This window comes from Adiantum capillus-veneris, chromosome 9 (assembly GCF_014529385.1).
Source record: "Adiantum capillus-veneris isolate H3 chromosome 9, ASM1452938v2, whole genome shotgun sequence".
NCBI classification, from domain to species: Eukaryota; Viridiplantae; Streptophyta; class Polypodiopsida; order Polypodiales; family Pteridaceae; genus Adiantum; species Adiantum capillus-veneris.
The window spans coordinates 6,970,769-7,042,857 of NC_140939.1; the positions used below are offsets into that span (position 1 = coordinate 6,970,769).

The 72,089-nt window shown below is 42.5% G+C and overlaps 1 protein-coding gene across 1 annotated transcript; it reads left to right on the forward strand.

The window, feature by feature from the left end:
- Window positions 1-17,634: 17,634 nt before the first annotated feature.
- Window positions 17,635-46,858, forward strand: LOC147450087 (F-box/LRR-repeat protein At1g67190-like). The gene is made up of 2 exons (XM_086519418.1): window positions 17,635-17,753; window positions 45,110-46,858. Exons 1-2 carry the CDS (start codon window positions 17,719-17,721, stop codon window positions 46,527-46,529), a joined length of 1,455 nt encoding a protein of 484 aa, XP_086375544.1. The 5' UTR covers window positions 17,635-17,718; the 3' UTR covers window positions 46,530-46,858.
- Window positions 46,859-72,089: the final 25,231 nt, after the last annotated feature.

The window sequence follows — 72,089 nt, forward strand, 5'->3', positions numbered from 1 at the left end:
CCCTGATGACATGATCGGTCCACAAAGGGGAGTAAGCCCAAAGCTGTGCGAAAATCTTTGAACTTCTCATGAGACAATGCCTTTGTGAAAAGACTTGCAAGGTTGTCATGTGTTGGCACATAAGCCAAGTTGATCTCTCCTACTAAGAGCCTCTCCCTGACATAGTGGTAATGCACCTCAATGTGCTTTGTGAGAGCATGATAATTGGGTTCCTTGCAACTGCCAATTCGCTCTGACTGTTAGTGTAGATAGTGTTCGCAATGTCTTGTCCAACACCCAAATCAGCCATAAGGCGTCTGAGCCATACACACTCGATCGTAACTGTGAAGACTGCCATGTACTCAGTCTCACAACTAGAAGTGGCCACAATAGGTTGCTTCTTGCTCAACCATGATATACATGAAATTCCAAGCATGAAACAAAAACCACTTGTGGACACTTGCGTGTCAAAACAACCAGCCCAATCTGAGTCTGAAAAAACATGTAAGTCTGGCAGCAATGATCCCCCTTGGGATAAAACAAGCCAAGATGTAAAGTGCCACTCAAGCAACAAAAAATCCTCTTGACAGCCTGCCAATGCTTAGACCCTAGGCTATGCATAAATTGTTGACCTGTGAGACTGCAAACTAAATATCCAGCCTCGTGTTGCATACATAAATGAGGCATCCAACAACAGTTTGGTAAAGAGTGACATCTGCAGGATCACCAACATCATGAATTTCGAACATGTTTCCATGGGAGTGGCAATAGGTTTGCAATTCTCAAGTCCAAACTGACATAGCAATGTCTCTATGTAACTTTTTTGACACAAGGCAATGTCACCATCACGTTGCTTAAACTGTATACCCAAGTAATGATGCAACAACCCCAAATCTTTCATCTTGAAATTAGAATTCAAATCAGTCTTAAATTCAACAATATGACTCTCATCTGGTCTAGTAATCAGCAAATCATCCACATAAAGAACCACAATGAGAAGTACATCGCCCTGACGCTTCACATACAATGTGCTTTTGGTTGGACTTTTACAAAAGCCTCGTTTGACTAAATGTGTGTCAACTTTCTCATGCCAAGCACGAGGAAATTGCTTCAACCCATACAAAGCTTTCTTACATTCGCACACTTTATCCTCTTACCCTTTCTTGACAAAACCGCGAGGCTGCGATACATAAACTTCCTCAAATATGTCACCATTCAAGAAAGCAGTAACAATGTGTGATTGATGTACATCCAACCAAAATGCACACAGAAAACGTACAGTAGTCATACGACAAGTAAGAGAAAAAGTCTCTTCATAATCTATGCCTTTTTTATGTGCAGAACCTTTTGCAACAAGTTGAGCCTTATAGCGATCCATCTTACCATGTGGCTTGTGTTTCAACTTGTAACCCACTTCGTACCAATAGCCTTTTTGCAAGCAAGTAAATCACATAAAGTCCATGTGTCATTTTCTATAAGTGCATCATATTCTGATTGCATTACAGCCATCTAATTTTCTAAATTATGTGCTTAATCAAAAGATAGAGGTTCCTCAACATCATGTAACCTAGACACAGCCAAATCATAACAATCTAATGCATAAGATGCATGGCGAGAACTTGAACAAATATGACTAGACACACGTGCATCGAAATTACTATCATGCAAAGTATGCACCAACCATTTTGGCATACCTTTAGCCTCCTCATTTTCAGCCCTTTCCTCATCAAGTACATCATGTACATCTGCATCTGTAATAGGCTGATCTATAACATTTTCAAAAAACCCCATAGGATATACATTTGTCTCATTGGAATTTACATTTGAACTTCCATCATTGAAAAGAGGCAACAAAGTGTCATAAATGTCCTTTGAGCTTACATTCAGTGTCTCTACTACATGGCAACAAGGGTTGAATAGAATCTTCCACAAACACAACATCCCATGAGACCAAGATACACTTTGTTTGCGGATAATACAACCCTTAACCTTTGCTTTCAGCACTATAACCAACAAAAATACATTTGACAGCCTTATCATCCAATTTTTTGCAATGTGTTTGTGCCACCAAAGCATATGCCAAACAACCAAAAACATGCATCTGCTCAATAGAAGGCTTTCTATCATGACATGCTTCATATGGAGTCATAGATTGCAAAGCTTTCGCGGGACACATATTTAGTACATAAGTGGCACACATGATGGCCTCAAGCCAAAAAGAATGCGGCAAAGCTTGACTTGTGACCATACATCTCGTGCCATTTGCATAAGTGATTTGTTTTTCCTCTCAGCAACACCATTTTACTGAGGCGTATAAGGCACTGTACATTGGTGTTTTATCCCACGACTAGCCAGAAATGCATTAAACTTATGAGACATATACTCTCCCTGTCAATCGGAACGGAAGGTACCCATAGTACATTTTGAGACATTTTCAGCCATAGCCGCAAATTGTTTGAGCACATAAAAACTTTGGACTTCTCTTTAAGCAGATATACGTATAAACGCCTGGAGTAATCATCAATGAAGGTCACAAAGTAAAGGTAATTTCCCAAGGAGGGAGTTTACATGGGCCCACAAACATCACTATGTACAAGGTGTAATCTGCATGTGGCCCTAACTGAACCATCCTTTGGAAACTTCAAACGCTATATCTTACCCAAAATACAGCCTTCACAAACATGTTTGACAGGTGCTTCAAGAGGCGACAAAGAAGCAACCATATCAATTTTTTGCAAATGCAGCAAACTGGCAAAATTCAGATGTCCAAAACGTGCATGCCAAAGTTTTGCATCTGAAATAGCCTTAGAATACACAACTACATTCGCAAAATTCTAACCACACTTGTCATACAAAGTGAGCTTATACAACCCACGTCATAAAATGCCACATGCAATGATTTCATCACTGAAACTGAGATCATGTAATATATATTTTTCATCCACAAATTTCACAATAAGGCCAAGTCGAACAAGTACAAATACAAACAAAGGATTCTTCTTAATCCCAGGTACATACAATGCATCAACAAGAGTGAAAGAACTACCATTTGCAGCAGTAAGCACAATCTTTCCAACTCCCTGAGCCAGATAAGAGGCATTGTTGGCACAAGTAATTGAATTCCCATGAGGGACAGACTCAAGAGAGGTGAAAAAATCATGATGTGAGTTAATGTGCTTTGTAGCACCATTATCAAAATACCACACATGTGAATTTGCAGAGACTAACACGCATGCATCATGGACATCACGATTATAAGTGCACTCTGCACTAAAATATCATTTTGCATCAACATCAGCATCACAATCTCCTTTCACAGAAGACTCAACAATAGCTGCATTTGTAGTGGAACCAGCATTTGCAATGGAACCACCCTCTTTCTTCTTAACCTCTTTGGCCTTCAACTTAGGACATTGCTTGATCAAGTGATCATTATCTTTACAATAATGGCAACGCATATTCTTTTTTCCCTTATCACCAGAATTTCTAGACAAATTGCTGCGAGCAGAAGCATTAGGAACAGGTGATTAACCACTCGCAAAAGAACCATGAGAAGTGGCTACATTGTTGTTACCACCTTTTCTTTGAGCAACAATAAAGGCATGTTCAACTACATGCTGTTTAGTCCTATTTTTTCTGGAAAGTGACTCTTGCAACAGTAATGTGCACAATGCATCAAACTTGACAACTTCAGGATTTCCTTGGGTCATAATCTCCAAGTACTAGCAAAAGTCTGGTAAGAATCTGGTAAGGCATCAAGAACAGTCTGCAGAAGGGAACTGTCCGAAATGACTTCACCTGCAGAAATAATTTGCTCATTGATATCCTTGACACCAGCAAGGAAAGAGTCCATATAATCTTCCTCGTGCATAATCTTTGACTCTAGCTCTTTACGCAGCAATGCAATTTTAGCCTCATTGCAAGTTGCATAAAGCCTAGCTAGAGTATCCCAAGCTTGTTTTGCAGGTTTCGCTGAACGAATGTGAGGAGTAATAGTGCGCTTCACAGACAATGCAATCAATGCATGAGTGTGTGCATCTTCTACATCCCAACGAGCTTGTTCTACTGTAGGAAAAACAACTCTAACAACATCAATCCTTGCAGCAAGACCTGCAACATCCTCAACATTGTTTGTATCCTTAGAACCATGACGTACATCAATGCCCTGCACAATGTTCTAAATGCTCTTTGACACAAGAACATGTTGCATCATATAAGCCCACATAGGGTAATTGTCCCCATCCAATATGTCCTCAGCAGCAAACATCTTGAACACATCTGTGTTGTTGTCATTCATGGTAAATGCTGGACCTGATGTGAAAACTGCCCAAAAAGAGGAGAAGGAAAGCGGGAACAGCACGTGCTCTATAGCACAAACCATAGAAGACTTCAAGGGACGTGTTATACAAAAAACGTCACTGACAAAATTTATGTACAAGATGACGAAATAGCCTGCATAGTACTGCCTATAGTGGAAGCGAAGGCCGAAATGAGCCTGAATCAAAAATATGAGCGAATGCTCACCAAAGCTCATTGAAATCGGAGAAAGTGAGCAGGCATGTGCTGGAGCTACTGGTGACTAAGCCCGAGAGGATGCAACCTGCTCTAATACCAATTATTGGAATTAGGGTTGCAGGAAAACACACATAGCTTGAAGAAGATTAAGGAAGCTCAAGGCACACAACAGAGAGTGTTTTACTTAGTGTGCAATGGAAAGATTGATAGCCCTAGAATGATGGGCATATATACAATGCACGGGGGAAAAAACCTCCTAGTGAGGGAAAAAATGCCTCGGTAGTCCTAAGTGTGTTCACACATCACTACCACATATATATGGTAACGTTTTGTACCTTGTCGTAATGCTGTCAGATTGTGTAGGCTTGTCCCTTAATACCTAGTATAGCTTCTCCTAAAGTTTTGTGGCTATCCAAATCCGTTTAATCAATGAAACATGTGATGATTGGAAGCAGTGTGATAGGATATAGGAAGATTTTTTTATCATTGAGGTGATGATTAGCTTGTAGATGCTGATTACATTGCTTGTTAGGTTCATTTCTTGAGATTGACACCCTCAAAGAGTCTACGTGTCCCATCCGAGTCACTTCTCTGAGTATTGGTATGAGTATGTTAGTGCTAGATAGTTATGCTATAGACATCTATCACGGCGATCCACTAATAGTGAGACTTTATGTTGGGGTAAAAGCGGCATGCCTCTTACCATGGTCGGACGTGCTAGAGGTGTTCGACTACTTATCACTTCTATGCAAATTTTTATTTACTGGATTGGAGAATAAGGAGCTTTCTCTCACACATTGTGGTGAGTTTCTCCACCCAAATCGTGTGTTCTCTCTCTCTCTCTCTCCTTCTTCCTCTCCACCTAAGCATTACATTCACGTACTCACAATTGGTATCAGAGGTCATGGCAATTGTAGAGGGCACGATAATGTTGAGAGTTTCAAGGTGATATCTAGCTCGCTCTTGGCAGTGGAGAGAGCAAGAAAAAATTGGAAGCTTTGTGAGAACGTAATGGGAGCTTGTGAGATCAGCTTAGAGTGACGTATACTCTTATGGAATCTTAGAAGACAATGTGGAAGATAGTGTGTTGGTAAAGGTGCTACCTTAAAAACTGTGTGCACAATAGCACTATTTTCAAAAAACAAATCTCCTTGTGGATTGCATATCTGAAAGATGATGCCCCTCTGTTTCAACGTGATCTATAACTTTGCAAAAGAAACCTTTCGCAAATTCCTCATCGTTTTGCTGATATTCAGCTCACACTGGCTACATACAGGGAATTTCACGTTTTTGTTTTCGGTTAGCGTGCGAGTATGATGCACTTTTGAAAGCATGATAGGTGCTCAAAGTTGGGTGCATAAATTTTGAGCTGCATATGAAATTTCAGCTTGTGCAGAGCTTGAGGTTTGAGGTTTGAGGTTTGAGGTAAATTTGGGTAAAGAAGAAGCGCGTAGATTTGGCAGACAGATTTCCATTTTGATCGAGGTAAGTTGCCAGCATTGACACTACAGGTGGAGCTTCTATCATAGTTTCACATGACACTTTGTCATCAATTTTGTGCTTCAATTCATGGTCTTCGTGGATGGATTTGCATATGGTTATGGCGCATGGTTGCTTCCAATTGTACATGGATTTTGGCGAGCACTTTTAAGTGCATGTGAGCTCTCTTGAGAGCATTGTTTTTGCATGGAAAATCAATTTTCCACTTTGCACCTATTTTGGTGCTTGTTTACGTGTGTTCATATTGTTGATGTATGTTGAGTGTAGATTGCCATTGTATGTGACATTGTGGAGCCGCTTTGGCATTACTCTTTTGCATTGAGTAGTGTTATGGTCTATGGTTTTTTTTAGAGACTATATTGGTAGAAGTTTACTCACACTTTGCCATATCTTTTGTTGACAGCTTTGGGTCAATTTATAGTGGTTGAGAGCTTCTCCCATTTTGGCATCTTGAATGCAATTTATGGTAAAGAGGTTGCATTGAGATTTCGCTCATTTTGTAGGGAGACTCTATTCAATTTTCCCTATATTTTTTGCTATACTTTTGGATTGGTTTCCATACACTCTTTTGATGCATTTTCCATCATTGGATTGAGGTGGCAATTCCCTCTTGTTCTGGTCAACTTTTCTCCCACATTGAGGGGCATATGGTTGTTTTTTAACACGGATTGGTGTTTTTGTATCCACTCTCACAAGAGTGAGATTTATGTATGCTCACAGTGGCCACACGTAGACTTATGGTATGCCCTATTTCTGATCAACAAATGTTGTGATCATGAGTCTACTGCATACAGTTTATAGGAAGTCACTGTTTACATGCTCCATGTAATTGTGGTAGTTGAGACTTACATCAGTGTGACAATTGCAGAGCACAATGTGGTTACAATACTATGGAAGATTTTATGCATCAATACGCTTGAGCACTTCGAGTGCTAGTGAGATCTTTTGAGATTGTTTTTTCCCCATAGGGAGATCCTTTCATTTCAGGTTTGGTGCACTTCTCTTCGGCATTGATTTATGCACATTGCCCTTGTAGATAATATAGAGCCATAGCTTCACTTATGGCAATTGATATGTGTGATATTTTTGAATACACGACGAAGATTCATGTGAGACTGTGGTTTCGTTCATGTCACACTTGAGATGTTGGCATTGCAATCACGCAGGTGACATTAGACATCGTTGCTTTAGACGCATGAGGGAGCGATGTAGATGTATGCATGATGCAAAGACAATTTTGACACAGAGTAGAGAGGTGGATTTGTATGCTAATGATGATAATGTCATGTTTACCTCTAGTATTCCTCTTAATTTTATGTCTGATAGAGATGCCACTTGCTCTTGATGGCTGCTAGATGAGTATGTAGCATTCCACATCACATCATGCCGTGAGTGGTTTAGCACTTTTGCTAGTGGGAGCCTTGATCGTGTACATCTAGCTGACAGATCAGCATATGACATAGAGATGCGTCTTATATGCTATGATGTGCGCTATGTTCCTGAGATCGCACAAAGTTTGATTTGAGTGAACAATTGAGAGACATTCGATGTCAGGTATTGCTTAGAGATCAGTTCTTCTAGATGTGTTGCGGCTCGATAGTCATTACGAGCGGAGCCATGATTGGCTTGGTCTACCCTATGCATATATCTGTGGTGCGAGACAACATAGTCTCGATTACATTACAATCATGCCAAAGAGACTAGACACATATCTTTCACCGATGAGCTCTAGAGTGTCGTGCATGACATGTATGTAGATGCAGAGTTAGAGCTACCATGCCCCTAGCAAGACACAACATATTGATCCTCTTAGGACAAGGATGCCTCCTATCATGGTGATGAGAGATTCATTGGCATGCTCATGCTAGAGGCTGATGAGTTGATGCCAGGATGCATGGTTTTGCCTATGGATGATGATGGAGTGACCACTACCCTAGAGTTAGGATTGACATGTCCATGTGTGACTAGTTCTGGTGGTGATGCACGAAAGTTGAGATACCTACTACGGATACATTAACAAAGGTCACTACACTTGGCATTGCTGAGATTGCCATGGATATGCTGGTAGAGATTACACACTTGTCATCAGACTTCAAGACTCTCATGTATAATCTCTTAGAGTCAAGACCCGATAAAGCAGCTATAGTGGGAGCATTTGCAATTGGGGTTGTCAGTCAAGTGATGATTGACACTAGCATGATGCATCATGGAGCAGTGCAAGTCATTAGAGGATACCTACAAGGTATGCATGTTAATTCTAGCAGGGATATATGCTTTTCCAAACCGCTAGAGCCTATACAATGGCATGCATTGACTTTGAGAGAGACAATGGGCATAGGTTGGGAGGATATTTCTCCATGTACCTCTTGTACATACTACTAGGTCCTATAGTAGTACTACTTATGAGCACATTCGCCTTTCAGTGGGATATTGTTGGGGTAAATGTGGTGTGTCTCTTACCCAGGTCGGATGCGCCAGAGGCGTCCGATTGCCCATCACTTGTACACACCTTATTCTTTTTTAGATAGAAGAATAAGGGGCTCTCTCTCACACATTGTGGTGAGTTGCTCCACTTACATCCTATGTTCTCTCTCTCTCTCTCTCTCTCTCTCTCTCTCTCTCTCTCTCTCTCTCTCTCTCGCACTGCATTCGTGCACTCACATTGTATCCATGTAAATCATGTTTTGAGCTTGATATCCCAATCTCAATGTGATAGTCAATGCCAAGGTAGCTGACATACCTTTAGTACGTGTTCTAGTCAGGGACACTCACACTCTCCCAAAGGTGGTCTTGCTACGTAGGGTGAGTGGTGGTTGGATATGGCAGACATATAGGTCATCTTACGAAGACCTATCCACACTGACCTACATCACATACTCAACCCACTAAGGCTCACTAGGGGCACTAGACAGAGACACGAGGTGCCCATGTTGGCACATTTATAGAGATTGGGGCCTAGGCAATAGAGGGATGGCAACAGATTTCTACGTTAGGGCACAATCCACATGCCCCCTTGGTGGACGAACTATTCTAGTACGAGAGTACTGAGTTCCCACAAGGACCATTTTGATCCTTTACAACATAATGTTTCTAAGGAGGTACCTCCCACTCCAAACCCCCCCCCCCCCCCCCCCCCCCCCCCAAAACCAACCTCACATTGACAGACGGTGAAAGAGGTTCAACTATGATTTTACACACTTTCTTGGTGAGTCCCATGCAAATTAAAGGCCTTTGATTTCATGTTCTTTTTCTTGAAGCACAAGGGACATATGCCCTTGATATAACAATGGGCTTCTCCTTTCCATTGTGTATGCACGTAGCAATAGGATTAGTCTATGGACTCGATATTTGGTTGGCTCAAGACACAAGCCCTAGAGTTCTCCCAACATAGAGGATGATATGATACAGATGCTATTGCCATTCTCCAAGTTTACAGTCTCATCGACAAATGTTACATTTTGTAGGCATATCATGATTCATTTCTTTGCAGATGTAAAGTGCACATCTTGCTATGTATATGGCCATAAGGATGATTGGTCAGAGCATGTAGCTCAGAGGGTGACACATGCATCATAGGCTCTTGTTGGCTCCTTGTTGGGCATGTCATGCATGCAAGACTATCTTGGGGTCGCTCGGATGCGCGCGAACTACTCCCCATCCAAGTTGGCTTCAAAGATTGCTATGTTGGCTACTGCGAAAGCATTAGTTTTTTCTCATTGATCTCATGAGGATTATCTCATGGAATGTACAAGGCCTCGAAGGACCACAATTTCTATGCCACAAAGGTTGATTGAGACGGGAGCTATAGAGATGCCTTGTGGAGGACCTATTGATATACTTATGATGCAAGAGCATCACCTATGTTAGAGCCGCATTGGGTGTTGTGGACACATTCTAGGAGGTAGATGTGAGCCATTTTGACATGCCGCTTTTGGGCCTAGATGCATTCAAGGAGGTATATGTATGACTATTGTGGACTCTTGGAAATAGATCATTGTGGATAGAGGGGTCATTGTGTCAGGTAGGGCTCAGTGCATTACTATGCAGTGTGGCAGGGTTGCATTGTGGGTTTTTTGAACCTCTATGCCAACCATGCGAGTGTGCTTGAGGATAGTTTTGGTCCATTTGGTTGATGAAGTGCCACAAGTGGAGCAGTGGTTGATTGTGCCAGTGACTTCAATATGCTTGAGGGCCCATTGTTAGGTGGGCACGTCCTAAGTCTAGTATGAGTCTTTGGTGGAAAACAACTCTTACTTGTTAAAGCCTATGTGGAGGATAAATTCTTGTGTGGCTAGATCATTATGCTATATCTTTATGTAAGTCAAAAGCTAAGCCGGATAGCTTTTCATCCTTATAAGTAAAGGCTTTGATGTACATATCCTATGCTAAAAAAATATTATTGTACATTTTGTATATGGTGTCTACCTTTTGAGAGTGTGCTTCTCTGTGTGTGCGCGCATGTGTGTGTGTGTGTGTGTAGCTAGGGCTACCTTGAGCTTCAAGTCCCCCTTGAACCCACCATCGAATCCCAACAATTAGTGGTATCACAGCTTAGGTTAGGGTGCAATCGAACCTAACCACATTCTCTCGCTAGTGGTGTCTTTGTTTTCTGTTTGAGCCATTAGTGTGTGTGGGTATTGTATGTATTCTAGCTAATTTGCATTTCTCTTCATCAATAGTGACAAATCAATCATCACTAATGGTTGTTAGGCTCAAAAGACTCATTTTAGCACTCAAGATCAACTCATTAATAGAAACCGATGCTAGGTTGCGATCAGGGCTAACTCGGCAGAAACAAACGCCTCACCTGCAATAGGTCCAATTCGCCATCCACAAGCCAAGTCAAGCGCACTGCAGCAATCGTACAACCCACTGTCTAGCAGCCGGTCCTTGCTCGAAATCGAAGAGTCTCAGATTCTTGCTATCAATAGCGCCATGTGCAGCATCGCAACCTTACAATTGTACAACCCGACTTCCTTCGACACCCTTTGAAGATCAGCGTGCAACAAATGCAGAAGTGGTGAACTAAAAACACACACACACACACTCTCTCTCTCTTTCAGCATAAGGCTTTCGTAATCTTTGGGTTTCGGCAGCAGCTGGTATCGACAATCGGCACCCGCAAACCCTGCATAATCTGCAAGGCTCCTCGAGTGGAGAGCTCGAAGACTCAATCCGCACACAGAGATCATCGGCTTGTGAAGCGATGGCCGTGAGAGAATAGATTTTCAGTAGCTCCTCTAGGTAACCAGTCTCGGCCACCATCTGCAGCGAGCTCGGCCTTAAGCTCGTCATCAACCGGCCTCAACCTGCTGTCGTCTTGCTCGTGGGCCGACACCGAGTCACCCTACACTGCTCCAGGACTCCCGAGTCCGCTCAGTATCGCGACTCCACCTCGACGGGCCCTCTCAATCAACCAGAACCATTTTTTTAAACCTCTTAAGGCCTATGTCACACTCGGACGGGCACGAGCAAGCCAAACTGAGTTGGTGGCAATTTATTGGCTGCGAAAAAAGGTTGCAGATGGCCTCGCGCGTTGTTAGAGGGCCGGCCTAGACTGCTCGGCCAAGTTTGCAAAGGTGTGGACAACTGCAAACGAGCGCGCGTGAAACCAGCTAACAGGACTTGATCACTGACGGGCAACGGAGAAGGAGGAGGTCTTTACATCTGGCTACAGACCATTTGCTGGACAGAGGTGGCAACTTTTTTGATATGGCTTAACTGTTGTGACATGGAGCGGCCACCCACACTTCCAAGAAAGACGCGGACGCCCGCCCCAGTGTGACAGGGGCCTAAGTCTTAAGGGCTGAATCCCGCTTATTGCAAAACTCCGACACTCCAAGCCCAAGGGGGGATTCCCGCCACAATAAGAAGCACCAAGGCTTACAAGCCACCCACAATTGTCCACCAAGGAGTGCTACCCTGTTGCCACCGACGGTCATCCACTACAATCAAATGATAGCTCGGCAACTAACTTCCCATGCTGACAACAGTTTCTAAGGAAGCATTTGTTTACTTACTAAGAGTGCTTGGCATTAGTGGATAGATTCGAAGTGCTTGAATTACAGTGCATGCCCTTCTTTTCATATCGTCAGTTGGAGCTCAGATGGGCAAGTTATGGCCGATTGAAGGTTTGCCAGAGGCACTTTATGGAGCACATACAATGACTTTTTCGACACAAACATTTTGTAATGTACATATTGCATAGATGTTTATGCACACAAAGAAACAGATGCATTTATCTCTCATTGATGGAGAAGCCAATTAAAATCAAAGGTGGTCAATGCGGTAATGCAAGTGGTAAATTTCTAACTAAGCCTTGAGGACATTCACATTGTAGGTAAGGTTAACCATGTCAACCCAAAGATTGACATAGCTAAAAAGGTGCTTTGTTGAATTAGTAAATGTGTATTTGTTGCATGTGAGCAGAGTAGATGGATTTTGAGGTGGTCTCCATCGTGACACTAACTACCTCTAGCTCAAGCGTTTTATTTTGAAAGTGTGTGTGTGTGTGTGCATGTGTGTGTTGTGTCATAGCTCTGCATTATGTACTGCTTTGAGGTGGCATGTAAGAAAGGTTAGAGACCATGGTGTGCATCCATTCAAGTGTCTATAAGTGCAAAGTTTTGTAGAGTGGTGATGACATTTTTTCAATTCTCCTAACAATTTGTGGGTGTTTTTTGGAGGGTGGCATGTTTTTCAAGGCACATGTAGTTAGTAATAATATATGTCCTCTTCAAATATTGCAGGCATATTCAATTTAACGCTTCAAGGAGAGGGAAAGGGTGAAGTATTCTTTGTAGCATTGTTACAGAGCACCCCATCCTCCCCTCAATTGGACACTCATAACATCTTTGATCAAACAATGTAGAGTGTAAAGATAGGACAAACAACTACTCATCCTAAAATAGGTGTCTTTTATGGTTTTCTTGACATACTAGATGCAACATGGTTTCCTATGTTCCCATCTGCGCTTAAGTGTATCTCATGCATGACCACTCTTTTCAAGCTTTGATTTTGAAGGAGAAGAGAGTTATGCACTGCCCTCATGGGCTTTATGCAAGCTATACAACCAATGCATGCATATGAAGCATAAATGTGAGCATATGTACGTATGTTAAATAAAGAGACAAGTTTATTTTTTCACAAGACTTTCTTGCATGTAAAAAAGAGTGCTTTGAGTGGAGCTTCATGAAAGTGGCATTATAGGTGTGATGATGCATAGTTGGAGTTGAACATTTATTTGAAGGCAATAGCAAACTTAGCACATCCCATTGTTTGTAAGTGGTCGGGGGTACCTACATGCCCAATGTCGTGTCGTACATCCCTCTCATAAAACCAAAACCGTTATCTAAACTGATAATATAATAGCAAAGAGCTTGCTCTCTACACATGTCAAGAAAAGCAATCTCTAAAGGGTCTTCATGGCCACCAACCCCCATATCACCTTAAATAACCAAACCGTCACCTACTTGCAACTCTCACAAAATACGTCGGTGTACTAGCAATTGAGTGGGTTTGACTAGAAGCAGCAAGCACAAAATGGTGTTAGCTTGCATAAGCCTCACACTGAACTGGGATTTGAATGTTGTATGGTGCAATTATGGGTCGACCTCTTTGAGAGCATATCAGAGAGAGGTTCTTGTTAGAGTTTTGGCATCTCAGTAAACTTCCCAATGTGATCCCATTATTTATTTTGGCTTTTAGGTATTCATTTTACTTATTTGTCCCTTGCCTCCATTGTATACACATTCAATTATTCATTGCAAAGGTTGATTGGTGGGCTCTCTCTCTCTCTCTCTCTCTCTCTCTCTCTCTCTCTCTCTCTCTCTCTCTCTCTCTCTCTCTCTCCTTGTTCTCTATGCTTCCGCATTGTCCACTTTGACATGGTATCTGAGTTGGTTTGTGAACCTTGGTGTGGAGGAGTAACCCCTTGAGAAGAAGAGCATTACACTCGTCGTCAGTGTTCCAAAAACGCGTTCCAAAAATGCTGCCCAAAACGTCGCCTCTCTCGCCTGTGTCGGCGATTCTCTACAGCGACATCTTGAAACGCTGCCTTGCAACAGCTAGGCAACAACATCATTGCCCCCCTCAACCTGCGTGCGTTCTAAAACGCCATTACCTGCAGCCCCCCTCTGTTTCCAGTGTTTCGAAACGTTGTTTAGGAGGGTCGACTACATGCGTTGAGCGTTGTTGCCTGGCCCTCCTTGGCGATAATGGCCTTGTGACCTGCATTTCTGAAACACTGCTTTGTAGCACCTTTGACAAGCCCTTTTTTCTCTTGTTGCGTTTTCCCCAAAAAACACCAGAGCCTACAAAGGCTTTTTGGAATTAAACCAGTGGCTTGAAAGAGGGACCCACAAGCAGTGTGGGTCCCTCTGCTTGTGGGTCCCTCTTTCAAACAGTGGCTTGAAAGAGGGACCCACAAGCAGTGTGGGGCACGAAAAGGACAGAGGAGATCATTAGCTTTCAGCCAACCTTGCGGCTTTAGAGAGGCGACCAATTCGGAGCCTTGATTTGTTTGAGGGCTCCCACACGACAAATTTGAGCCATTAGCTTAGTTCGTGGAAGCGGTTTAATACCAATTTTTTGCAAAGCTTGAAGCGATTTGGAGTTTCGGACTTTAGAGAGGGATAGTGGATTTTGTGGAGCGGCTTGGAAAGAGCATAGGAGTGGAACTGCTTGGTTCTATTTTTCGGCTTGGTTCGTGCTGCCACCTTTGGAGTGAGTGAAGGTTTTCCCGACTTCCAGATCTTGCAACTTCATCATGGCCCCCCCTTGCTCGAGCACCAATGAAAAATTGAACGGCAATAACTACGCTCATTGGAATTTGATTATGCGCCTCTAGTTCTCACGGAAAGGTTTATGGGATGTTGTCGATAGCTCGGAGGCCTGTCCCACAAGGGATTCCCGCAACAGGTACACCCGCCTTCAAATCGTGTGTCAATTGGGATGTGGCTAATGCTAAGGCAATGTTGGCCATTGCAGAATCTCTTACAAAGGACCTTTCTCGAGCTATTCAGACCTTAACGATTGCCAAAGACATGTGGTTTAATTTCGTCGAAATGTTTGATCGGGATTCTATGATGCGAGCATTTTCCCTTCTTGGACAATTAATTACCATCCAATTTCCACGAGGAAGTTCCATGCAATCATTTCTTATGAAGGCTAAAGTTATTTATGATCAACTATCGGCTATGAAAAGTGCACTGACGAGTACCCAATTAGCTGCTTTGGCTCTCACGAAGTTGCCCAAGGAGTATGAAATGATGTCTAGGACACTTCGGCTACAAGTCACGAAGGAAAAGCTGGAATTTGATGATCTCAGCTCTTTTCTCATTGAGGAGGAAGCCGTGTTGATAACTCAAGGCAAAATTCAGATTTTTGAGACAGATGGGAAAGCACATAGGGAAACCCTTGCTGCTTCGGATTCCAGAAAGAGGACGAAGAATCGTTGTTACAATTGTGGAAAGCGTGGTCATTTGGCCAAGGATTGCAGATCCAAAGGCAAAGATAAAGATTCTACAAAGAACAAAGAGAGGAAAGTAGTGATAGTGACTCACGGAAGGACAACAAAGCGGCTGGTGGCGTGGTGGGGACTACATTGGCACGGACTTGTGCTTTCTAGTCACATGGAGATCAATGTCACCAGTAGCTTCAGTCAGAGAGAGGCTTGTGAGTGGCAGAGAGGGGCAAGAAATCCTCCATATCATTAAATTTGGACCCTTGTGTTGGAGTTCATCGGTGTTTAGACCCGAAGGTCGGAGTTCAATGCACATACATCTGGCAGGGAACCAATCAGACGTATCTTAAACACTATGGATGAGTGCACCAATCCATCGTTGTTGGTCGGATCATGGACAGGACGTGTTCCACAGTTCATTATCTAGGAGTATTATATTTTGGATGTGATGTGTTCACAGTTCATGAATGGGGATTAATGGACGTAGTGTGGTCTACAATTCAAATTTTCTACAAAGGCAGCCGATGCTCAAGATGGCATTATTCTCAGGTACAAAGTTGAGGGTAGCAAAACTGAGGTGTATCCAATTGGTGGCCACTTCTGGGGTGTCCATGGTAGCTTCTTCATCTACTTGGTCTCACTATTAATGTCCACTATGAGCTGCAAGGAGGGTGTTAGAGTTTTGGCATCTCAAGTGAACTGCCCAATGTGATCCCATTATTTATTTTTGCTTTTAGGTATTTATTTTACTTATTTGTCAAAGTCTGGGTACAACAATTTACTGAGGTTGCTATATAAGCAACCCCTTGCCTCCATTGAATACACATTCAGTTATTCCTTGCCAAGGTTAATTTTCAGGAGACTCTCTCTCTCTCTCTCTCTCTCTCTCTCTCTCTCTCTCTCTCTCCGTATAGATCTTTAAGGTCTCTTGGGATAGTTTCCTACGATGTTAAAATTCTCTTCTTCTTCTTCTTCTCTCTCTCGTGCTCACTTGGTCTCTACGCTTCCGCTTCGTCAACTTTGATAGTTCTCCCTACCTACATACTACCTATGAGTAGTAAGTACTACCTCATGAGCAAGAGTTTCTAGATGTGTTGCCCCCCTCCTCCCTTTACCTTCTCTCTCAGTTATACTCCTTAGGAGGGGGGAAGAGAAGAAACATAGAAACATTCGAAAGCGATAATAGAGAAACGAGAGAGATATAATGTATGTGTTTCTATGTGTACTCATGAGTAAGCTCGAGAAACTGTACAAGATTTCCATTTAAACCCGTTGGTAAGAACGAGCGAGACCCGCTGTCGGTGGGTTGCGTGAGCTAATACCGTTCTATGGAAGTGCCAACAAACATTCAGGCTGGGTTCAGACGAGGGCAATGGCAGCCCTCACTGCATTTTGTGCCTCCGCTCCTTCAATTAACAAGAGATGATAGCCAAAACAAGAAAAAAAAAGTCAAGAGTGTTGCAACGAATCATAAATGACTTGGTGGAGTAACCATTGGCTCTCACAGCGTGGGCCCTGGTTCGATTCACTCTACCGCATTTTGTGTTGAAAAGGAGGGTGGAAAGTCCTCTTCTTCTAAGGGAGGGGGACTCGCCTCTCCACACTATCTCGCACAGGCGACTTCAAATGGGATCGACGGTTGAGGTGATTCAGACCGCTAGATGCACATTTGTAAATTTGGGACATTTGGTAAATTCGGGGAGAAAAGTAAATTCGGGTAGGCTTGTAAATTCGGGGCGCTCCGCACCCATGTCTTGAACCCGCGACCTCCCCACTGTGAGCCATGAGCACTAACCACTACGCCCGCATGCGTTAGTTGAAATATAGGTGATTCGAGTATGTCATATTGTAAATGTGGGCCAAGTAGTAAATTCGGGCAGACTAGTAAATTCGAGGAAAATGTCCAATCTGACGGTCCACGATTGGCGCGCCCCGTGTTTTCCTCCTCCACCATTGATCCCATTTGAGCATGCCCGTGTAATATAGTGATGAGGGGGACTCGCCCAACATTTTGGTAGGCTCAGAACTTGTCTTCTACTTTTCGTCCAATCCGTGAATGCCGCACCTAAAGGATGCCCCTTCCACAATCTCTACTGCCGCCCCGTCTGAACCCAGCCTTAGTGTAATTTTTTGCAGACCTTATCTTGAGTTTAATAGTCGAAAATACGGCAATAAACCTAAAGTTCTTGTGGGTGTTATAGGCCCTAGTATCCTTGATCATATAGATTTTTCTTATCAAATGGGCTAGCGTTCTGCACGCAATGGAGGGAAGCAAGAGAGCAAGTGCAGACAAACGGTGAGCTTTATACATATGGTGAACTCTGTTGGGTGTGTGTGTGTGTGTGTGTGTGTGTGTGTGTGTGTGTGTGTGTGTGAGAGAGAGAGAGAGAGAGAGAGAGAGAGAGAGAGAGAGATGCAGCATCATCCCCATCAAGCTCTCTGATTTGTGCATTATAGTGGATAGGAATAGGTATATAACAGTCTACACACACACACACACACACACACACACACACACACACACACAAATACAAACACAAACACGCACGCTCAAAGGAACAGTGTAATGAGGGATACTCAGACTAAACCTGGCCTAAATTTTGATCGATACTTAGCAAGTTGTTTTTGTTTTTTGTGTGCATTTTACTTAATAAATTTTTACTTTTATTTAAAAATGTCAAGGTAATAGCTAAAATCACGTATAATATACTATAATGGGTGGACTGATGGATGGATACTTAAACAGAGATGGATGCGCACAATGTAATCGATTGGTTGTTGAGAAGATAATGAAATCTTGATAGGTAGGAGCATAACAATTTGCTTTGTTTTTGGCTTCATAAGACCATCCATTGACTTCCGTAGCATGTCACTAATCATGCATGGTTAACTTATGCTGGTAGCTTATGTCCGAGATACATTATCAACAAATGGTGGCATCCTTGGTTAACTGTCATGGTGAAATAGCCAATTGGCCACACATATGTACTCTAGCTCATTGAGGTCATTAGCGTTGTTGTGGACCTTTTATTAGTCAGTTTGTAATATGCAATGGAAGTGATTGAAGGTGAATGCTCAGGATGAGTGTCTGAAATGGGACGGGCATCACGTGCCAAGTGAAAAGAGTGAGCATACTTTTAGGCACTTCAAAACAACTGAACTGAAAGAGAGACTTCACACGAGTCACGGAGTGGCATAGTTCCACCCCCAGAGTGCAATTTGGGGCCCCTTTTGGTATTTCTTTATATTGCTTCAACGAGGTACAACACGTGCGGCTTTGCACTGCATCTCCCGCGGGTAGAATGCTAGAGAGTGAGCCCTCAGGACATATTTAAAGGCCTTTGGCCATCTAAAAGCAATTACATGAAAAGCATCGAGTCTAATAGCATCTGGTCCCAAAATCTAGTGCCTAGAGTGTTGTCCGTTCAACGCTACCACGTCATCAGCGCTCAACGAAAATATTGATTGTCCGTACAAAAGTCTGTCACAAATAGGCGTCCGTACAGAAGTTTGCCACATTATTAGTTTTTAGACAGATAGGTTATCTTGCTTTATTTGGTTATTTAGGCCCTATCAAACGGGGTTTCATAAGTTGTTGCGGGTTAGGATTAAAAATCCTAACCCTCTTTGTTTTTTGAATTTAATCCTAACCCTCTTTGTTTTTTGCACCACTCAACGAGAATTTGTAAGTTTGTAAATCTTTATGCTTCTGCTAGAGTTTAGGCCCCTCGGCGAGGATCTTGAGGTTGGCTAGGGTCTTCAGTGGCTTGACACGTAAGCAGTTTGTGACATCCCCCCTTCTTCAAAGAAGAGTAATTTTCCATGATTATATTTCCAACAACTCAAGTTATATAAAAAATATCCAAGGGTCATTTCAAGGGACATTCAATTTTCTAATTTCATACTTAGACAATCTCACTCAATCGAGAATATTCAGTGTTTGGCACATCACAATGCAACACAGGTGATTACAGATGCATGTTACAAATAAAAATTATCTAGGGGTCATTTCGAGAGATATTCAGTTTTCTAATTTCATATGGGAGTGCTTGATATTCATGCATAGCATGAAATAAAGAGCCTTGCCGAGGGAAGGGGTATGCATAGGTTCTCAAGGGTCGGTGTGAACCAACTCCAAAACGGCAATGGCTCGGCGTGTAGCAAGCCTCTGAATAGATTCTCAATGTTGTTTCCATTGAACGCAAGTAATGTGTCACGTGCGCACTTCACTTGCGCCACGTGGACACGCTTCTGCCATAGTCTAGCATGAGTCTTAGCTTAGGACTGAGCTTGGACCTTTGTGAGCCTCTAGGAGGATGTGGTCCAAGCCAGCCACACTTGCATACCCTCTCTTACACAAGAACAATCATTTCATCATGCATGCATTTTACCGCGTGAACCACCTATTATAAGTCTTTTTATTAAAAGTGACTTTTGGAATTCTTTTTGTAATGGAAAAGTAAGTAGGGGAAATTGCTAAAGATCTATAAAAGAAACCCATTGGGCACTCAGTAGAAGCAGAAGAAGCAGGGATACAAGGAGGCAAGCACCCAATAGGCAGGCAGCACCTCAGCAAGAGCCCTAGCGTTTTCTCAAGAAGAAGAAGACCCAGATCAGCGTGCCGTTTTTAGTTTTCAGGAGACAGCCCAACGTTTTCAGTTTTCAGCCTTAGCTTGGCGAGAACCCGCTCCCACCAAGTTGTAGATCCTCGCCAGATTCCCATCTAGTACCAGATCAGCCTAACGTATTCAGAATTCAGCACATCAGCCAACGTTTTCAGATTTCAGCCAGTTCAGCATTTCAGTCCTAGCCCGGCGAAGCGGTTGCAGATCCAAGTTGTAGTATGGCCGCAGTAGTAGATCTGTCGCAGAACACCCAACGTTTTCAGTTTTCAGCCTTGACGCTATTGTCGTCGACACCAACGTCGTCGTCGCCATCGTCATCATCGTCGAAGTCCGTATCTTGACGAGACACCTTCGTCATCGTCATCGCAGTCCCGGACTTGACGACAACACCATCGTCGTCATTATCTCAGTCACCATCGTCGTCGTCGTCGTTGACATCATCATTGTCGACCTAGGCCATCAGTACCTGTCGTCATCACTGTAACAAATTGCTGACGTGTCAAAGCCACTGAAGAACGGAGCCAACCTGCAGATTCCGGCTGAGAAGCCAAACCCTACGAAGAAGCAGCAGAAGAAGAAGAAGAAGAAAAAGTTTTACAGACTTACAAAGTCTTGACGAGTGGCCTATTTTTAAAGAAGAGTTCCCACCAACTTACGGGACCCCGTTCGATGGGGCCCAAGTGACATAAAGGCATTAAAAATAAAGCAGAACACACTCAAAAGACTTTGCACATCAAAATATGATGATGTGGCACCTGTACGGACGTTCTGGAATTTGCGACGGATTTTTAGGGAAATCCCGAAATTTTAGGAAAGTGATTTTTTGGGGTTAGCTTTTCATATTTGATGCTTTTAGGTTTTGGGCCTTTAAATATGAGCCTTGGGGGCCCTCTCTGGCACTCTTGAGCGCGCAGATTGCACAGGAGGTGCTCCCTGGCTGTTGTACTTTGCGAATCAACAGTAATATAAAGAAATCCCGAAAGGGGCGCCAAGGTTTGGGGCCAATACTCTCTGGGGTGGAATTCCGCCACTCCATGTCGCGTGTCGTCTCTCTCTCTCTCTCTCTCTCAGTTTAGTTGTTATTGAACAATTGTTATTGAAGTGCTAAAAGTCTGTTTAGTCTGTTCTTTTCTATTGGTACGTGGTACCCGTCTTGTGACATCACCGTCTTCGACACAGTACCGTCGTCGACTTCACCGTCTTTGACACAGAATCGTCGTCGACTTCATCGTCTTTGACACAGTACCGTCGTCGACTTCATCGTCATCGACAAAGACCCTTAGTACCTTGTTATCGACTTCATCCTCTTCGACATAGACCTCGACGTTGACCTCCTCGTCTTTGACATAGAACCCGTAGTACCCGTCGTTGACATCATCTTCTTCGACATAGAACCTCAGTACCCTTCCAGTACCTCAATACCTAGTATCATTAGTGTCAGTATCCATTAGCATCAGCATCTCAGCATCCGGTCATTGTAGTAGCATTTGTGCAAGAATACAAAAAGTACTTGCTTTGGCAAGAGAGCAAGGGGGCCTTTGAGGGTTGGGACCCCACATCTGTGTGTCGCCTCTTTTCTCTCTATCGTCCTCTCTTTCTTTCAGTTCAGTTAAGTTCTTTCAAGTGAAGTAAAGTGTCCCTTGTGTTTGTGTGCGGAGTACTACATCCGAGCAAATCCTTATTCTCTTCCATTGCACCTGACAATGCATTTCCCATGCTTCCTCCCAACATTCGGTAAGCTTGTGAGCATCTGCTCAAAGCAAGTCGAAGAGAATCATTGTTCAAATGACCAAACCTGTAATACCAAAGATCACCTGTGGGTATCTGTGTCACTGAAGAAAGAGCATGGAGCCTGTAGGGTCCGTTCTCCACCGAGTCCCCCTCTGACCTCCTTGCCAAATTACCGATCCCGAACAGATACCGCATCCTCTGTAAAGATCCAACTCCATGCCAAGCTTGCACACCTCGTGCACAGACATAAGATGAAATCCCAGCTTTGGAGCATAAAGTACCTTGGAGGTATGCATACCCCCTTTGTTGTCGGGAATGAGCTCCATAGATTCCTCGCTGTGAATAGGAATTTCAAATTTGTCGCCAATGAAGATAGTACCATAGTGTCGTCGCATGGTGGACAAAAGATCCTTCGTAGGTGTCGTGTGCCGTGAGGCACTACTATCTAGAATCCAATCACGATGTTAGGTGCAGCGGAATGAATGTTTGCGCTTTGCTCAAGATGAGTGCTCTGAATTGTGCTCAAGGTTCCTTTTGTTCTTATGGAAGGTAGAGCCTTCCGTTCTTAATGAGAGAATGCTATGATCACAAACAAAGTGAATGGACAGTGTGCGTGCAAGTGTATGCGACTGAGAGATAGAGAGAAGACAGATACGACACCAGAGACGTAAAACCCTCCTCCGAAGGCCCCACTCTCGTCGGTGAGAGTGGTCTACTTATGATTGCACAATCGGTACAAATGGTATGCATGAGACTGATGCAAGTCTAGGCTATGTCGACGATGACGACGGTGATGAGTCATGACGAAGTCGACCTAAGGGCTGAAATCTGCAATCTTTCTACTGCTGTACAGAAAACGCTATGGGCTGAAATCTGCTGCGGGTCCAAAAACGCTGATTTTTGGGGCTGTTTCTGTGGGTCTTTGTCGCTGAAATTCTGCAGGTTTAGGGCTGAAAATTGAGGTTCATCATGGCTGAAAACTGAGGTCTTTACCGGGGCTGAATCCGCTACACTTTATGTGAATATTGCCGGTCTTAATCTGCTGCTGAAATCCAAAAACGCCGATGGAGCTGATGACCAAAAACGCTAGCAGGTGCTGGGTACTGTTGGCGATGCAGATCTGATGCAAAAACACCAGGTTTGGGATGCAGTTGCAAAACGCTAGGAGAGGGAAGGGGCTATGGCGATGGTTCTTCTAGCTTGGTGGGGGAAACCGCCAAGGTCTTGATGAGAAGTTGCCTGCGGAGCTTGGCTTCCGTTGCCTCTTCTGCCAATTAGTGCTAGTCTAGGTTTGCTTATATACAAACTTACTCAATTTGCCCTACTTACTTTCCAACAAAAGTCACTTAAAAATAATAAGTGAAAAATGTCAATGTAAGGTGCAATGGAATGAATGTTGCGCTTTGCTCAAGATGAGTGCTCCGAACTGTGCTCAAGGTTCCTTTTAGTTCTTAGGGAAGGAGATAGCCTTCCGTCTTTATGGAGAGTGCTATGATCACGAACAAAGTGAGTGGATATTGTGCGTGCAAGTGTATGAGACTGAGAGAAGGAGAGAAAAGAGATACGACACCCGAGAGGTTGTAAAACCCTCCTCCGAAGGCCCCACTCTCATCGGCGAGAGTGGTCTACTTTTGATTGCACAAAGGTGTACAATGATGATGCATGGACTGATGCAAACGGGGACTATGTCGATGACGACGATGATGACTTTAGGGTTGAATCTGGTTCTCTTCTATCTGCTGTCCACAAGGGGGTAATGGCGGAGAATGTGGGAGAACTTGGGGCTGTTTCATATGGCTGAAAATCCCTGGTTTTGTCGAGGGTATTAGGGCTGATAAAAACGCTGAGAAAGCAAGTATCTGGCTGCGTTTTTACTGCTGCAATCGGTGGCTGAAAACGCTGAAGTTTTGCAGGTTTAAGGCTGAAATTGATCACTGCTGTACCTGCTACAAAACGCTGTTGTGCTGCGTTTTTCAATGCTGAAAATGCTGATCTAAAACGCTGAAATCTGCTATGGGGCTGGCGATCAAAAACGCTAATGGATGTGGGGAAAAACGCCAAGGGGGGAGCACTTGATGGCGATGGCTGTCGGAGGATAAACGCCAAGAGGGAGAAGGTATGGCGCTAGGTCTTGGATGGGGATGGCTCACCAAGGATGGCTTGGGGAGGATCTTGTTGAGAGAGGGAGGGAGTACCTATTGCTTGAAAAGCCTGCTGTGCTCCTTGCTCATCTGTCCGATTGTGCTAACTTTGGGTTGCTTATATATTAACTTACCCAATTTGCCCTACTTAGTTCCCAACAAAAGTCACTTAATAAATAAGTGAAAAGGTCAAAAATAGGATAAAGTCACTTGAAAAATTCCCAAACTGACTCTGATGGAATCTGATGGAAATGCTTATGCTTATGCAGTGTGCAACCAGAGGATATGCATCTACACTGAGTGACTGGGCATGCACGGTCTACGAATAGACTCACAAAAGTGCTAGATCACTTCTAATCTAAACCGATTGGACTTGACGGAAACCCTGCTATGGTGTAGCTTGTCCACGGACACATAGGGTTGGATGTGTCACGTGACATCCCCTCCTTTTTAAAGTGAGGTACTGGTACCGAGCTGTATGGGGTCGAGGGAGATCGCCAATAGCATCCGAAATCCTGGAAGGGACTCTTCGTTGGCCCACTCTGATGTGTGGGTCGTGCGGTACTTGAACTTCATAAAGGTCTGCAACACTTGCTTCTTTGGGCCGCGCCGAAAGCGACACAAAGTCTTCTGGGGCTCCTTCGATGCTTCAACTTCGTCTAGAGTCGTGCTTCTTTCTTCTGCAAGAATCTCCATGGCTGAAAATTCCATAAACCATTTCCAACACAAAACCATGAACATACCCATTCCATGTAAAGTGAAGGAAAAAAATCTCGTCTTCTCTAAAGACTGTGTATGCAATGTAGATGAACATAGAGACAGAATGACAAACCATTCATCAAACACATGCAAACAATGAGATCGAATCTTTTCTGTTTGATTGAAATCAATCAACTGTGGCAAATCACAATGGAAATGCCCATGCTTGGTGCTCATACTTTCATGTGCTCGTTCGGAAACTGTGTCATGCCAAGGAAGAGACATGAAATGTGACTTCCTTACATACGTACCTTTCAACTTTTCATGAAAAAACCGCATACATTCGAGCTCATTCATGAGAGAAACGTGCTCAACATACAATATGTCATGCCTAGGAAAAGGGATCACATAATGATGCTGACTAAAATACAGGAAACGATTACGAATGAAACGTTCGAACAATGCGTGCGTATCAATAGTGCGAACACATAATACTTCCTGTGAGGGTTCTTTGGACCTCGACTCGAAAGCCAAGATCGATGCTTCCTGAATGATCAAATCGTCCTGTGGGGGTTCTTTGGGATCTATCGAATCTTCTTGTAGGGGTTCTTTGGACCTCGACTTGAAAGTCAAGATCGATCCTTCGTGATTGATCGAATCTACAACGAGGTTAGCTTCGCTAGAAAAAGCATCCACTAACACATCATCTTGGTGAACAATCACATCTTCTTCATGCAACTCATCATGCTTGTGAGAAATCTCATCTTGATCATGCAAATCATCATGCTTGTCATTGTCATTCAAATCATTATGCAAATCATCGACATCCAAATCATCATGCTTATCATTGTCATTCAAATCATCATGCAAATCATTGTCAATCAAATCATCATCATGCTTCACACAATCATGCAAATCCTGTGTATCATGCTTTGGAGAAGAAGAGACTGAGACAGTCTCCTTTCCCGAAATCTCTTGCATCTGTGCCTGAGCTTGAGAATAGAGTCGCCAGAACTCTTTGTTTTGTCGGTCGCTCTGTTCTTGTATCGCTTTGGCTTCCAAGTCGTACTTACGCTGTATGGCGGCCATTCCTTCTTTGTATTCACGATCTATGGCTGCCCTTTCTTCTTCGTAGGCCTTTCTTTCTGCTTCTCTTTCTTCGTGTTCTAGCTTTCTTTCCATAGACAACTGCTTCAACTCCTCCATAGGCGTTAGTACAATCCTTGGCGTAGATGGGGAAGGGGGAGGTCGGAAAAACCTCTTGGTGAGGAAAATTTTTCTTCGCCTCTCTCATGCTCATCACCTCCAAGCGAAGTAGCCATTCCGCTTCGAGTGATGACTATCCACGTTCTTGTGGTCTTGGGTTCTTAAGTTCACGAGGAACTTGAGGGTCTTGAGGTTCTTGAGGTTCTTGAGGGTTTTCTTTCGCTTGCAATCTATGTTCGAGAAGGATCTTCTCTTCACCCGAGTTTTGCTCTTTTTTGCGGGCGCACCCCTTGGCGGCCTTGCGCTCACACCAAGGTTGCTTTTTCTCACCTCACGTCGATTGGCCGGCCACTAAGTGCACGGTCCGCTCTCAATGAGTGAAAAGAGGCACAAGGGGAGGCTAGACAAGCCCTTCTTTCCTGGGATTCCTGTCACTCTTCAAAAACACGATTAGGAATCGACATGCCCAAGTGAACTTGGGTTCGTGCGACCTCAACAAACAAAAAAAAAAAAAATCTGTGGTTCTTGTGGTTCTTTCCTTGAGTGATACAGAACACTGCCAAAGCTCTGATACCAATGTAAGGTGCAGCGGAATGAATGTTGTGCTTTGCTCAAGATGAGTTCTCCGAACTGTGCTCAAGGTTCCTTTTGTTCTTATGGAAGAGAGAGCCTTCCGTTCTTAATGAGCAAATATAGACCACTAATCTTGAGAAAATACAACATTCATTCCGTTGCATCTTACATTGGAATTCCGCTGCACCTTACAATCAATGTCACGTGACACATCCCAACCCTATTTGTCCGTGGACAAGCTACACCATAGCAGGGTTCCCGTCAGTCAAGTCAAGTTTAGATTAGCAGCGATCTGGCACTTTTGTGAGTCTATTCGTAGACCGTGCATGCCTAGTCACTTAGCATAGATGCATATCCTCCGGTTGCACACAACATGATCATCGGAATTCCCATCAGAATCCATTAGCATCAGTTAGGGAATTTTTCAGTGCATTTAGCCTATTTTCCTATTTATTGGGATTTTCACTTATTATTTTTAAGCGACTTTCCAACAAAAGTAGGTAGGGCAATTTTGCTAAGTTAATATATAAGCAAACCCAAGTAAGCACTTTCTGGCAGAAGAGGCAGCAGGAGCACCTTGCTCAACAGGCAACTTCTCAGCAAGACCAACCCCCGCGACTACTCTGGCGTTTTCTCCACAAAAGACCTAGCGTTTTTGCATCAGATCAGCCTTGGTGATTTGTGCACAACAGATCAGCCCCGGCGTCATCACGACACAGTAGATCAGCCTAGCGTTTTTGCATTTGCAGAACCCCGGCGACAGAAGGACCAATTTCAGCCCCTGGCGTTTTTGGATTTCAGCAGCAAATTAAGACCGGCATCATTCACCTAAAGTGTAGCAGATTCAGCCCGTAAAGACCATCAGTTTTCAGCCCTAAGAAACCTCATTTTTCAGCCAAGAAAACGCAGGCAAAACAGTCATTTTCAGCCATTGAAATAGTCCCGAAATTCAGCGATTAGAAGATCTCAGATTCCATCGTCGTTGTCGTCGTCGTCGTCATCGTCATCGTCATCGTTGTCGTCGTTGTCATCGTCGTCACCGTCGTCGTCATTGGCATAGACCAAGTTGCATAGTCCATTGCATACGCATTGTACACCTTTGTGCAATCAAGTAGACCACTCTCGCCGACGAGAGTGGGGCCTTCGTAGGAGGGTTTTACAACCTCTCGGGTGTCGTATCTCTTCCCTCTCCTTCTCTCAGTCTCATTCATTTGCACGCACACTATCCACTCACTTTGTTCGTGACCACAACACTCTACAAGACGGAAAGCTCTCTCTTTCCCTAAGAACTAAAAGGAACCTTGAGCAATAAAGATCACTAATCTTGAGAAAATACAACATTCATTCCGCTGCACCTAACAATAAAAAATAGGTAAAATAGGCTAAATGCACTGGAAAATTCCCCTGAAGGATTCTAATGGATTCTGATGGGAATGCTTATGATCATGCTGTGTGTAACCAGAGGATATGCATCTACGCTAAGTGACTGGACATGCACGGTCTACCAATAGACTCACAAAAGTGCCAGATCACTTCTAATCTATACTGATTGGACTGAGTGAACCCTGATCATGTTGTAGCTTGTCCATGGACACATAGGGTTGGATGTGTCACGTGACATCCCCTCCTTTTCAAAGTGAGGTACTCGTACCGAACTGTATGGCGTCGAGGGAGATCGCCAATAGCATCCGGAATCCTGGAAGGGACTCTTTGCCGGCCCACTCTGATGTGTGGGTTGTGCGATACTTGAACTGCATAAAGGTGTGCAACACTTGCTTCTTTGGGCCGCGCCGAAAGCGACACAAAGTCTTCTGTGGCTCCTTTGATGCTTCAATTTCGTCTAGAGTCCTGTTTCTTTCTTCTTCAAGAATCTTCATGGCTGAAAATTCGTGAAACCATTTCCAACACAAAACCATGAACATACCTATTCCATGTAAAGTGAGTGGAAAAAATCTTGTCTTCCTTAAAGACTGTGCATGCAATGTAGATGAACCAATAGACAGAGTGCTAAACCGTTCACCACATACACACAAACAATGAGATCGAATCTTTCTCTTATGATCTAGAGCAATCAACTTTGGCAATTCGCAACGGAAATGCCCATGCTTCGTGCTCATACTTTTATGTGTTCTTTCTACAAGTGTGTCATGCCAAGGAAGAGACATGGAATGTGACTTCCTTACAGACATACTTTTCAGCTTTTCATGAGAAATCCGCATACATTCGTGCTCATCCATGAGAGAAACGTGCTCAACATACAATATGTCATGCTTAGGAAAAGGGATCACATAAAGATGCTGACTAAAATACACGAAACGATCACGAATGAAACACTCGAACAATGCGTGCGTCTCAATCATGCGAACACATAATACTTCTTGTGAGGGTTCTTGAGACCTAGGCTCGAGAGCCAAGATCTGTTCTTCCTGAAGGATCGAATTGTCCTGTGGGGGTTCTTTGGACCTCGACTCGAAAGCCAAGAACGGTTCTTCGTGATTGATCGAATCTACAACGAGGTTAGCTTCGCTAGAAAAAGCATCCACTAACACATCATCCTTGTGAACAATCACATCATCTTCATGCAAATCATCATGCTTGTGAGAAATCACATCTTGATCATCATGCAAATCATCATGCTTAGCAATATCATTCAAATCATCATGCTTATCATTGGCATCCAAATCATCATGCTTAGCAATATCATTCAAATCATCATGCTTATCATTGGCATCCAAATCATCATGCTTATCATTGTCATTTAAATGATCATGCAAGTCATTGTCCATCAAATCATCATGCTTATCATCATGCAAATCGTGTGTGTCATGCTTGGGAGAAGAAGAGACTGAGAGAGTCTCCTTTTCTCGAATCTCTTGCAGCTGTGCCTAAGCTTGAGAAACGAGTTGCAAGAACTCTTTCATGTGTTGGTCGCTCATTCGTTTGACGGCGGCTGCAATTCTTTCTTGGTGTCTGCGCTCCATTTCTGCTTTTCTTTCTGCTCTTCTTTCTACGTGGCTGCGTTCCATTTCTGCCATTCTTTCTGCATGTCTTGCTTCGTGTTCTAACTTCCTTTCCAGAAACATCTGGTCTAAAGCCTCCATAGGAGTTAGTGCAATCTTTGTCATAGATGGGAAAGGGGGAGGGTCGAAAAAACTCCTGGTGGGGAAAAGTCTTCTTCGCCTCTCTCATGCTCATCACCTCCAAGCGAAGTATCCATTCCGCTTCGAGTGATGACCATCCACTGAAGTCGTGGGTTCTTGTGGGTTCTCGTGGTCTTGGGTTCTTAAGTTCAGGAGGAACGTGGCTTCTTGTGGGTCTTGGGTTCTTGGGTTCTTGAGGGTCTTGGGGTTCTTGATGTTCTTGAGGTTTTCTTTCGCTTGCAATGTGTGTTTGAGAAGGATCTTCTCTTCACCCGAGTTCTACTCCTTTCCGTGGGCGCACCCCTTGGCGGCCTTGCGCTCACACCAAGGTTGCTTTTTCCCACCTCACGTCGATTGGCCGGCCGCTAAGTGCACGATCCGCTCTCAATGAGTGAAAAGAGACACAAGGGGAGGGTGGACAAGCCCTTCTTTCTTGGGATTCCTGTCACTCTTCAAAAACATGATTAGTAATCTACACGCCCAAGCAAACTTGGGTTCGTGCGACCTCAACAAGCAAAAGAAAAATTCTTGTGGTTCTTTCCTTAGTGATACAAAACATTGCCAAAGCTCTGATACCAATGTTAGGTGTAGCGGAATGAATGTTTGCGCTTTGCTCAAGATGAGTGCTCCGAACTGTGCTCAAGGTTCCTTTTGTTCTTATGGAAGGTAGAGCCTTCCGTTCTTAATGGGAGAATGCTATGATCACAAACAAAGTGAATGGACAGTGTGCGTGCAAGTGTATGAAACTGAGAGATAGAGAGAAGAGAGATACGACACCAGAGACGTTGTAAAACCCTCCTCCAAAGGCCCCACTCTTGTCGGCGAGAGTGGTCTACTTATGATTGCACAATCTGGTACAAATGGTATGCATGAGACTGATGCAAGTCTAGGCTATGTCGACGATGACGACGGTGATGACGAAGTCGACCCAAGGGCTGAAATCTGGAATCTTTCTACTGCTGTCCAAAAACGCTATGGGCTGAAATCTACTGCGGGTCCAAAAACGCTGATTTTTGGGGCTGTTTCTGTGGGTCTTTGTCGCTGAAATTCTGCAGGTTTAGGGCTGAAAATTGAGGTTCATCATGGCTGAAAACTGAGGTCTTTACCGGGGCTGAATCTGCTACACTTTAGGTGAATATTGTTGGTCTTAATTTGCTGCTGAAATCCAAAAACGCCAATGGAGCTGATGACCAAAAACGCTAGCAGTGGTTGATCCTTGCAAAAACGCTAGGTTCTGTCTTGCAAAAACACTAGGTGCTGGGTACTGTTGGCGATGCAGATCTAATGCAAAAACGCTAGGTTGGGGATGCAGTTGCAAAACGCTAGGAGAGGGAAGGGGCTATGGCGATGGTTCTTCTAGCTTGGTGGGGGAAACCGCCATGGTCTGAGGTTGGCTCCTGTTGCCTCTTCTGCCAATTAGTGCTAGTTTAGGTTTGCTTATATACAAACTTACTCAATTTGCCCTACCTACTTTCCAACAAAAGTCACTTAAAAATAATAAGTGGAAAATGTCAAAAATAGGTAAAATAGGCTAAATGCACTGGAAAATTCCCTTGAAGGATTCTGATGGAATGCTTATGATCATGCTGTGTGCAACCAGAGGATATGCATCTACACTAAGTGATTGGGCATGCACGGTCTACGAATACACTCACAAAAGTGCCAGATCACTTCTAATCTAGACTGACTGGACTGATTGAACCTTGATCATGCTGTAGCTTGTCCACGGACACATAGGGTTGGATGTGTCACGTGACACACGATTATCTCGACCCGCGAGAGTTGACGCAACTTCCGATGTCCTTGGAGAGTTCTGTGAGGGGAGAATCTCCAAATGAACAAAGGTTGGTTAATGTCTTACTGCCGCCGAAGAAGTCGAAGCATATCCAGCTTTCTTTGGACACTTCCTTCATTAATGTCCCTTCTCACGGCAACTGTTGCAATGTCGTTTGGCCTTCAAGGTTTCCTGTTCCGCATCACTCTTCTTGTCTTGATGTTGTTGCTTTTCCTTTTACCCTTGTGCTTCTTGTTGTTGGAAGAATTGGTCAAGGCTTTGGAGCCTGACTTCTTCCCCGTATTGAACCGCTCCTCTTGGTCAAATACATTTGAAACAATCTCATCCCAAGAGGTAGTATTCAACCGGCCATTCGAAATCAATGAAGAGTAAAAGTTGGTGTACTGAGGAGGTAATTGGGCCAAAAGCTGGATGGCCATGTCCTCTTAACTGATAAGCTTTCCCATATGAAGTATCTCTCGTTGAAGCTCCCACATCTTGTTGATGTGATCTCGCATGGAAGAGTGTCTCGCATCCAAGGTCTTCAATTGCACCTCGAGGGCTATCCGCTTCATTGGAGAAACTCAATTATAAAGTGAAGAAAGACGATCCCAAATCAACAATCGTATGTGGCTAATAACTGATGGTGTACTGTTGAGGATAATGAAAGACCGGATTCAAGCATTGACACACTCTCATAACTCTGCTTCCGCTAGGTCCTTTGGATTTTGAAAGTTGCTCGAGACAAAACCTCCTAGCTCGTAAGAGTCAAAGACCGCCTGTAACAAACTTGGACACTCCAAGTCAAGAATTAACCGCGACAGCACCAAATAACCACTTCAAAACAATTCACCGATCACAATAGATTTGCACTGGCCCGGCGGAGTTCCGTGCCTAGAGATATTGGCCCCAAAGACTGGCGCCCCTTTCGGTATTTCTTTTTATATTAATCAATCATCAAAGTACAAGAGAGCGGTTAGGGTTTCACTCTCAGACTCTGCGTCCAGATGCTCTGAGAAGTGAGGCCCTCACCACTAATTTAAAGGTTACAAGGGATGCCCAAAAGCAGAGCCCCAAAAGCTTTTAAAATCAAAAGCATCAGTTCTCTCTCTCTCTTAGAGAGTCTTTTCTCTTTTTTTGTTTAAAAAAAAGCAAAAGCAAAATTCGCGTCGCTCATCATTTTCCAAATCTTTTTTTTTAAAATTTTTAATAATCCGCCCCGCGATTTCCGGAATTTAGGGTTTTTGGCAAAAATTAAAGTTTGCAAGAATTTTAGGGTTTCTGGCAGAAATTAGGGTTTCTGCTATTCGCCACGTCATCACTTTGTGACATACCCCCCTCTTGAAAGCATTGTAATCGACCGCGATTACGCCTGCAAAACCGACAAAAGCTATAAACCTTCTTAGCAGACACTGACTGTTAGTACCTACGTACTAGGAACGCACATCTAGCACTTGTACAAAATCGACAGTCACATCACACGACATCACAGGACATCACCAGACATCACTGGACATCACATGACATTCAACATTCATTCGGATCTTAGACCATGATTTATCGGCAATGTAGCTAGCAATCACATCTAGGTCCAATCGGGACCTCATCGATGTCCGATTGACTAACCCCTATTGCAACCATGTCTATTCGAGATCAATCAGACCAAAATGCTGCAGTCATTTCGGCTATCAGTTCCTGCACTCACAAGAAGTCAAGAACAAATCAGTATCATAATCAGGAATTCCATTTTATAAAGTCATCCAGCAGAATACTGTCAGCTCTCAGTATCCCTGAAGCTCAAAGAGACATCAGTGACTTTAGTATCAAAATCGAGGCATCTGTTGACAAAGGAGCGGAGTAACTCCCCTCTTGTGCATCCCACTGCACCAGATCTTCGGCCAAGCTGAGTTTCTGGGTTCCGTTTGGAGTAGACTATGCTAAACAAAACATCGAGGTAAAGTTTCACAATCCGAGGAGTATCTGCTAGGTCCTCCTCCTCCATCCACTTCGCATCAAATGCAGGAAAGTTCTTGAACTTAACCAAGAACCGCCTTCGGACTTTACCTTTCTTCGTATCATTATGTGCCAAAATCTGTTCAGGAACAAGGATCTTCTCGTTTTCTTCCACTTTGGGTTGCTCATCAGGCTCCCCATCATCAGGCACATCACCCTTAACAGGTTTCAAGAGACTCACATGCAATGCATTGTGAATTCTCCAAGTATCTGGCAGTTTCAATCGGAAGGAGACATCATTTATCTTGTCAGTGATCTGGAAAGGTCCGTAGTATCACATACTAAGCTTTGGAAAAAGCCTCTCCTTTCCCTTTTTCTTTCTTAGGCGTGCCTTCTCAAAAGTAAGAGCACCCAATCATCCTCCTTCAGTTTCCAGTCGCGACGATGGCGATCCGCTGCCTTTTTCTGTCGTTCTTGAGACTCCTGCAAAGTCTCGCGAACCTTGGCAAAAGCCGTATCCAAATCTCGCGAATATTCATCCACTTCAAATTTCTAATCTTTCGTGCTCAGGAAGGATGGAACCTTCGCAGCAGTTTCAACAATCTCACATGGCGTCTTCCCCGTCGAAGAGTGTATCGTGTTATTGTAGGCAAATTCCACCAAAGGTAAGTTCTTTTCCCATTGAGTCTTCTGATGCGAGATACAAGACTTCAATAAATCTAAAATCACTGAATTGGCAATCTCAAATTGCCCGTCAGTCTGCAAGTGGAACGATGACGAGAACTGCAACCGCGTGCCAATGTTCTCCCAAATTGCCTTCCTAAACAAACTCATAAATCTGGGGTCTCTGTCGGAGACAATCGTCTCAGGCGTGCCATGTAATCGGAAAATCATCGTGATCATTCTGTATTCTCGGGAGATAAAAAAAATGAAATCCATTTCAATATTTTCCCAGGGGCGGGTGGGTATGGGTAAAGGCTGTAACAATCCCTCTGCCTTATGCCTGTCAAACTTGACCTTCTGGCATACCAAGCAACTGCGCACAAACTCTTCCACATCCTTCTTCAGTCTCCGCCAAAAGAAATCTCTCTCTACCCCTTTCATGGTGGTAGCAATGCCGCGGTGACCCGTAAAAGGTGGACAGTGGCAATCAATCATAACCTTTTCCCTCAACGGTTGTGTAACGCACAACATAGTCTTTTTCATCAAGTAGCCTTCCCGAAGGGAGTATCCAGCTACTGTCTCCCCATCCCGTATCCGTGTGAAAATATCTGCAAAACCTGTATCTGTGGCATACTGATCGACCATATCCTCGAAGCTCCTATAATGTATCGCGGAAATAGCCAAAACCAACGGTTTCCGAGACAAAGCATCTGCCACCACATTCTTCTGTCCCTGCACGTGGACAATCTGGAAGTGGAACTGTGACAAGATGTTCACCCACCGCATCTGCTTTTCCGAAAGCTGCTTCTGTGACAAGAAGTAGCGAAAACTCTGATGGTCTGTAAAGACGGTAAAATCCGCTCCGAGTAGATAATGCCGCCACTGAGTAAGAGCATGGATAACCGCCAAAAGCTCTTTCCCATAGATCTGTGCTGTCATCTCCGGCCTAGAGAACAAACGGCTCTTGTAAGCTATGACATGGTCTTCTTGCATCAAGACCGTACCCAGACTACGACCACAAGCATCACAATATACTTCAAATGAGTTCTGCAAGTCCGGCAAAGTCAAAATAGGTCCCGTAGTCAATTTCTCTTTCAATGTCTGAAAGGCAGTCACCTCTGTGGGTCCCCACGAAAAAGGTACTCCTTTCTGTGTCAAGGTATGCGAAGGGGAAGCAACCTCTGCAAACTTTCGTATGAACCGCCTGTAGTACGAACACAGTCCCAAGAAGCTTCTAACTTCATGGACATTCCTCAAATCGGGCCAATCACGGATAGTCTCTATCTTGGCCGGGTCCATTCGCACTCCTGCTGCTGACACAATGTGTCCCAAAAAGTGTATCTCTAGTAGGAAAAATTCACTTTTCTTTGCATTAATCACTAACGTGTGATCTCGTAATGCCTGAAAGACTTGAAGCAGATGATCTCTGTGTTCTGCCTCATTCTAGGAGAAAACAATGATGTCGTCAAAGAAAGTGCCAACAAATAGCCTGTACTCTCGAAAAATCCTATCCATCATCCGGTTAAATGTCGCAGGAGCATTGGTTAAGCCAAAAGGCATCACCAAAAACTCAAATAACCCAAAAGTCGTCCGAAAAGCTGTCTTGTAGACATCTCCTGGCGCTATCCTGATCTGATGATATCCACTCTTCAAGTCAATCCTGCTAAAGCACGAGGATCCCTGTAACCTGTCGAGTATATCATCGATCCTAGGAATCGGAAATCTGTTCTTGATGGTGATTTCGTTGAGAGTGCTATAATCGATGCACATTCTCCAAGATCCGTCTTTCTTCAAAACCAACAACACTGGAGAGCAATACGGTGAAGTACTAGGCTGGACAAGACCCTTTTCCAAGAGGTCTTTCACTGAGTTCATAATCTTTTCATTCTGTACTCGGCTCACACAATAAGGTGGCCGATTCGGTGGCGTGCTTCCAGATATCAGATCAATGGTATGATCTTCAGGTCCTCTCAAAAGCAATCGGCATGAGTGTGGAGAAAAAAAAATCTTGGCGTTCTTTTGTTCAGGTCAAAACATATTCTACTTTTATCCATCGTTCAGTTCTCCCAAAAGAATGAGTAAGAAAACTGAAGTTCATCAAGTACAATCTCTAAGCCCTTCATTTATTTATCAAAGTCGCTTTCTCGGCCCGGTAGTCAACCACGGCGTAGTTCTTGTGGTACCAAGGGATCCCGAGTAGAACGTCACTCACGTGCCCTGAACACCCCTGTCATTGCAAACGAAGTTTGCCAATGCTCGGTGTAATGGCAACATCCCATCCGGGTGCCAGTCGAACTACCTCCGCCTGTGGCGTCAGTCTGTCGGGCGTAGTTCCAAATCGAGCCGCCAATTCCAAGTGAAAAGAAGTTGGCCTTGGCTCCTTCAAAAGAGCTTCCTGATCCTTCGCTTTGCCCCAAAAAAAGCGGCAAAGTTTGTACTTTCATTCATTAGATTCGGTGCAGGTTCCACGCCATGTGGTACCAGTTCTGCTTTTCTATCTGCCTTTTCTGCCACATTCCTCAGCTGCTCTCGAACTCTCAGACCTGTCGTCGTTTTTATCATGCTGTTCTTTCTGTGCCGTATCAGGGCACTTCGCGGAAATATGTCCATGTTCCCCGCATCCAAAGCACTTCCCCTCTTTGATGAAGCGAGCTCTCTCCTCAGGAGTAAGCTTGGGTCGTGCATCCTTTTTTTTTTTCTCTGGGTTGCTCTTTTTCATTCTACTTTCATTCCCAGAAGTCTGTTCGGCTCGTTGTGTCATGGCCTCATCTGTGGGGTAGGTCAGACTACCAGAGTGAATGGCAAAGCCCCGCTTCGCATGACTCATCAACTCGTGAATAGAAGCCGACTTCTGTTCCAAGCAGTGATCTCGGATCTCTGTAGGTAGACCCAAGGTAAACCGCTCAATCTGTTCTCTGAACGAGATCTTCTTGAATGAAGAGGCGGGTAGAAAAGAGCTCCAGAATCTTTCACAAAAAGAATTCACTGTATCGCTCTTGGTCATCCGGAGATGGTTCCAAGCAGCTCGTATATCTCGCTCAAACTCTTGAGTCAACCAAGAAGAAATAAAAAGCCTCTTGAATTTCAGCCATGTAACTGGCACAGTCTTGCTTAATAGAAGCGTGGACCACCAAGTACGAGCATTCCCCTTAAAGTAAGAGGCAGCTCTCCGAATCTTGGAGTGCTCTGAATAGCGTCCTCCCGCGAAAGCGATGTCAAACTGCTGTATAAAAGACAAAGCCTTTGAAGCATCTGAGTATCCTGAAAAGTATCAAACTTGATCGAGTGGCCACCTTCCTTAAACTCTCGGACTTTCTTGCTTTTATCTTCGAGAAAGTCATACTGGTTGGCTTTGTAAAAATTCTTCTTGTTCGCATAAAACTTTCCGTCATCGGAATCTGAGCTGTCTGTAGACGAGTCCTCAGTAGAACTGTCAGTCTCTGGGCGAGATGTAGCCTTCTTTGCCATTTTCTTGCCCTTTCCGAAGCTTTGTTTCTTGCTTCGCTTTTTGCCTTTTCTGTTTTCTTCGCTCTAATCTGAGGAGCTAGAAGAACTGTCAGAAGAAGAAGAAGAAGAACTGGGTAGGTCTTCAAACTTGACGCGCTTCTTCAATTTCTTTGCCTTGTCAAATGTCGACCGACAACCCAAAAATCCCGGGAAGTCAGTGCCTTTCTTCTGCTTTTTGCCTTTCTTTTGCGTGTCAAAAAGCTGAGCAATCCGTGCATCAACCACGTTCTCCAGTTCCTTCTCCGTATATTTCTTGGAGGTAGAAGGTTTCTTGAGAGCGGGTTTCGGGAGTGGTGTTGTGGTTCTCTGCCACTCCATCTGTACCTCTTCCAAAGAGGTCTGGTTCATATATTTTGCCATCTTCGGGTCCTTGGCAAAATTGAGCATCATCTTTGTTGCATCGCCGATCAACTGGCGACGCTCTATCTCTCGCCGCTCCGCCTAAGTAGGCCAAGGCGGGCCATACTCTCTGCCTGAATCTTCGTTGTGATCCCAGCCCGCATCTCCAGATGCAGAGGGAGTCGACTGATCATTGCCTGAAGCCATAGGTGCCGCGGAAAAAAAATTCGGGGATCGGATTTCCCGTAGAAGAGAAATCGGCCGGGCTCTGATACCACTGTAACAAACTTGGACACTCCAAGTCAAGAATTAACCGCGACAGCACCAAATAACCACTTCAAAACAATTCACCGATCACAATAGATTTGCACTGGCCCGGCGGAGTTCCGTGCCTAGAGATATTGGCCCCAAAGACTGGCGCCCCTTTCGGTATTTCTTTTTATATTAATCAATCATCAAAGTACAAGAGAGCGGTTAGGGTTTCACTCTCAGACTCTGCGTCCAGATGCTCTGAGAAGTGAGGCCCTCACCACTAATTTAAAGGTTACAAGGGATGCCCAAAAGCAGAGCACCAAAAGCTTTTAAAATCAAAAGCATCAGTTCTCTCTCTCTCTTAGAGAGTCTTTTCTCTTTTTTTTTTAAAAAAAAAAGCAAAAGCAAAATTCGCGTCGCTCATCATTTTCCAAATTTTTTTTTTAAATTTTATTTTATAATAATCCGCCTCCGCGATTTCCGGAATTTAGGGTTTTTGGCAAAAATTAAAGTTTGCAGGAATTTTAGGGTTTCTGGCAGAATTTAGGGTTTCTGCTATTAGCCACGTCATCACTTTGTGACACCGCCATCATGGTAGCTTTCCAAATGGCATAGTTGTTTCTATTCAATTGCCAATCTGAGGGAAAAGTAGGAAGGGTAGGTATCTTGATTGGTTGATCATCTACGCCAAAGTAGAATTGGGACCAATCTCCCCACTCGTTGACAGTTGGTTCACCACCACCGGCGGTCTCATCCTCATGATGTACTTCGTCATCACGGGCTGAACTTGTTTCAGAGTCATCACTCTTCTCCATTGTGTTGGAGAACTTAGGTATGTGATAAGGCTAGGTCGAGGTAGAAGAGAAAATCTGCAAATCTGCCCAATACAGCCGAAATCAGCCCCAAAAGAGTAAAAAACACAGAAAAAACGGCAAACCGTCTCTTTTCGTCGCGGAAAATCAGCACCAAAAGCTCGCACAAATCACCAATCTGATTCAAGAGCATGTCGTGGCTTTGATAGCATGTCAAAGATGTAGCGGAAAAGGGTGAATCGGGTGATGAACTTGTTTGCAATTGTGAGCGAACCTCCTCTTCGTATTGGGTAGCCAATAGATCTGGTATCTATCGCGATGGGTCTCTTGGTCGTCAAGCTCCTAGCGCGTACCGCCCTTATTTGGCCTTGAATTTGTCTTTTGAGGTGGTAAGAAGATCTAAGCAGGGTGTTCGTTTTGAAGATGACCCTAATTTTTCTAAGAAGATCCAAGGAGCATGTTCGTTTCAAAGATGGCCCTAATTTTCCTTCGTCTCTAAAGAGTTTCAACAGTTTGTTGTCCTCTAGTTTGAGAGTGGATGAGAAAAGCGGAAGAAGCGGAGAAAAAGCGAGAAAAGCAAGAAAAGTTGATTTTTGAAAAAGTCAAGAAGGCACCGGGAGCCATCTAGCAGTTTAGAAGAGGAGATTTCATCCTTTGTTGACAGTTCAAACAGTGAGTGAAAGAACAAGAAGACCAAGGAGTTCAAGGATGGGGGATCAAGCAGTCAAGTCCGACACGTTTTTAGGATACTAGGAGCCCTTGAAAGGAAATGAACAGACATGGTGGTCTACTCTGTTGTTGCACAGAGAAGCACCTAAGAAGTAATTCAAGAGAGTTTTCACTTTTGCCTAGATAACGGAAGAATATGAAGATGTCATGACGGCTCGTCATCATCTGAGAATGAACAAGGAAGACACTTTGGATGACTACTACCAGAGGTTTTGGGATACCTATTTGCAAGTGTCCTCCTTTTGGAGGCTCACTTTGAAGGACCGGATTGAGCGGTTTTGCTGCGGTTTACCAAAAGAGATTCGACGGTATTGTCTGCAACAAAATCCTGACTCCATTCATAGACTTATGGGACATGCCATGCAAGATTTTGATATGCCTGTCGGCTCATTGAGTTATCCTACAGACAAGCCAGTGTCCACTTCAACTGTGCAAGAGTCTTTCAGGGAAAAGAAAGAACCAAAGGAACTGACAGAAAGTTCATCAAAGAATTCCGAAGAAGTAAGGGAATCAACTAATAATGCATTCGAGGGTTCCGACAAAACAAGGGAATCTACTGATGGTTCATCAGTGAATTTTGAAGATTTTGATTGAGGTGCCAGTGGATAGGGGAGGCTAGTGGGGCTACCAACAGGTCACAAGGCACAAGAAAAGAACTGAAAGATGCTAAGTCCATCGGATAATTTGGTCAAGGGCACTTTTTGACTCTCGATGCAAAGTGGATGGGGGAGGAGATTCTCTTCAGTTTTTTGAGCTGTACCTTGAAGCATTTCGATTATTAGCAATGTCTATGCCAGAAGTTACCGATGAATCAACATGTTGAATGTGGTGCAGTGTAGATTGCACAAGAGGGGAGCCACTCTACTTCTTTGTCATAGATTGCCTAGATTGAATAAAGTCACTAATTTCTGCTTGAGATTTTAGGGATACTGACAGTCAGACAGTATTTTGTGGAATGACTTTATGAAAATATGTACATTGAATTGGAAATTTCCTTGATTGAACTGAAGACGTGTGCTCTTTCATGAGTTATTGTCAGAGACATGTAGAGAAAGATGAAATGTCTGCAACATTTTGTCTGATGAATGATTTGAACTTGGCGCATCTAGTCATTTGTTAGAGATCAACGAGATCTGGATGTGATGTCTAAGTGAATGAGAAGTGAATATGATTGTAGTGCATCAAGATTTCTGTCTGGATGAGAAGACTAGATATTGTTGTGATTGCATCAAGAGTTCCGGAAGGACGAGATGGCTACACAGGGATCAAAGTGCATCAAGAGATGGCTAGATTGAATGACTGAACACATTGTTCAGTGTGAACTAAGTGTATGATTTTGTGAACTGAATGCTATGTGAATGTACTGTCTTATGAGGACAATCATGAGCATGGTTTGCTTCAACTATGAAAAGAAAGGATATAAATATGATGATAACAAGATTTTGTAGATCAAGACCATAGTTATCCCGAACAGGGAACGACAATGGGCAAGAAATGCCATTCCTTGTTTTGGATACCCACATCTGAAACATAGATCGAGGATTTGAAACGGGAACAGAAATTCCTTGTAACTATGATAAAGATATCCGCAAAAAGATCAACATGGGGTGGATGTGATTGCTAAGTGGTCATAATGATTATGATTTGTATCTGAGACCCTCGATAGAAATATGATTGATCAGTTGACTGATGTCTTTGTAGAACCAACTAAAGGAATTGGCCGAGAGGACAAGAAGATATGAACCCAAAAAGTGTGGCCAAGAGGGGCTAAAACAGAAGGGGTTAGGGTTTTTAATAAAAACCTAACCCAACCAACTTATGGAGCACCGGCCGAGGGGCCAAAAACCCAAAAAAGAAAAGGCACAAGGGCCAAGGCTGATTTTCGTAAAAAGCGTTGGCTGTTGACGTGGCACTGTTGTATGGAAGTTCCGCGTTTTATGTTGGCAACATGCAAACGTGGTAGGGCAGTACGGATGGCAGTTTTTGCGTAAGGCTTTTGGATAGAGCTTTTGGGTGAAAGTGCTTTTTGATCAGATGCTTTTGGGGTTCAGCTTTTGGGCATCCCTTGTAAGTTTTTAAGTGCCGAGAGGGCCTCACTTTAGAGAGCATCTGGATGCAAAGTCTCCAAGAAGAGGAGCCTCAGGAGTTGTACCTTGGTGAAGTGATAATAAAGAAATATCGAAAGGGACGCTAGTCTTTGGGGTCAGTGCGCCTTGGGATGGAACTCCGCTGTTCTGTGTCTATTCCTCTCGTCTCTCTTTATAGCGGACATGCAGACTTCACATTGTGAAGTTTTCGTCCGAGTTACGGTGTCACGTGACACATCCAACCCTACGTGTCCGTGGACAAGCTACAACACGACAAGGGTTCAGTCAGTCCAGCCAGTCTAGATTAGCAAGTGTTCTAGCACTTTTGTGAGTCTGTTCGCAGACCATGCATGCCCAGGCACTTAGTGTAGATGCATATCCTCTGGTTGCACATAGCATGATCATAAGCATTCCCATCAGAATCCATCAGAATCCTTCAGGGGAATTTTCCAGTGCATTTAACCTATTTTCCCTATTTTTGACATTTTTCACTTATTATTTTTAAGTGACTTTTGTTGGAAAGTAGGTAGGGCAAATTGAGTAAGTTTGTACATAAGCAAACCTAGACTAGCACTAATTGGCAGAAGAGGCAGCAGGAGCTCCACTGCTCAACAGGCAACTTCTCAAGCAAGAACCCCTTGGGGGCGATTTCCCTCAAGCAGACTCCCTAGCGTTTTTGATCTTCATCGCCATCACTTCCAGCCATTGGCGTTTCCAGCAAGAGCTTCATCGCCAGCAGATCCCAGCATATAGCGTTTTCCAAAATTGCAGCCGTAGCATTTTTGGAGCTAGATCGCCCTCCCTTGTGCATGGCGATTTTCAGCCCTAAGACCTGCAATTTTCAGCAGATGAAGACCATCAGTTTTCAGCCCTAAAGACCTGCAGTTTCAGCCCCCAAATCAGCGTTTTTTCAGCAGCAGAAATCAGCCCCAATTCAGCATTTTTTGATTTGTAGCAGATTTCAGCCTTGAGCGTTTTTGGACAGCATATAAAGAGTAGCAGATTTCAGCCGTAGCGTCGGTCTCGCCATCCCCATCGTCGACACCGACATAGCCTAGACTTGCATCAGTCACATGCATCCCCATTGTACCAGTTTGTGCAATCAATAGTAGACCACTCTCGCCGACGAGAGTGGCGCCTTCGGAGGAGGGTTTTACAACGTCTCTGGTGTCATATTCTCTTCTCTCTCTATCTCTCAGTCTCATGCACTTCCATTCACGATGTCCACTAACTTTGTTTGTGTCCATTGCACTCTCTCACTAAAGGAACGGAAGGCTCTCCCTTCCGTAAGAAAAAGGAACCTTGAGCATAGTTCGGAGCACTCATCTTGAGCAAAGTTTAAACATTCATTCCGCTGCACGTTACATACGACCAGTTGTGCTAATTCTTTCTATCTTTTGTGGTGATGCCCTATCAATTACCTTATTTTTGTGCTAATTTTTCCGATTTAATGCTTCTTTTAGTGCTAGGCTTCATTATGGCTGAGTCTGCCCTTGATCTCCGGAGTCATGACAGAAACTTAGTACGTTGAACTTTGTGTTGATGTATGCTCGTGTGTGTGTGTGTGGGGTGTGGTGTTTGGGAGCATATGTTAGTACCTAGTTCTACACCCACTATTGGGCACTGACGACGTTAGTGGGGATGTCGTGGTATTTAGTCAATACTATGCATGATGGAGCTGATGGTTATATTGTCTTGTGGGAGACTACCATGGGTCTATACCTTGCACTTTCCTTTATGGGTGAATCTGAGCTTATCCTGGATTCATCTAGGTATATATAATAAAAAAACCAACAGAGCGGGGAAGGTAGTATGGAGAACTTTATACATATTTGTGTATTTACAAACGGACTTGCTATTCACATCACACCCACAAGGGGGCATACCATGGGAACAACTTCCCCAATGTGGAAGAGGGTAGCACCCATTGAGCTCAGTCCGCGAGCCTCGAACCCTCCACCTAAGGGTAACAGCTCGAAGGCGCAACCTACTGAGCTACGCTCATTGGGTGACTCCTCTTCTCTCTCTGTCTCTATTGAAGTTCAGTTCAATTATTTGCAGTTTCTGTTCGTGTGTTGCTATTGATTTCTCGCTTGGGAGTGTCCAAGTTTGTAACAGGGCCATCTGAGCCCTTATGCCACGTCATTACACCTGTGACATATTTTTGTTAGGACTCCGGCGTTTTCCTCTGTAGCTTCTCAACATTTGTTGTTGAGGGGGGTGTAAGAGCTTTATGTTCACCTTCTAGATGCTTTCACTCTTGCTTACGGCTTTTCTCACGTGCATTGAGGTCCTTGGTGCCACCCTTGCACCCTTCTGGTAGGGATTCTAGGCACATAATCATTAATGGGTTTGCACCTAGCAATTTGCCCATTTTTATATTCTATTCCCAGTTTGTGGATTTTCTGTGCTGGGTACTTTTAGAGGTTAGTGGCCAGCGAGAGGGTGGGGGGACTGCGAGTTGGCACAGGTTCGTATTTTTCCCTTTCTCTTTTACCCATTTAACAGTCATGTGCTACATGTCCTCGCAGCTTTTTCTAGTGGCTATCATGCTCATTGCTACATTTACAATAGACATTCGCCATATAATGGTTCCTATGTGATAATGTTTCATTGGCAAGCCTATAGTGCTTGTTTGACAATGGGTCCTATTTTGGTCATTGGCAACAAAAAAACAAGATTTTACCTCTTTATGTAGAGTTAAATAGTTGACCAAAAGTGACAATTGCATTTTTTTTTTCTTTTGCCCTTACACTCCAAAGATTTTGGGAAAGAGAGCACTCTTTTTAGTCAGATGTGCATGATGACATGAAAGATTTTGATTCTTGTAGCCAATATCAAGGTGATGATGGGATTAATAGAAGGAATCAGAAGGTAGATCATCGTAATAATAGCAAGCAGTGTGACCCGTAGGGCCTCTCAAGGACTGATGCACTTTCGAGTACTTCCAAACAAAAATGTTACGTGAATGTAGTATATTTGCAGACGATACTTATTTCATAAGACAATTTTCAAGGTAATTGCAGAATAGTTGTCATTAGTGCATTCAACAATGTTATTTGGTCCACTCATGTTTCCTATTCTTTATAATTGGTTGTGTTCTGATCCAGTTTCTCACGTGCGATTGTGGAGCCTTAGTATCATGTCTATCGCTTGAAGATGCCCCATGGGCCATAAGCCAATTCTCTTTGGCCTCAATATGATGTTTTTTTAATTTGTTTCTCACTTTCTATGTGAAAATCTGGCTTGTTGCTCTGAATGAATTACCTGCATTGCAGAGTTTATTGTTAGTTTTCTAAAAGAAAGGTTTCGATTCTGTTCCTACTGATACTGCTTTAAACTAACATGGAATGGCAATAATTTCTATTGTTTTTATCTTGTGTATTGATAATCGATGTCTTGTCCTTAACTGATTTTGCAGATTATCAGTCGCATGCGGTGAGATTAACCTCTTACCCGTAGAACTAATTGGAACCATACTTTCATATGTATCTTCTGCTCGCCACGTGGCTCGGGCCTCAGCCACATGCCGCAAGTGGCGAGAAGCTGTGAAGTGTCACCTTCATAGGCTCAATTTTGATGATTCAGACTTCAAATTTAGGCGCAATTCAACAGATAGTGACGACGACTCGTCACCACTGGATGACTGCCGGGATGTAATAATTACAGAAGCTGTAATGCAGGCGGAGCACCTTCATGATTTGTCCATCTCATGTGCAGCCTATGGTGCAAAACTTAATGCTGCCGTTGTGGTTGCGCTTCTGCGACACACAAAGCACTCGCTGAAGTCACTCACTCTCTTGACACCAGTCAGGCCATCATGTAATGTATTGGAGAAGCTGGCCCGTAATAGAAGTACTATAGAGTCCTTAGTCTGGGGATCTGCATACCTATCTGGTCTCACTCCGAGAATTCATGGCATATCGTCCCTTGTTTCTCTCACTCTCAACAAATTGAGCAGCGGGTTTCTGAAATATGAGGATTTTCTGTTGCTTTTCTCAATGTTCCCAAAGCTGGAGCACTTGTTTCTACTCAACTTTCGTTTGGAAAGTCAGGGTGCTTCCACCATTGTGATACAGACGTCCGTGAAGACTCTCAGCATGGAGAAGCTCAGTATGGGTTTTACTAATCTTGTGGTGCGGGGAAAGAATCTTGAAAGCCTTTCACTTGTGGGCATGCGGCTTAGTGCATTGACACTATGGGGCGAGACTGCAGGTGATGTGCATATACAAAACCTATCAATTCGGTCGTCCTCGCTTGAAAAGTTAGTGCTCCCGGGCAGTTTGCAGAGTCTGTTGTTCTGGAATACAAACATTTTGCAGTTGTTCGAGGCTTGCTCGCTAGGCTCTTTGTCGAAGGTGAAGCTTGTTAAAATGGAAGGTCTTTCTGCAGCATGGCCTGCTTATTCGCAGATCATCTCCATGCCAAGCAGGAAAGTGAATGAGCTGCATATATTTGGTGGGTCTCCAGGAACTGGTATTGTTGATGTGAGTATGCTTGCATCTTGTTTTCCTTGCTTGCATTCCCTGGCCCTCGATTTCCAGCATTCTTTCTTCGGTGAATCCGACCAGCAGCAGCTCCTGGCTTTCAAGGAAATGGTGGCTCTTGAGTTGCATACTGTCATGCGACATACCGATCACGCGGCTTTTACTCAATGGATTGTCAAGTTTTTGAGCTGCTGCCCAAGTCTGAAAAGGTTGGTTATAGTGCTGGAAGGACCCAGAACGAGCTATGATGATGGTCACCAGTTTGTTGGTCGGTTAGCTTCCCTTCTTATCAATCGTATGCATGCCTACCCACTGGTCGATGTAAAATTCGAGTTTGGTCCTCGGGTGCAGTAGAGAATATGAAGGTGATTGCTGGTTTTTTTGGCTTCTTTCAACTTTCTATTCTGTATGAGCAACATGCTTCGAGTCTTTTCTTCAACCCCGTCTATGTAGAACTTGTGGGTCTTCAGCAGTGTTATTTAATGGGATATTACACCTGCAGGTATGTATGATGAAATTTTGAACATCGTGGAAAATGTGGTTTGAAGGGAAGTTTCAGCTTATCAAATGTGGTTATTGACAGCATTAAAATAACAAAGTTGGTGAGGGTATCATGTAGAATGATCCGTACATTTCCAGGCATTCAAAGTTTGTATATGGCAATGCACGAACTATCCAATGCACTCGAGAGTTTATGATTCATGCTCTACATTTTCTTCAACACTAATATTTAAATCAGTTATTTTTCTTTTTCTTTTTTGCAACTAGTGGTTCTTTTAAATTATACCATACAATGCTTGAGAGTGAATATGGATGTTGCATTTGATTCCTTTTGTTCAAGGTAATAATTCAGGGGAGCAGCACATTTTTCTTGTTTAAGGATCTAGCTCATTGTGCAATTAATCTAGCATGTGTACATTGTACTCATGCAATGCCAATTATGGTCACTGAGAGATATCTTAGTGGCATTATCTTCCGTGCTATCCACGCCCATGCACTCTCTATAATATGCTTATTTTGCCACTTTCCAGCTCTCCATTTTTTTGTAGGGTACATAGACATAGAAGACGTCTTCATCTTCGAATTGGTTTCTTTCATATATAGTGTAAAAAACTCATCTGAGAAACTTTCTTCCCCTTTATTTGACCCTATGCACTCAACAAACAAACATGTATGCTTCTCCACTGTAGCCTTGAACACATTACTTTTTTCTTCATAATGTACACCTATAGCTTGTGATTAATGAATAGAACATGACACCATAACGAGCCATAGATATAATCTTTTGTAGCATCTCAAACATTTGAGTGCACAACCTCACATCACTCTGTTTGTGCCAAATTTCTAGCCCTACAAAACTCCTGTTTGTAGGACAAAAGTCCTACAAGAAGAGCAAGTGTCCCTACATATAAGCCCGGGGAAGGATGGGAGGAGATTCATCCTAGCTCTAGCTCCTCCTTTTATGGATTTGCATAGAGATAGAGGATGCTCAATGGTCATGCATTGGATAAGGCCCTTAGATTGGGAGGGCCAGCCTTTCGCAATCCTCGTCCGCTACTATGTGCTCTCTCTCTCTCTCTCTCTGCGCTGCTCCTCGCTGTCCTGAGGTGCAACTGCCGAGCATTTCCACCTCGCCTCAGCCCATAGCTGCCCTCAGCTTGCAGTTGCTTGCCCTGCCCCACGCCAGCCCACAACCACCCGCCCTGCTCGTGTCACCCTGCAGATGTGCTCCACCACAAAACACCATTTTGCACTGTCGTTCCTCAGATGCCTGGGCTTGGTTGTTTTGACGCCTCTCTCTCTCTCTCTCTCTCTCTCTCTCTCTCTCACACACACACACACACACACATTGCATCCAAAAAATATATCACTGGCATGTGTGGATTTCAATCAATGTGGAATAATCACTGCATCAATCCGATGCTTGCATATGCATAGACATAGAGATATCAAATGCTCATGCACATCCCATATATGAATCAATATGCTGCAAAATCCAAAAATTGCAAGTAGATGGAACCTGTAACCTCCTGTCCTTGTAAAAACTTGTGTATAATGGTACCTATAGAAAGCAATCTCCAAGCCAATTTATGGCTAACCACAATCTCAAAGACTTAGTCCCTCAATCGCACAAATCATACATCAAAGCCAAAAGAACATATATGGATGTAAAAACCTATGGAGTTTTGAATCCAAGATTATACATGTTCGGGTCCGTATGATAGATGTACACAAAAACTGTGTTTTGGAGCTTTAAAGAAAAAAAAAAAGAGCTGCATTGCCTGTTTCTACTTGCTTCTTCTTTGCCCAAATCTACCAAAAACCTCAAACCACAAGCTCTGCACAAGCTTAATAGGCATCGTCAACCTCAAAATTTATGTACCCACCTTCAAGCACACGTCGTGCTTTCAAAAGTGCATCATACTTGCACATATTATAAACAGAAACCCTGAAAATTTCTATATACATTTTGTTTGAGCAAGATAGCAGCAAAATAGCGAGGAATTTGCAAAAAATAAAATAAAATTTTAGATCTGCAATCTATAAGGAGAAAATCGACCTACAAGACAAAACAATTGCATCACCTACACAATGTCTTCCACACTCTCTGTTGAGCTTCCACAAAACCATGCATCACTCTCAGCTAAGCTCGCAAGCTCCCAAGATTTCTTGATCCCTCTCTGCGACTAAGTCGACAACCATGATTCTGATACCGGTTTTGAGTGCATGCGGGAGCGTGCTATGGAGAAGGAGAGACACAGATGTGGGTGGATAAACCTTTCTACATCTTGCTTTATGAAAGAGAGCTCCTTCTTCCTTTATCTATAAAGAACAAGAAATGTCCACATGAGGAGTGGGCGCCCGAACACTTAGTGTATGTTCTGCCCGGGCAAGGCATACCCCAACAATCAATAAATGTAGCAAGATATTGTGCATCTTTTAAAGTTAGCGCAGGCATCAGCTCACAAACATCAATTTGAGCTTTGAATGTTCACTTTTCTACTAGCGCTTTGCCCGAGTGGTTACTATGGTTGTTCATACAAACAATGCTCACAAATAGAAAAGTCAAATAAATGAAAGGCAAGGTAATAGCTGAAAGAAGACAAGCTTTTCATTCACTTGTGGCTAATATGGCCATGCCATAAAGAAATGTTTGACTGCATCAATAATGTAATTCCATGTTTTTTGACATTAACACACATGACATATAAATAGTTCTAGAATATGAAGCATGAGATACGATAATAGTCTATAGATTCTTTGTAGGTATTCCAATGTCTTTACTCCATATGTGGAGTCACAATGATCCACTTACATCTATGGTTTTCAAAGGTATCAACATTATTGGCAGCGATAGAAGTAAGCAACACATCGCCATCTCTTTTTGCAACACTAACATATGATTTTTTCTAACTTTGGTCTATATTTTTCTCCTTTGTCTTTCCCTCATCTTGCTTGCTTTCTTTGGATTATTTTTCATCTAGTTTCACTTGCATGATCTATTTCATATGCCTTCTTTTGACAATAAAATACTCTACATCATTGAGAGTATAAACTAACTCCTTGGTTTACCTCTCTCAAGACTACCCCTTACATTGGTGGATCTACCTCTTATAAAAAATCCATGGCCACCTTTTGAATAATTGACATTCTTGAAGTTGAACTCTTATGTCAAAGAACTACTCTCAACATTGCCATGCTACCTTGCCACTTTGCAAGGCACTGTGTGAAAAACTGAGCTCAAGATATATGTTGGGTTTTGTTCAGTTTATGGGTTATGCCAAGGATCAATAATGACAAGATTTTGACAAAATAAATGCCAATTGATGTGCTATTTGAGTTTCAGGTCAAGTTTGTAGTTAATGGAATGCATTTCATATTGACGATGGAGTTAAGTGTTTGATGTGCGTGCCAGATGTGGCTAGAAGAAAATAATTGGATGAAAGAATTGCTAGAAATGCTACCAATTGCGTGGGATTTGTCTTTGTGATCGTGTGGAATGTCTCCAAGCTCCAATCGGATCGAGAAGGGGCCCAAAATCTTTTAGGGTGACAAGCTTAAAGAGGATGAAGAGGGCTATTTGGGTTGCTCTTATACAAATTTTGGGGATTATTGTGTGTTTCTTGTTTTGAAAACAAAGGAAGAGCTCTCTTTCAGCAATGAAGAAGAAAGAAATGAAGAACTCCATCGTTTCTCACGCTTTCGCTCTTTTTCCTAGAGCTCTTGACATCAAATGGCAGGCCTAAATTAGGACTAGGTAGGCCATGGGTTGGGACACTCATGCGGCTCGGGGGGCTTAAACTCGGGATTTAAGGACTTAAAGTAGGCAATCCACCGCAACATAGCAATGTCTGGCGTTGAGCAGCCTGTGTAAATTTTTTTGAGCCATGATAGAATGTGAAAGAAAATACATCTAGTGAGAGACGAAAGCGCAAAACAGACCCAATGGCCTCTACACCAAGACTATGCACAATAGCCTCATCGTGGGAGGTACACAATAGGGGCACCACCTAGCAAGATATGCAGCTAGGACGCATACATATACACAATCACACATGCCATGGAAAACAATTTCAAGATCCACACCCAAGTGTGGGATGGGGTGGTCGGGAAAACAAGATGAGAGGAATGGTGAGTGAAGGAGAATGGGCTTGCTACTAGTGCATGTAATAAGGAAGATAATGAGGTAATGGAAACATGCAAATATTCTCACTTCTCATACCAGAGGTGGCGAATCTGCAAGTAGCAAGATGATAGGAATATGAGAGGGAGAGAGAGAGTATGTGTGTATGGTGGAAAATCCACACACCTCAACATAAGCAAAATGGAAAGAAATAAGCATAAACCAGAGTCACAATGAAGTATATCCCAAACGACACAAGGTATGGCACCAAGATGGAGTGTGTTGATTGCTTGCAAAAAATGAATACAATAGGTAGCATAGGCCAAGAAGATGAGAAGGGGACAAGACCGCAGGATGGATAATGGACGGATGGGAATTGATGGTGAGGAATATCACGAGTGTAGCCATCATTCTTCTTCTTGAAATCGTGCCTTCAATCCTTCATTACAAGTGTGTGGAGACATGTTGCTCATTTTGTGCATGGTGATAGTGTTGTGATTATGTGATTAGGGTTCATGCTACTAGCATGAACCCACAAGGGTATGTATGTGTAGGTGTGTGGGTATGGGATAGTGTGCATACGGGGTAGTGTGTGTGTGTGTGTGTGTGTAGTGTGTATGTGTTTGTTTACAAATGAAGAGGCCTCCTTTTATAGGCCAAGAGAGTAATTAGGAAAGAGATTATGAGCAAAAGGAGTTATTACAAAATTAACCTCAGTTAGAGACGTTCCCCCAATAACAGAGCTCTGTGTACCCTGCTTATTGACCAATTTCCTCCTAATCGCCTTCATCATGGCGACCTTTGTCTCCATGCCACCTCCCATAGCTTGAGTCCAAGAGCTTCCTTATAGTATTTGAGAAGATCTTGATAAAATAAGAGAAAATCAAGCAATAATCGAGAGAAACCTATAAAAAATTATGTGGGTGGAGTTGGATAATTATGACTTCTTCCCATGTGGACAGATAGACTCCACCATTTTGGCCATATCTCCCAAACCGTAGATGGTAAAATTATTAAAAAAACGAAGGCAAAAATATCACCTCAACGCCTACAACTTTGTTGTTGAAGACTTTTTCCAATTCAGAACGAAAAAAATAGAGAAAAATCCCACAAAAATATGTGTCCGTCTTTTTTCTTCCAAAAGTCTTCCAGGTGGTCCCCTCTTGACTCCATGTGCAAGCCTTGTGTCCACAAGTGAATTATGCTTGAATTTGATAATATTTTGTTGACTCCAACTCAATAATGCATAAGATTCTCCTCCCATTTACTATTGTATCTTATTCTTCACCTGTAGTGATCGTCGAGCAGTGACTGTCACGTAGTGACCGTCAGGTAGAATCAGCATCCAGTGAATATTTTGGTTTTCATCCTACCTCTCCTTATTTTTGAGATCCAAATGCGTCAAAACCATAGCTATGTACAATATATATATATATATATATAGATTTGTTTGTGATTTTCATGCATCAGGTCCTTCCTCCTCCGCAAAGCCTTGAAGCCTTGCCACCAATTGCATACCAAGAGAGAGGTGGTCCAAAATTTGAAAAGCGGCCCTCACTAGGTACAAACAAAGAAACATTTTCATTAATAATACATAGCCTTGCTATATGTGTAAACAACCATCCATTAATGTTGTTCAACAACAGTTGTAACCTTAACAAGTGTTTCTAAGTATCCAAAAAAAAGAGTTCACTAAAAATGTTTCTGATACGACGAGCTTAAGATGGTCCATGAAACAGATTTGACAAACACCTAGGGACTCTTTCATGACACTTATTAAGTAAACAAGCACCAATGTTATTCCCAGAGACATATTCTCCACATGTGGAATATGTCACATATAATGACTTCAAGAAAAATGATATCCAGCATACCCAACATACACAGTGATCACAAACAAATCTACTAGGCTCAACTCTTCCATAACAGAGTGGCTGATGTTATAGCACACGTGTAATCAATGATTCAGTGGAAAGAATCCCACCATATTGTCATGGCATGCATGCATATTAGAAAAATAGAGTATGATAAGCCCTTGGCTTCAATGATAGTCTCAACAGTTTGAGACGATGCCCTACGTGCCTTGCATGATTTGTATTGGCATGGATACATTACCGTTGGTCGTTCGCTTCCAAACATAAACTGTGAGCTTATACCATCTTATTGTTGCCACTGCCCCAAACCTATCTACCATTGCTCTTGATCTCAAGGCAATGAGCAGTACCTTAGCATGGGAAAAAAGTCTTTTCTCTCATGATGATTGTTTAAAGCACCTTGCTTAACAAAACTAAAGAGCTTGTCCAATTTAAAACTTGAAAACACACAAAAAAACCAGAAGAACTTGAAATTTGCTAACTTGGTTGCCCTTCTTAGGCCAATTGCCTTGGCTTGAATGTGGCTTATAGCCATGTATGTTGTAAAATCAAACCTATCGGATGTACCCCGCATGCCCTCGTGGATTGGTTCATTTTGACCTTTAGTGAAAAATAAAATAGACATGTTGCAAAGTTTCCCCAAGTTTGTAATCTGATAACATATTCCAAGCATTGGAAACTTCTATACAATATGCCATGAAGTGAAGATTTGGTTCACAAAAGTCCATGGGAAAGATGAGACAGAATGGATCGTGAGTGCTCATAGCTAACAGATGCTCCTATTGACAAACAGATGTCATGGAAAAATAAAATCGACCTTGTCAATCATTCACAGATAATCGACCTTGTCAAATTGTGACAGTAGATAGCTCGAGAAACGTAGCTATCAACCTTCATGTAACTATCAAACTCTGCTTGATCTAAGCAAGATTTGCTTTCAAGTTGGCATTGGAGAAAATTTTGCAAGAGTGGGTAAATTCTAAATTTGAAACTGAAATTTAACGTAACACTTTGCCTAGGAACTGTTGGAATTAGGGTTGCACAGAAACGCACACAGCTTGGAGAAGACGAAGGAAGCTCAAGGCACACAATAGAGAGTGTGTTACTTAGTGTGCAATGGAAAGATAGATAGCCCTGGGGTGATGGGCGTATATAAAATGCTCGGGGGGAAAAACCTCCTAAAGAGGGAAAACATGCCCCGGTGGTCCTAGTGTGTTCACACACATTACTACCACATGTATATGGTAACAAATCCCCCCTGGAGTGATGTGGTGAACGAGAGTTGGCACATGACTAAAGGGAAGTGCCATGCCTTGAGGACATGATCAGTCCACAAAGGGAAGTAAGCCCAAAGCTTTGTGGAAAGCTTCAAGCTTCTCATGAGACAATGCCTTTGTGAAAAGATCTGCAAGGTTGTCCTGTGTAGGCACATAAGCCAATGCTGAGAGCCTCTCCCTCACATAGTGGTAATGCATCAATGTTCTTTGTGCGAGAATGAAAAACTGGTTTCCTTGCAACTGCCAATGCGCTCTGGCTGTCAGTGTAGATAGTGTTGGCAGGGTCCTGTGCAACACCCAAATCAGCCATAAGGCGTCTGAGCCATACACACTCAACTGTAGCTGTGAAGACTGCCTTGTACTCAGTCTCACAACTTGAAGTGGCCACAGTAGGTTGCTTCTTGCTCAACCATGATATACATGAACTGCCAAGCATGAAAGAAAAACCACTTGTGGACACTCGCGTGTCAAAACAACTAGCCCAATTTGAGTCCGAAAAAGCATGTAAGTTTGGCGGCAATGATCCCCCCATGGGATAAAACAAGCCAAGATGTAAAGTGCCACTAAGGTAGCAAAAAATCCTCTTGACAATCTGCCAATGCTTACACCCTGGGCTATGCATAAATCTGGTAACCTGTGAGATTGCAAACTGAATATCTGGCCTCGTGTTGCATACATAAATGAGGCATCCAACAACAGTTTGGTAAAGAGTGACATCTGCAGGGTCACCAACATCATGTAGACTTAATTTCAAACTTGTTTCCATGGGAGTGGCAATAGGTTTGCAATCCTCAAGTCCAAACTTAATAGCAATGTCTCTATGTGACTTTTCTGACACAAGGAAATACCACCATCACACTGCTTAAACTGTATACCCAAGTAATGATGCAACATCCCCAAATCTTTCATCTTAAAAGTAGCATTCAAATCAGCCTTAAATTCAATAATATATCTCTCATTTTGTCCAGTGATCAGCAAATCATCTACATAAAGAACCACAATGAGAAGTACATTACCCTCACGCTTTACATACAATAATTGCTTTCTGTTGGACTGTTACGAAAGCCTTGTTTGACCAAATGAGTGTCAGCTTTCTCATACCCAAGCACGAGGAGATTGCTTCAACCCATAAAACGCCTTGTTACATTCGCACACTTTGTCCTCTTGTCCTTTCTTGACAAAACCCCGAGGCTGCGTTACATAAACTTCCTCAAATATGTTACCATTCAAGAAAGCAGTAACAATGTCTGATTGATGTACATCCCAACCAAAATGAATTGCCAATGCACATAGAAAACACACACTAGTCATACGACAAGTAGGAGCAAAATTCTCTTCATAATCTATGCCTTTTTGCTGTGCATAACCCTTTGCAACAAGTTGAGCCTTATGGCGATCGATCTCACCATCTGGCTTGCGTTTCAACTTGTAAACCCACTTCGTACCAATGGCCTTTTTGCCAGGAGGCAAATCACATAAAGTCCATGTGTCATTTTCTATAAGTGCATCATATTCTGATTGCATGGCAGCCATCCAATTTTCTAAATTTTGTGCTTCATCAAAAGACAGAGGTTCCTCAATATCATGTAAGCTAGACACAGCCAAAGCATAACAATCTGATGCATAAGATGCATGGCAAGAGCCTGAACGAGTACAACTAGACAAAGGTGCATCCAATTTACTGTCATGCAAAGTGTGCACCAGCCATTTTGGCATACCTCTAGCCTGCTCATTTTCAGCCCTTTCCTATTGCTAATTGGGTGCCTAATTGAGTTAATTGCATGTTTGGATGGTCAATTTCAAGTGTGTGTGCACTAAAATCAAGTGTGTGTGCATTCTAATTGAGTGTGTGTATGTCTAATTTTAAATGTGTGCACTATTTTGCCCATGTTTGTGCACCTAAAAATCAATGTGTGTGTTATGATTTTTCAATTGTGATGATTGATTTGTGTTATGCTCATGCCCAAATAATGATTTGTGAAGTCACATTGCAAATTCGACAAGTTTAACCCTTTTGTGTGCGCACCTAAAGATTAGTAAAAACTGTCAAATTTTTAGTGTGTGTGTGCCTAAAAAAGTGTTTAATTTGCATAATTGATTCATATTTTGATTGCATGATTGATGTGTGTAATGGTTAATTGCTGCGTTTTTGTGCTCAAAACAGAGATTTACACACTTTAATTGCGTCAAATTTTGACATATAATTTGTAAAATGTTTTTGGGTATTTTTGGGATAATGTTTGTAGTTTTTGGTAAATTTTTACTGTTTTTTGCATTAATTTTTGGTTAATTTATTTTGCGATCTTTACGAGCTATTTTGTGTGTGCGTATTTATGGCATCATTTTGTTCGCATTTGTGCCCTTCATGGTCGAGTTTTGAGCATTTTACTATTTTCGGGGGCCGGGTTGACGATCGTGTCGTAAATTGCATTTTTGGTGAAATCTGCTATTTTTGGTGCGCTTTTGCGTATCGAAAAAGTTAAGTTATGATTGCAGATGATTTTCTAAGATTCCTAGAATCTTTCGAGAAATTTTTGGACTTTTGTGGCAAATTTTGGGATTTCTTTTGATTTTTTGGAATTTCGGCTAATTTCTAGCCTAATTTTGGCATTTTTGGATGTTTTTGGCCTCAATGCTTTGCGGTATGGCGTATAAACTTTCCTGTCGGATAGATCTTTACAATCTCTTGGAAAAGTTTCCTACGACATTAAAATAACCTTTCTCTGTTGGCCGTTCCCTATTTTCCGCTCCGCGTGAACACCTCCTCCTCCCACCCTCTCCCTCACTTTGTCTTATTAACACACACACACACCCACTTCTCACCCTCTCTCTCTCTCTCTCCCCCTTACTCTCACTTTCTCTCTCTCTCTCTCTCTCTCTTTCTCTCTCTCTCTCTCTCTCTCTCTCTCTCTCTCTCTCTCTCTCTCTCTCTCTTGTCTCACTCTCTCTCGTCTCATACACACGTTCTCGCTGCCCTGCGTTCCATTGTCGACGCGTCTTGTGACCAGTGCTCGAAAAAAACCTAGGTTTGCCAAGCTTTTGGAAAAAAGTTTTTTTCTAGCATTGCCCGTGACTTCCATCAGCATCGGTCAAAATGCCCCGCTAGCTGCAGCCAAGTGCGAATCCCCTCTTGTCTGGCGCCATTAAGGCCACCCACGTGAACGAAAAAAGAAGCTCAGGAGCGTGCCGTGCAGTCTCTCTCTTCTCTTTCTCTTTCCTCTGCGCGCATAACATGACCTCGCCTTCACTCTCGCTGACAAGCCGCGACTGCCCTAGAATCCACACTGTTAGTGCATGTCAAACCCCGCCAGCTGGAAGTGAACCCGCCATCTCGCAGCAAGTGAGTCTAGGTAAATAAATTTTTATTTATTTATTTTATTTTATTTTTTGTTTTTGTGTTTTAGGTCAATTTAGTTTATTTTAAAAAAGAAAAAAAACAATAATAAAAAATAAAAAAAGTCAATAAAAAAACAATAAAACAAATATATAATCAAAAAATTCAAAAAAGAGAAAAAAGAAAAAAGAGATTAAAAAATTCACCAAAAATAGAAAAACCTAAAAAACTCACAAAAAAAGAGTTTAAAAATCACCAAAAAACCTATAAAAAACTCATTAAAAAGTAGAAAAACCTCTTAGAAATACATAAAAAATCAAAATTGATCAAAAAAATCACCATAAAATCAAAACATTCATAAAAAACATAGAAAATTCTAAAAAAATAAAAAAATCACAAAAATAGTAAAAAACTCATAAAAAATTCAAAATTGTCCGAAAAAACAAAGTAAAAAATCTTAAAAATCAAAACTTTCCAAAAAAAAAGTCATAAAAAGACTAAATTTTTTAGAAAATTCAAAATTTCACAAATAATTAGGAAAAATAAAAGAGACTCACCGAAAGAGCTAGAAAAGCCTGAAAAAAGGCAGAATCAACAAAAATAGCATCGTAAAAAAAATCACACACTAACAAATCAAAGCCGGAGAAGTGCACCCCAAAGCGAGCACAAATAGAGAATAGCGACTCGAAAAAAAAACGACCAAGCATCGAAAAAGCCTGAAACAGCAAAAGAACAGCTGGAAGAAGCAAGCGAAACCACCAACACTGGAGCGGCAAATAAATTTTAAGAATTTTGCATGCTAGAAATTGGCTAGTGCAAGCAGTTGCATCGCAAGTTAGCTTCTAATTGGACGAACAGGGCACAACTCACATGTGATTGCAGATTGGGCTAGCACGAACAGTAGAAATTCTGCTAATCGAAACCAAAATCTGCTAGAAGACAGTTTTTATCGAACCAATGATAGATCATAAAGGATGGTTCATTTCAGAAGAAAGAATCTTTTATAGCCCATCCTCTCTAGAACTGAAAGATATTACCCGAGTGAACCCAAAAATATGTTCGGAGCCAAACTCCTCCATCAAAAATCAAGCTTCGATGTTGTGACCAAAATAGTCGTAGATATAGACAAGAGTCTAGCATCTATGATGTCTTGGGTCCTATAACCACAGAAGCTTATATCATAGAAGACCCATGGGATAGACAATATCAGGGAAAAGATAATGCTATCTAAAGCTTGACTTGGGGAATAATTTGTCATGTTTCACGAAGATACATAGGAAACTATGTAGAAGGTTTACAAATGCCAAACATCAACAATGCTACCCAAAGTGTACCTTCACAGTTCTAAAAGGTGAGACTAAACCAAAGCAAAACAATTTTGAACTCTTACAATGAAGTAGGCTATAGTGATCACCCTAGGAAGGGGGGAGCTACAAATCCATCAAGCTCATCTTATATACCAGGAAATGCTATACCAGTTAGAAGCCCTAGAGCTTCTAGCCAACAGACCTCTTCAAAGTAGAAACCATTGAAAGATCATATGGTTGTTGGAAGTTTCCAATTGACCCAGATTCCATCAGAGTCTATAGAAAAATGCTTCTATGAAGATCATCAAGGACATAAGTTTCAATTGATCTCCGCAAATCAAAGTCAAAAGCCAACAAATCCATAGTGTTCAAATAGTTACATGTGATCAAGCTCACATATGCATATCAAGATGCACATGGTAACAAATATCAGCAAGGTCATGACCTTGTACAAACCGATACGGATGGCCTGCCGACTGAAGTCAAAGACTATTTGAAGATGATGCAAAGCCTCAAGGTGCCAGAACAGGTGACAAAAAAGTCAAATTCAATGAAAGCTAAAGTCTAGAAAACTATACTAAGGTCACCACAAAAATCTCCTCCGAAGAGACAGATTCTGCCAGAAAGTACAATGGATATATTAAGATCAAGAGTTACCCAAATGCAGGAGGACAATGCTCAACAATTGCAAAAAAGTGCAGTATCACAGTCATATGAGTCAACATCAATTGAAGCAGGTGATCAAAGCAAAGAAAATGCAAATAAAGCTCAACCAAAGGACACTGCCACAGCAAAGGCAGTCAATAAAGAAAGAACTTCTGAGACGATCAAGTGCAACATTGTTGGTGAAAACGAAGAAAAGCTGTCAAGAGAAGTAAAGTTAGATTTTCAACTAGACAAGAACCTCATGTCTTTTCGCACTTGGAAAAGATGTGGCCAACCACAGCTAGAAGATGCTCCCGAATTTGTGAACATATCTGGAGACAAACGAGCAGAATGATGGGGAATCATCTCCACCACCATTGAAGTAAGTTCACAGATTATCATAGCTCAATTCCACGTAATCATAGCAAAAGATATGCATGACAACATCATAATGGGATTGCCAATGGCTCAAAAGATGTTAGAGATACAGAATGTAAACATGACGGAGTCATCACAGACAACCAAGAATGAAGACCAAGACTGGTCACCCACGGACGATAGCACAAAGTCCTCAAGCACGGTTAAAATGGAGACTGATGCCAAAGCAAAGCTTATTGAAGATGATTTATCTCCATCAAACAGAACTTCAAAAGAGCTTAAAGCAAATCAGGCAATATCAAGTGCAGATCAAACAGAGCAAAGAGCAACCATGGAAGCTATTGAGCAGAGAATGCCATCAAAGCCAAAAGTAAAGAAGAACGAGGTTGCAAAAAATCAAGAAGCAATAGGAAGTCCAAAGATCAATTACTCATTGCTAGCTGAATCAACTATTGTAAGTAAGCAACAAAAAGTCTCAAGTCACCCTCCGTAAAGACACAGCTAGATCAAGATGAGACCATGGCAAAAGTAAGACAGAAATCTTAAATAGAACCAACAATGAAAAATAGCTGTTATTCTCAACAGTACAAAAGGAGCAAGTTTCAGATGCAATGCTCTACTTGATAACGAAGCAAAGTGCAATATAGTTACAGACAACATCCAGAGCATTCTAGAGATTACTCAGGGCAAGCTTGATAATAGAGAAATCATGGGTAAGGCTACAAGTCAAGAAGAAATGGTTGCTACCCTTAGTATCCAAACTCATGAAGAGCAGGTAAAGTTTCAGGTGAAGCCTTCAATGGAAATGCTTGTAGATGTCATCTTTGGACATCAGTGCTTAGACCAGCACCAGGCCTACAAAGAAGATACAATGCTAATACTCTCTTCTCCAAGAGGTAGCCAACAACATTTACAGGTACCGTTAATGCCAGATTCAGAGTTGTAGAAGTCATAAGAATCGAAGAAAAATCTTGCAAACAAAGGTAAAGCTAAAGTTGAACTTCCACCGGTTAGCAAAGAAGGTGTGACATCATATGCCTCTACATCAAAGAACCCTCATGGACCAGCTTCTAGCAAGTCACGCTTTCAAAACTTCAAGTCAATTGCTAACCCAACTGAAACCTCTAAGGAGACACCCAGAAAATCAAAGATATTTCAGCCGAAGTACTCAAGAAAGCAAAGGAAAGTCAAGCAAGTGTTTGTTCCGAGCAGTTTAGTCAAAGTCAATGATCCGATTTGGATTAAAGATAGGAAATCAACACAAAAAAACAAACACATGGGATGGATAGCATCACAATGGAGCTTAAAGGAACAAGATTACTATGGAGGAAACAAACAGATATGGGTACCAAAACCGCAGGTTAGGGCTTATGAAGTAGCTTCAAGTCCCTCCCAAGAAAGAAGGCCCACAAGGTATCAACTTCGACAATATCATAGGATACCTAAGAAGCAGGTATACAATAGAACAACATTGAAAGATGCTAAAGTCTACCACAACCTCAAGGGGATACAGAAAAAAGATGGATCTCTAAGAATGTTCCTCTTGGACAAGGATTCTACACAGGCTATACAAAGATTTGGCTACCAGTCAACCATAAGCCAACTGCAACTACATCAGACCTACATGAAGATCTCAAGAAGTCAACAAGACCTAGAACGAATCAAAGTCAACAAAAGAGATACAAAGGTCATCAAGAGATTTGGATTCCTAAGTCTTCCAATGCTCCTAGTCAAAAGGCGGATGCCGACAGCCAACAAAGGCCTACAACAACATCAAAGACTTCTTACAACATGCCTAATTGGAGAATCAAACAGATAATGGAGTCTTCACAGTCAAAGAAGGACAACCCAACCAACGTGAATGCAGATTCAAAGATGATAAAACAGGTATGGCAAAAGAAACCCTCAATGCCAACTTGGTCCTTCAATAATCCTCTTTTTGAGAATTCAAGCTTACTTCTACCTGAAGAAATGTTTGTAGTAAGCACAAGAATGTGAAAAGTCAAGTCGCCAGGCTGCAAAAAACACTCTTTGGCATAGTCAAAGTCGGGCTGCTGAGCCATAAAATGATCAAAGCATTAGTTCCAAAGCTTCAAGTCATATTAAAATCTATGCTAAGGGTCGTAGTTATTAGGCTTATGCTCAAGCTAGAAGAGTTGAGCATATCTAAGTCATGTTGCTCATGCTGGATGAGATGTACCATTGGTGGAGTGTTGTAGACTCCAACAGTCACGCACAATGCACAGTAAGATGAGAGCACATATCCTCAACAACAAAAACCATTCTTAAAGGGGTGCTAGCCTGCAAAGCCATGTCATATGCTTTTATAGCTACACCATGTTTTGAATAACCCCTCAAAATCCTTCTTGCACAGCATATTGTTTCCCATGCAGTTTTGTGTATGCATATATAGGATGTCCAATTATTGGACATATATGCATTAGACACTATTTTTTGCTTCCACCCATGCACCTTGAGTGGACTACAACAGGCAAACCAATGTTCCATCATGCTACCCTTTCATATTTGCTGCATTTTTAATTCCATATCTATTAGCAAATAATCCCTTGATTACTTTATTAATATTTCCAATGCTAATAAGTACTCCAATAATGCACGTATCCCAAAGGACTTTTTTCCCACTAGGTTTTTTCCCTTTGGTCATCAAGGTATTAGATCCTAATTTAGAACTTCATCATTCTACTTCCCTTGTACATACTTTTCACAAATAAACAGCAGCCTCATCATTATGCTATTACAACGCATAAATGCAACATCATCTCTCACATCAAACATATTTGGACCAATGAAGATGTTGCAGCAAATTGAACCTCATCAATATATTCAACGACAAATGAAGACGATTAGCCCATCAACAACCAATCAAAAACCTTCCACAGCCTCCACGGACATTTTTCAAGAGTGCCCGAGGACGGGCACTAAAATCGGAAGAGCAAAAAAAGCATAACACCTAATTAGATAGGCATGAACAATACTTCAAAAGAGAGAGAAATTAAGCTGTTGACAACAATTGAGGACCGGATTTACATGGAGCCGGTCCCCCCTCCAAAAGGATTTGTATTATAGGTTTCCCCCATCAAAGGAGACATTTTACAATACAATACTTTGTGTTCCTTCAATAACTTGCTAGTGCAATGAAGATGGAAGCTTCAAACACCATGCACACACTTATAAAACACAACATCAATTCCCACACGGTCTTAGACCCAAGACCTCACACACCTTTGAAGATGGTGAGAGCTAGGGGGGTATGAGAGCAGATTGAGAGGAAGAAGGAGTATTCTTACGAGAAAGATGTATGTCTCCTCACATAATCACTCATAAAATCTTAGCATAGCTTAGTAATTAGCATGGTAAAGGAATGAGCATGCATTGAAGCTTGGCTCTTGGTTGGATTTGCATCACAAAGCCAAGAGTTGTTGGTGTAGGCCTCCCTTCTCACAAGCTTGGAGTAGATGATGAGCTTTCCATTAAAGCTTGAGAAGGAGGGAGAGAGAGAGAGAGAGTCTTATTTTTTCCCACATGAGATTGTGTGAGAGTGTGTGTGATAATTCCTTGCCAAAATCAGTCCCCCTCTCTCTCTTGGTCGACCCCTCTTTGATTTTACTCATGCTGGCACCCCATTGGACCCTGCAAAGCTTAGCCAATCAAAATTGAGAAGCATAAGTGATAGCCTTTTGACATTTGTCCCCCTTTCCCCTTTTGTGAGAGTTTTAGGCATTGAATTAATGCAATTAAACTCTCATTGGACCCCTTTGTCTTCTGGCCAATAGGAATCAGGAAAGCCATCGGGCTGCTGAATGCTCATTGGACCCCTTGGGAGACTGTCCAATAGTCTTCTATGGAGCTTAATTCTTATTGGTTCTTTTATCAAGTGTTTTTAAATAAATTAAAATAGATTTTCTATAGCCTAATTCTCATTGTTCCACCTCTATGGCCATCCAATAGGATTTGAATGCACCTTGGGGGCAACTGTGCTAGGGTGTTGACATGTGTCCCCTATTCCCTTTGTGTAAAGGGAGCCTGTGATTGTGTGTGTGTGTGTGTTTCTCTCTCATCCCCTACTAAAATCGCTCGCCCCCTCCTATGTAGGGATCTAGGAAGACTTTGTGTACACTTACAAAGCATCCAATATCCGTAAGGTTTGCCCATTGGACTTTACATTGAATTTTGGAACCTTAGCATTTTGGAAGTCTTAATGGGTTGAACCTTAGGGTCTTTGAAGCCCATTGTTGCACATTGCTCTTTTGCAAATGGCCCCCCCTTTGGATCCCTATTTTCCCTCCTTTGGATCCCTACTCTGGCCGGTCTCCCAGCTTAACCAATATTCTAACTTTTTCTCCCCTGGTACTTCCCCAGATTAAATGATCAGTTTAACATGAGAAAATCATTTAGGAGAATTAAATATTAGTTATTATAACATTACCTCTCTCTTGAAATCATAGTCGTCCTCGACTATGGGTTAGAGAAGATAAAGCCTATTGATTAGTCCTTGTTCTAGCGGGTAGAGGATCCCTATCTTACCCTATGACATCATTCCAGAATGGATGACTAATCCATTTGGTGCTTGAGAGCCTAAGCTGCCGCAAGCATGTGTGCGCATTAGTCCTATCAATCTTCCATAGTAGAGTGACAAGCTCTACTTGGTGTTTGGGAGACGTTGTCTCCGCAAACTTGATTCTAAGCATGCATACTACTTAACATTTGTGCATAATAAAGAAAAAGAGAGTCTTATAAGACAAAAACTTTGTTCATTTTAAACATTTGTACATTTGCTTACTCTAGGGAAGAATTGTAAGCATTGACAAGGTTTAGGTTATCCTTTAATTGTATGCCTTGCATCCATCTAGCATCTTCAAAAGGATATATCTTAAACTTAATAAGATACCGTCGCATAATGTTACCGTCTCTCAATACCTTGTCTTCATGTCGGAGAATGGACGCTGCAGCACGTCTTATTGGTCCTCGATCTCCGGTGGGTCCTCAATAGTTGGTTCTTGAGGTGTCTCTCCTTTGTAAGGCTTTAATAGGCTTAATTGAAAAGCATTGTGTATGAGCCAATGAGTGGGCAACTTGAGTTGATAGGCCATGTCATTGATTGGTCTAAGAATCTAGAAGGGACCATAGTACCTTTTTGCTAACTTAGTATAGTACTTTTGGTGTCCAGTAGGATTCTTGCCCATCGTGTGCCTTAATCGAGCCTTGGAAAATTTAAGCAAGACCCAATCATTTTCTTTAAAGGCTTGGGCTCTTCGGTGCTTATCAGTAGTAACTTTTGCCTTTGCTATGAGATAGGGAGAGCATCCTTAATATTTTGGAAAGATTCTTGTAGGTCTCGGTTATACTCATTTGCAACGAAGATCTTCCTATGTACCTTAAGTAGTAGGGGACTTTTAGATCTTCCCTCAATTATCTCGAAAGTGCTTTTCCCGTGGAAGTATGTACAATGTTATTGTAGGCATACTCCATTAAGGGTAAGTACTTCTCCCATTGGGACCTTTGATCTACTTCCGTTACGTAGGCTTTTAGTAGATCAAAATTGTTAGGTTGGCTAGTTCACTTTGTCCATCAGTTTTCGGGTGATAGGCCAAAGATAAGTTTAGCCTTGTCCCTAAATTTTCAAAGAGACCCTTCCAAAAATTACTGGTCATTCTAGGATCTCTATTCGACACTATGGACATCAGCAAGCCATGGTACTTGAAGATTTGTGATATGAAGAGGGTTGCCATTTGATGGGCTTTGATAGTCTTTTTGACAGGTACAAAATGAGCTTGTTTGCTAAACCTGCCTACTATCGTCCATATTCTTGTTTTCCCATGGATAGACTTGGGCAACCCAAAGATAAAATCCATGGATATGCTCTCCCATGGTGAATTAGGGATTGGCAATGGTTGAAGCAATCCAGGTTGCTTCCCTCTATCAAACTTCATCTTTTGGCATACCACACATTTAGAAACATACTCTTGTATGTTTGATTTCATGGTAGGCCAACTGAAATATGTTTCAATCTCTTTTAGGGTAGACTGAATCCCTCTATGCCCCGCATAAGGAGGAGCATGAGATTCATACATTACTTTTTCACGGAGTGAGTTAGTAACGCATAGTCTATTACCATAGAGAAGATAACTATCTTGTAAAGTAAATGGTTCCTCTTTCTTCCCTAGTGCAAGGGCTGAAATCACATCTCTAAAATCGGGATCAATAGCGTACTCATCTATCATAGAAGATAGAGCATTGTGAGTTTCTATGGAAACTACATTCACTCTCAGCCGTCTTGAGAGTGCATCGGCTACTTGATTATGCTTGCCAGCAATGTGAGCAATATGAAAATGAAATTGCAAAAGAAAATTTGTCCACCTCATTTGTTTGCCGGAGAGTTTGGTCTGCGTCATGAAGTACTTAAGGCTTTGGTGATCCGTCCGCAGAATGAAAGGAGTCCCCAATAAATAGTGCTTCCACGAGTCTAAGGCATGTAGAACTGCGAGGAGTTCCTTTTCATATATGCCTAGAGCTTGCTCAACAGGGTCAAGCCTTCGACTTTAATAGGCTATGGCGTGCCCTTCTTGGAGCAAGACAGCTCCAAGGCAATCACCACAAGCGTCACATTGGACCTCAAATGGATTTGAGAGACCCGACAGTGTAAGCATAGGTTGAGAGATAAGCCTTTTGAAAGCATTGTTCTCTTTGGTAGACCATGTATACCTAACGTTTTTTTTTGTTAAGTCATGAAATGGTCCCGCAATTTGTGAGAAGTTTTCTATGAAGCGTGTATAGTATGCACACATACCTATAATGCTTCTTAGTTCATGAAGATTCCTTGGATTATGCCATCCTTTTATTACCTCTAGCTTTGATGTTTTCATTTGGATGCCATCTTTAGAGATAATGTGACCTAAATATTGAATCCCTTGTAAGAAAACTCACTTTTCTTTCAATTAATATAAAGTTTATTCTCTCGTAAGACTTGAAATATTACCTAGAGGTGTTGCTTGTGTTTGTCTAGGGAATTAGAGTACATGATGATATCATCAAAGAACACTCTAGTAAAGGTTCAGTGAGGCCTGAATAGCTTCTCCATCAAGCGGTTGAATGTGGCTGGTACATTGGTCAAGCCAAAAGGCATGACAATGTGTTCGTAAAGACCAAACGTAGTGCAAAATGTGGTCCTTACAATGTCTTGATCACTATCCTTATTTGATGGTAGGCACTTTTTAGGTCAATTCTACTGAAGTAGGTCGACCCTTGTAGCTTATTAAATAGGTCTTCTACCCGTGGAACGAGAAACCTATTCTTGATAGTGATCCTATTTAGTGCTCTATAGTCGACACACATACGGTATGTGCCATCTTTCTTTTGCACTAATAATACAGGTGAGAAAAATGGAGATGAGCTAGGCCTAACCATGCCCTTCTCAACTAACTCATGCACTTGCCACATAATCTCCTCTTGTTGAGCTTGAGAAACTCTATAAGGAGGTTTATTAGGCGGTTAACTTCCTGGGAGAAGTTTACTTGCATGGTCATCATTGCCTCGTTTAGGAGGTAGTTCACAAGGGATGTCGTCAATAGAAACATCTTGAAATCCCTTGAGAAAATTGGATAACTCTAATTCCTTGTGATAATTTATCTTTTGTTTTGCTAAAGCATTAGGTTCATTTTGAAAAATTTTAACAAAAATCATGTATGCGGAAATAGAGCTCTTTCTTGACTTATTGCAAGCTTGCGTATGTACAATGGGTACGGTCCTACCCAACTCCTTAGCATCTATGTACATATATTTTCCCCTGAACCTAAAGTAGATTTTCCTTTCAAAGAATTTAACATTGGCAGCCATGCGATTAAACCATGGTCCCCCTAGGATTACATCCTCGTGCTTGAGAGGAGAGATAAAGAAGTTCTCTTTGTCCACATAGCTTTGGACATGGAGCCTCAATTTCCCGATTAAGGGGGTGGCTGAAGCTTCTTGCCCCTTGAAAGCACGATCAACGGGTAGGACATCTCCCATCTCATAGGCTTGGATGCCTAGCTTGGTGGCCAACTCTGTGGATATGAAATTGTGAGTAGAACCAGGGTCAAAGAGAATAAAAGAATCATGTTCTCTTACCTTTCCCGAAGCATGGCATAGAGGAGATCCTTTGTGGTGAGCTTCCTCTTCTTGGATTTCGACCAAGGTAGCTCTACGAGGCTCATGGCGAGTGTTCTTTTGGGGCTCCCCGCACTTGAAACAACGGTTATCTTTACGATAACGCTCAAGATCTTCAGGAGAGAGTTTATTTTTGCCTTTATAAACTCCCTTCTCCTCAGCTTTACTGTTGTTGGCATTACCTTTAGGAGACTTTTGGACATTGTCCTCCCATTGTCGTTCCCCTTACGCTCATTGTTACGGTCCTTGTTCTCTGTGGGCTTAAGACTCCTCTTAGACCCTGTTTGGAAATTGATTGGTGAAGCCACTATGGTATGGTGTATGACTGCAGATATGGTGCGTGGCCTTTGGGAGTTCTCCGCCATATCTTCAGTCAAGCCTGCACAAAATTGTTGTTTTTGCTCTCCAAAATCCATATTAAGATAGTGGCTTTGAGATGTAAGTCCCAAAACTTGTCTACATATTTATGAATAGATTCGTAAGGAGAGAGCTTCAAGCTTCGCCATTCAGTAAGTACTTTGTCTTTGGAATCGGTAGCCAAAAACTGCTTCATGATGGAAGCTCTTAAAGCTTTCCATGTTTGTTGAGCTTCATTGTTTGCCTGTAGGCTAGACCACCATTGCCTGGCGAACTTTTGAAAATGCATAGCTACATGGCTAGCTTAGAGGACTCCGTGAAGTCCTCATCTTCAAACGCCGCATTGAATTGTTGGATGAAAGCCAAGACTTTGTCCGTAGCACCAAAGGTGCCATAGTAGGTAAGGAAAGAGATGTTCTTTCCTCCCTCTTTGAACTTCTTGAGCTTGGACGATCTCTTCCACGTGGCATATAATTTCCTATGGCCTCTTCTTTTTGGTGGTTTGAAAGTTGCACCATCACTTTCTTCAGAAGATGAAGAATTTGAGGAAGATGGAGAAGAGGGTGACCTCTTTCTTGCCTTCCTCTTCTCTTTTTTTTAATCATCCCTCTTTGAATTATGGTGTGGAGAGGTATGTGATGGAGAGCGTTTTGTCCGCCGTCTTTGTGGAGCCATTTCTGCCAAGGTGGTAGGAGACTCACTTCTTTCTTGTTCTTTTGGTGGGGGCTCTTGATTTCTCCTTTGGGAAGGAGATGCATCATCAAGAAGTAAATTTTTGAGCCCTTTGTATGGATCCTCTTCTTCTTCCCAAATCGGAGAGAGGCCTCTTTTGGAAGTCTCACAAGGAGGCTTCCTAGGTACTCTCTCTTCATGGTGGGGAGTTTGGAGAATCCCATGAGCATGAAGCTGCCGTTGCACTTCACTTTGGAGGGATGGATTGCCCATGGCTTGTTGAATCCTAGAAACAAGGTAGTTAACAAGCATAAGGGCATCATTAGTAGCCTGCTCATTAGCAAAATCAAAGCTATCAACATTAATTTCACTCTCTTTACTATTGTTAGTCATTTTAACAACTTTTAGGTGTAAAATTTTTTAGGTGTACTTTGGCACTTCAAGCCCTAGTTGCTACCCCTCTTTACCCCTTTAGAAAAACACTCAAGCTCCTGTACCCGTGGCTCAAATATCATTAATTTTTCAAGGAATAGAAGAGAGGGCCTTTCAACACCAAAACAGTATCGGCTCATGTCAAGCTTCTAATAGCTCAATAGTGGTTAGGGAAGCCCCGTAGGACTCCACTAGTAAGACCGTAGCTCTTGACGGTGATGTCCCGTTATCTGCACGAAGCAGGTGCACTGCAAGGCTGAAAAATCCCTATTCTACTTACTCTATTGCAATTAATAATACCAATCATTTATAGCTAGCTTGAGGACCTCCCTTCTTGAGCAAGAAAAGCCAAACCTTGTGCTCTGATCCAATGTACCACATTGTGTGTAGCGGAAAATAGCATAAACATAGTGAGCATTTTGTTGGAATAGATTCCTAATGAGAAAAACAAGAGTGCTTGGATGGAGAGAGCAACAAAAAGCATAACACCTAGTTAGATAGGCATGAACAATACTTCAAAAGAGAGAGAAATTAAGCTATTGACAACAATTGAGGACTGGAATTACATGGAGCCAGTCCCCCCCCCCAAAAGGCTTTGTACAATACAATACTTTGTGTTCCTTCAATAACTTGCTGGTGTAATGAAGATGGAAGCTTCAAGAACCATGCACACACTTATAAAACGCAGCATCGATTCCCTCACGGTCTCAGACCCACACACCTTCGAAGATGGTGAGAGCTAGTGGGGTATGAGACTAGATTGAGAGGAAGGAGTATTCTTACAAGAGAGAAGTATATTTCCTCACATAATCACTCGTAAAAGCTTAGCATAGCTTAGTAATTAGCATGGTAGAGGAAATGAGCATGCATTGAATCTTGGCTCTTGGTTGGATTTGCATCAAAAAAAGCCAAGAGTTGTTGGTGAGGCCTCCCTTCTCACAAGCTTGGAGTAGATGATGAGCTTTCCATTAAAGCTTGAGAAGGAGAGAGAGAGTCTTCTTGCTTCCCACATGAGATTGTGTGAGAGTGTGTGTGACAATGCCTTGCCGAAATCAGCCCCCCCTCTCTCTTGGTCGACCCTTCTTGGATTCTACTCATGCTGGCACCCCATTGGACCCTGCAAAGCTTAGCCAATCATAATTAAGAAGCATAAGTGATAGCCCTTTTGACATTTTTCCCCCGTTCCCCTTTTGTGAGAGCTTTAGGTATTTAATTAATGCAATTAAACTCTGATTGGGCCCCTTTGTCTTCTAGCCAATAGGAATCTGGCAAGCCATTGGGCTGTTGAATGCTCATTGTGGACCCCTTGGGAAACTGTCCAATAGTCTTTTAGAGAGCTTAATTCTTATTGATTCTTTTATCAAGTGTTTTTAAATGAATTAAACTTGATTTTCTCTAGCCTAATTCTCATTGGTCCACCTCTATGGCCATCCAATAGAATTTGAATGCACCTTGGGGGCAACTGGGCTAGGGTGCTGACATGTGTCCCCTATTTCCTTTGTGTAAAGGGAGCCTGCGATTGTGTGTGTGTGTGTGTGTGTGTGTGTGTGTGTGTGTGTGTGTGTGTGTGTGTGTGTGTGTGTGTGTGTGTGTGTGTGTTTGTTTCCCTCTCAGCTGTTACCATATACATGTGGTAGTGATTTGTGTGAACACACTAGGACCGCCGGGGCATTTTTTTCCCTCTTTAGGAGGTTTTTTCCCCCGTGCATTGTATATATGCCCATCACTCTAGGGCTATCTATCTTTCCATTGCACACTAAGTAATACACTCTCTATTGTGTGCCTTGAGCTTCCTTCATCTTCTCCAAGGTGTGTGTGTTTCTCTGCAACCCTAATTCCAACAATTGGTATCAGAGCAGGTCACGTCCTCCCGGGCTTAGTCGCCAGCTGCTCCAGCACACACCTGCTCACTTTCTCCGATTTCAGTGAGCTTTGGCGAGCGTTCGCAAGTCGAAAAATATTTTGGGTGAGATCGAAGAGCTCAGTCTGCTCAGAATTTTGATTTGGGATCATTTCGGCCTCCGTTTCCACTACAGGCAGTACTGCACAACTATTTCGTCATTTTGTGCAGATTTTTTGTCAGTGCCGTTTTCTGCATAATAGGTGCCTTATAGTCTTCTACGGTTTGTGCTATATAGCACGTGTTGTTCCCGCTCCATTTCTCCTATTTTCGGGCAGTTTTCACATCAGGTGCAGCATTTACCATGGCTGACAACAACAACACAGATGTGTTCAAGATGTTTGCTGCTGCTGAGGACAGGTTGGATGGGGACAACTACCCTATGTGGGCTTATATGATGCAACATGTTCTTGTGTCAAAGGGTGTCTGGAACATTGTGCAGGGCATTGATGTACGTCCTGGTTCTGAGGATGTAGGCGATGTTGAGGATGTTGCAGGTCTTGCTGCAAGGATTGCTACTGTTAGAGTTGTTTTGCCTACGGAAGAACAAGCTCGTTGGGATGTAAAGGATGCGCAGGATCATGCATTGATTGCGTTGTCTGTGAAGTGCACCATTTTGTTGCCTCTTTTCAGTGGTGGAAATACGAATGTAAGTTCTAATGAGGCAAATGTACAGCCTATGCGGGTTTCTGAAAATGTTACAGGTCAGCCTATTACTGATGCAGCTATACATGATGTACTTGATGAGGAAAGGGCTGAAAATGAGCAGGCTAGAGGTATGCCAAAATGGCTGGTGCACACTTTGCGTGATAGTAAATTGGATGCACCTTTGTCTAGTCGTACTCGTTCAGGCTCTCGCCATGCATCTTATGCATCAGATTGTTATGCTTTGGCTGTGTCTAGTTTACATGATGTTGAGGAGCCTCTGTCTTTTGATGAAGCACAGAATTC

Coding starts and splice junctions, on each gene's coding strand:
- LOC147450087 (XM_086519418.1), top strand. CDS start 17,719: ATGGAGGGAAGCAAGAGAGCAAGTGCAGACAAACG. Junction 17,754..45,109: donor AGAGCAAGTGCAGACAAACG/GTGAGCTTTATA, acceptor CTGATTTTGCAG/ATTATCAGTCGCATGCGGTG.